The sequence below is a fragment of the Vicia villosa genome, unplaced genomic scaffold (genome assembly GCF_029867415.1).
Source record: "Vicia villosa cultivar HV-30 ecotype Madison, WI unplaced genomic scaffold, Vvil1.0 ctg.000045F_1_1_1, whole genome shotgun sequence".
NCBI lineage: Eukaryota > Viridiplantae > Streptophyta > Magnoliopsida > Fabales > Fabaceae > Vicia > Vicia villosa.
The window spans coordinates 1,112,852-1,184,940 of NW_026704977.1; the positions used below are offsets into that span (position 1 = coordinate 1,112,852).

At 33.8% G+C, this 72,089-nt stretch overlaps 4 protein-coding genes and 1 long non-coding RNA gene across 5 annotated transcripts; 3 read left to right on the top strand and 2 right to left on the bottom strand.

The window, feature by feature from the left end:
- Positions 1-8,808: 8,808 nt before the first annotated feature.
- Positions 8,809-9,351, bottom strand: LOC131622912 (uncharacterized). Its single transcript, XM_058893922.1, has one exon. It carries the CDS (start codon positions 9,207-9,209, stop codon positions 9,063-9,065), a length of 147 nt encoding a protein of 48 aa, XP_058749905.1. The 5' UTR covers positions 9,210-9,351; the 3' UTR covers positions 8,809-9,062.
- A 12,895-nt stretch (positions 9,352-22,246) lies between these two features.
- On the top strand, positions 22,247-23,067 carry LOC131622913 (uncharacterized). Its single transcript, XR_009290040.1, has 2 exons — positions 22,247-22,303; positions 22,500-23,067. It is a non-coding gene; the product is annotated as an uncharacterized LOC131622913 (long non-coding RNA).
- A 3,373-nt stretch (positions 23,068-26,440) lies between these two features.
- On the bottom strand, positions 26,441-28,976 carry LOC131622868 (uncharacterized). The gene is made up of 2 exons (XM_058893888.1): positions 27,356-28,976; positions 26,441-27,273 (listed from the first exon to the last, which is right to left on the bottom strand). Exons 1-2 carry the CDS (start codon positions 28,974-28,976, stop codon positions 26,441-26,443), a joined length of 2,454 nt encoding a protein of 817 aa, XP_058749871.1.
- A 564-nt stretch (positions 28,977-29,540) lies between these two features.
- On the top strand, positions 29,541-30,796 carry LOC131622869 (protein MAIN-LIKE 2-like). Its single transcript, XM_058893889.1, has 4 exons — positions 29,541-29,603; positions 29,698-30,407; positions 30,485-30,575; positions 30,653-30,796. Exons 1-4 carry the CDS (start codon positions 29,541-29,543, stop codon positions 30,794-30,796), a joined length of 1,008 nt encoding a protein of 335 aa, XP_058749872.1.
- Positions 30,797-64,482: 33,686 nt separating this feature from the next.
- On the top strand, positions 64,483-66,228 carry LOC131622914 (uncharacterized protein At5g39865-like). Its single transcript, XM_058893924.1, has one exon. The coding sequence runs from the start codon at positions 64,817-64,819 to the stop codon at positions 66,083-66,085; it is 1,269 nt and encodes a 422-aa protein (XP_058749907.1). The 5' UTR covers positions 64,483-64,816; the 3' UTR covers positions 66,086-66,228.
- Positions 66,229-72,089: the final 5,861 nt, after the last annotated feature.

Below are 72,089 nucleotides of genomic sequence, written 5' to 3' on the forward strand. Positions count from 1 at the left end.
CCTTGCTGAAGATAGGTTTAAGTTCATTCTGAAGAATATCAGTATGGATTTATGCCCAGAATGAGAAGATGAGAAGATCTTATGTATGAGTATCTTCTGAAATGAAATTGGATTTTTGTTTATAAGAAGTTCTGATTGAAATCAATTAGAAATTGTGATTCAGTTATTACTAACGTTTCATTGTCTAAGTTGATTCAGAATCTCTTTAAAAGCAAAACAGCTGTAACTGGCTATCCAGATGGTAAACACGTGTTCACTATTTCTGGACAAGCGTGCGTGCAGTTGAGGGGACGTCTACTTAGGTAACTGTGCAAATCTCGTCTTTTGTCATTATTATCTCTCCTCACGTCATGTTACATTAAATGCCATTCATCATTTCTTTTATTGTCCGTCTTTTCGTTTTTATATCCGTCAAACGTTTCCCTTCCCTAGAACGTTTTCCTTCCCCATATTCCCTCTATTTATTTTCCCATTTCTTTGCATTATTCAATCAATCTTTGTGCTCTCTCTCTCTTTCTCTCACTTTTCTATGAATATCTTTTGCGAAAACTCTAGTTCATTCTTCATCTTCAACCTAGCGTTCATCATGAATCCTTTCAACTCAATGAGAACGGATGGAAGGGTTAATCAGTTACAGGATGTGAAGCATATCTTGGGATGGCTCTCCAAGTCTCTTTCAAGACAGATCTCTTCTTCAATGCTGTTATCAACATTTATCCAAAGGAAGAAGATCTTCTTGAGTCACTGGAGCCCGTTTGCAACATTAGCTCTCTGTCTATGAATTGTCCCTCACTTCCTCTTTGGTCTCTTGAATCTCTCCTACAGTGGAGGTTCTAGTCTGGACAGGCATGAAGAGTTTTCAAGCTTCCATGGCTGAACAAACTGAAGACCAGAGGGTTCTTGAGTTGTTTGCGCAGTCTTTGCGTAGGATAGAGTCTTAGGCTTTAAGTCTTTATGTCCTTGTAGTTTTCCTTGTTTGTTGCACTTGTGTATCTGCATACATCTTTTGTAATCCTTCTTGTTGAATTCAATGAAAAGTTATTTATGTTTCTTTCCTTTTGTCTCTTGCTTTACATCTGAATCTTTTATGCTTTTTGATGTTATGACAAAAAGGGGGAGAAAATATATGATAAATGATCTGATTAATATTATTAGTTACCGAGTAAAAAGGCTCCACATTTACTAACAGAACTTGCAAAGTTCTATGCTTTTAAGTTGTGTTGTTGCAGGAATCAAAGATTCAAGATCAACATAAGAAGCAACAATCAGAATCAAGCTCTTGGATTCTTGAAGCAAGCTGAGTGCTAGGAAACTTCAGAATCAGAAGCAAGAAGGAAGAATAATCAGAAATAGCTCTTGGATTCTTGAAGCAAGCTGAGTGCTAGGAAACTTCAGAATCAAAAGCAAGAAGGAAGAATGATCAGAAATTCTGATAATAGAATATGATCCAAATCATTGTCTATTTGCTCTGATACATTGTCTATTGGATCTGACATATTCTATATGGCTTATATGGCTCTGATACATATTTTGTGTTCTGATACACATCTTATGTTCTAACTCATTCATGCTGACTTTTGTCGTTTAGTTTTGTTCTGTAACATTTCAGGATGTAGAGATGCTCTGATGATGCTCTGGTACATTCAACAATGTTCTGATACAATCTAGCATGAAGTGTTGTAAGAAGAAATTCAAAGCTCTGAAGCTATCCGAGGGAAGCATAAATCAGAAGCTGTGAATGTTCTAAAGATCCAGAAAACTCAAGTTCTGAAGCTGTCCTAAATGGAAGCATGAATCAGAAGCTGTGAATGTTCTGAAGATCTAAGAAATTCAAGTTCTGAAGCTGTCCTAAATGGAAGCAGGAATCAGAAGCTGTGAATGTTCTGAAGATCAAAGAAATTCAAGTTCTGAAGCTGTCCTAAATGGAAGCAGGAATCAGAAGCTGTGAGTGTTCTAGGAATCTAAAGAAATTCAAGTTCTGAAGCTGTCCAATGGAAGCAGAAGTCAGAAGCTATGAATTTTCAAAAGACAGAAGCTTATGTAATCGTCTCTACCGAAATAATCAGGGAAGTCTTTTATTATTAAAGTTCTTCGAGTATTTATTTCAGGGGGAGATTATTCATCTCAGGGGGAGATTGTTAATCTCAGGGGGAGACATATTCACATGCTTACGCTATAGCTGTGTAATTTGTCTTTAGCCGTCTGCTCTTTCTGATCGCAAATTCATATCATTTATATATGTTTTTGTCATCATCAAAAAGGGGGAGATTGTTAGAACAAGATTTGTTCTGATCAATATTCTTAGTTTTGATGATAACAAGGATATGAATTTTGTGTGAGATAATGTGGTACTCTAATACATTGCAATTTCCCTTTCAGGAAATATATAAAGAGTATGCACAAATCAGCGCTCAGAAGCTTTGTCTCAGAAGGTTCGGCATGCAACATCAGAACATGGTCTGGCAAGACATCAGAAGATGGTCAAGGCAGAATCAGAACATGGGTCTATGGAAGCATCAGAAGAACTTGAGGTCAGAAGCAGAAGCACTGAAGTTCTCATGGTATCACGCTCAGAAGCACTTCAAGGTCAGAAGACAAGAAGATGTTATGCACCAAGCTGTTTGACTCTGATGATATTCAAATATTTTATTCAAACATCAGATCAGAAGAAAGTACAGGTGGCAGGCTACGCTGACTGACAAAAGGAACGTTGGAAGCTATTAAAGGCAACGTCAGTAGACACAGCGTGAACAAGGCTCGAGGTAGTTGACAAAAGCGTGAAACATTAAATGCAAAGCTGTACGGAATACGCAAAGCATTAAATGCGCTCAACGGTCATCTTCTCAAACGCCTATAAATATGAAGTTCTGATGAGAAGCAATGTTAACGACTCTGAACCAAATTCGGTGAATATTAACTTGCTGAAACGCTGATCAAATTCAAAGCTCAGAAACTTCATCTTCATCAAAGCTCACTACACTGCTGTTGTAATATATTAGTGAGATTAAGCTTAAACGTTAAGAGAAATATCACTGTTGTGATTATAGCTTTTCAGAAGCATTTGTAATACTCTTAGATTTGATTACATTAATTTGTAAGTAACTAGAGTGATCAAGTGTTGATCAGGATACTCTAGGAAGTCTTAGCTTGTGTCTAAGCAGTTGTAATTAGAGTGATCACGTGGTGGTCAGGATACTCTAAGAAAGTCTTAGCTTGTGTCTAAGCAATTGTTCCTGGAGTGATCAGGTTGTGATCAGGATACTCTAGAAGACTTAGTCGCGGACTAAGTGGAAAACCATTGTAATCTGTTGCGATTAGTGGATTAAATCCTCAGGTGAGGTAAATCACTCCGTGGGGGTGGACTGGAGTAGTTTAGTTAACAACGAACCAGGATAAAAATAACTGTGCATATTGTTTTTATCGTTCAAGTTTTTAAGACTACACTTATTCAAACCCCCCCTTTCTAAGTGTTTTTCTATCCTTCATATATGACCATTTCTTTTTTGTTTAATAGTATTACCAACTTTATTCTGTAAATGTAGAATATTTTATTCTTCCTGAAGAAAATAAGCTGGCCTGGTGAGTATTGCAGGCTTTAAGAACCAACTCACAACAGATTATATTACAAATCCAAAAGGTACTAACTTAACGCCTCCATATTTTACTTATGGTTTTATTGATAAATACTTTTGGGAGAGATTTGTTGAGTCTCGTAGTACTCATGATTTCCTGGCTAAGAGTCAAAAGGAAAGTAGAATATGGAAAAAAATATCTATCCTCGTATATTGCTTGTGGAGGATATGATAAACTAGAGGAGACAATGATAAAAGAAAAAAGAAAACAAAGAGAACAAGAGTTGGGATGACCTTCACCACCATCATGCCATGAGAAGGTGAGTTCAAATTAAAGGCTATACGCATAATCGTTGATAAGATTGTAAGTAGATTTATTTTCCAACATTATTAATGGTAGTTAATTCAATTTGGTAATGAACTTTTATTTGTTTTGTAGGATTCACTGCTTAAAAAAAATAAATGTTGGTGCCTTTGTTCCACAAGGACATCATGATATGTTGGTAGAACTGATTTAAACTAGTGAGCATGGTTATTGAGCCCATGGTGTTCAAAGAGGCATCTGCGTGAGATTATTTTTTGAAACATCGTCAAAGAGTGATATAATATGCAAAAAAAACCATATTAAAGAGTTAATGTATCAGAGGCGGGAGGAGAAAATGTAGAGAAAGATAGAGGAAACATTAGAAAAGGAGCGGGCGGCTGTGTGGGAAAGTATGACCCAAGAGGTGGAGGAGAGGGAGGCCAAGGAAGAAGAGGAAAGGGTGACCAAAGAGGTGTAAGAGAGGGTGGCTAAGAAGGCTCGAGAGAGTCTAACCAAGGAGGGGCATGAGAGGATGACCAAGGAGGTGCATGAGAGGAAACCAATGAGGTGGAGAAGAGCGTGACTAAGGAGGTGCGCGAGAGTGTGACCCAAGAGATGCGTGACAATGTGGCTCGAAATGTGATTAATTTAAATATAAGTTTGGTTTAGGAACTTTCTTTTTTGTTTGTTTGATTAAAAATATATGTTGTGTGTTGTTGTTATTTGTATTCTTAAAATTACTTATTGTGTAGTTGTTGTTTTATGATGCAATAATTAAAATCGATGAATGTACTCAGCCACCCAAATTTAAATAAATTAGACATATCTGAGAAAGTTAGTTTGGGTGGTGTAAGTGCAAAAGGTAGTTATTCAGCTTCACTCCCCCCTTCACAAGCTTAAGGCCATTGCATAGACTGACAAGCATGGTAGAGGATCTTGACGAGTCCTTTCGAATATTATTAGAACATGATCCAGAACAAACAAAATTATAGCAAAGAGTTGTATTGAGGAAATTGTAGAAGGTGTTAGTTGGCTGGACATAATTGTACTTCAATTATGGTGCACGTAAATACAACTTTTATGACGATTTCAAATTATATTCATTTTATAATTAATTTTTATAGTTAACTTATGTGTTAAAATCAATTAGGTACATGCATCAGTTGTGCGGACACAGATATTTACAAAAGTGCAATTTTTTGGACCCATACCTTATTTAGTTTACCCAATATTCATCAAATGATATCCAAATGTACATACAAAATAAGTTAATTCAAAAGAAAAGAGATTGTTACATATGACCACTTATCAATTCTTAAGTATATGTGATTTGTGTGTTTCTTATTTAATATTCAAGTTTTTATCCATTATTAATTATTTTAGATGTTAACGCAGTGGTCACTAGCAACTAGTCCCAAACAAAATTAGGTGATTATGCTATGCTCATTACACCACTGTCTTATCCAAAGATGATAGGAATTCTTAGCGCGTAAGTGGTATTCTTTTTAATACTAAAATGTTACTTTTACTTCTAAATAAGTTTCATTTTCTTAAAGAAATAAAAAACCAAAATTCATTTTCCTAAAAGTAAGTGGTCTTATTAGTGATATGCTTTCAATTTTCTATAATGTATTACGTGTGCATTGCATTATTAACCATTATATACAAATTATTTATAGTCACGGAAACAACCAAACTCATACGTATGTGGATATTATGTTATGAAATATATGTTGGATATTGTCTCCGGAGACATTACATACTCATAAGCGAAGGTAATCACTTATCCATATGCATGTAATTTATTTATGTTAGTTAAGTTAATGTTGTTGTTGTTGTTAGCTAGTAAAATGTTTATATATGTTGTTGTTGTTGTGGAGATCGAAAGTTAAATGTTGGTGTTGCTGTGTTTACATGATATAAATTTTGTTCATATTATAGGTGTTTAACAATGAGATACCATTCACATAAGAAGATAAGAAAGATATCCATTCACGTTGGGTCGATTGCTTCCTATATTACTTATGATTTAACCTAATTTATCATGTGTTAACCCCTTGGGGTTGGCCTAGTGGTTGAGACTTGAGACTTGAAAGTGTTTTCCTCAAGGTCTCATGTTCGAATTCCACTAGGTGCACACAGTTCTGGTGCTAGGCTAGTCCATATAGAGCTTTGCTCTGATTTTAAACTGGATCCCTACAAGTGGACGGTGGGATTAGTCCCTTCCGCCGCTACAGTGGTTGGTCTACGAACTTTGATTTATTCTTAATGACACGATCGATTGTAATAAATCAATCTTTCATCCCCATCATATGCATTGAACATCCGAAATCCAAATATCATTGACCGCTCAACTGCATTGCTTCTTTCAAAGTCACCATTGCATTTTCTTCTGCATTAATCGCACACCATTTACGTAACTAGTTAAAACAAGGTTTTGCAACACTTTTAAAATTGTTGCTGCTACTGTCCCGTAGCCTGCTCCTGCATTCCCCTTCTGTGATCATGACCAAAAGTGTGTTCTCATCATCAAACTCTTTCCTTGCAACTCTAGCTTCATCTTCTTGAGGTTCTTTCTTGTTGGCATTGCACTCTCTTGCAAAATGGCTAAGTTTTTTTTACAATTAAAGCACTGCACACTGCTCTTGTTAACCATTCTTCTTCCACCTCTACCTCTTATATTACCTCCTCTAGATTTGTTTAATCCAGCAACGCTACTACCATTGTTTTCACCCTTTTGAAATGTTGAATTCTTTGAATTTTGGGATTCTCTTTCCCCAAAATTTTGAAAATTCCCTCTACCATTATTCATGAGACACTTTCCCTTTGCCTTTTTGTCTCTCTCATTGAAACGAGTTTGCAAAGCGATATCCGTCTTTGCCTTATCAACATTCCTATCCTCAATTCTCTACTAATATGCCTCAAGAGAGCTTTGTAGCTCCTCTTTGCTCATCGTCATAAGATCCTTTGATTCCTCAATCAATACGACTATGTTATCGAATCTTACCGTAAAAAATTGTAAGATTTTTACGACAACATACTTCTTCGTGATTGTTTTTTCACATGCTTATAGTTGGTTCACCAACCTAGTAATTCTCATCGTGAAATCGTTGATGGTCTCCTTCTCCATTTGAATCAACTCAAGTTAACGTTTGTGATTTTGTAACCTCACAACTTTCACCTTTTCAGCCTCTGCGTATGCCTTCTCCAAGATTTCCCAGCTTGCCATGATTAGCAATCACCAACTTTCTCAAAATTATATGCATCAACGCATTGATGGATTAAAAATAGCGCATTGAAATATTTCTTCTTTTCCTCCTTGTGTGATGTTCATTGTGTATGTGTTGCACCTTTAATAAGAGGATTCACACTGTTCTTGATGCCAAATGTTAGAACTTGGAAGTACAAGGATGAGTGAGAGAGAGAGAGAGAGAGAGAGAGAGAGAGAGAGAGAGAGAGAGAGAGAGAGAGAGAGAGAGAGAGAGAGAGAGAAATTGAGGGTGAAAAATTGATACCTCAAAGGTATATACACGAGTACAATTGATTGGGATACAAACAACTAACTAACAAAATAGAAAAACTGAAATGTTTGTCTGTAACCCTAGTATAGTAACCGGTTACAGGTATTCTAAAATTAATTCTCAACACAGTGGTACCCAATTAATAAAACACAATACTCTAGTACAGTTGTTCTAAACAAGACAAATCAATACAGTGGTAATCCAATTACCAAAAAGCAGTAACCGATTACAATTCCCGAATACATCGCTTGAATTATGTGATTTTAACAACAATATCGAAGAGTGTGCTTTTCAGACGATCTTATGTTCAAATGCATTGATTTTCTTTTATATAAAAAAAAAACATTTCAATGGGTCTAAATGGCTAGACTAAACAGGCCCCAACAATATCAATAAATTGTATAACAATGAAACACAAACTCAGGTTTTATTAACATGTGCACCCAACTTTTGCTGAAATGGCCCTACTTCAATTTGTTGCAATTGTTATTATCCGGGCATTGTGATTCTTCTATCTCCTTCAAAATGCTATTTGGATTTATAAATGGAAACCTTAGTTTTTTCTCAAGACATTTCATTACAACACACTGTTGTACTAGTATTTATAAATGATGGTGAAGATGACAATACCCCAACAGCATAAATCAAGAGCCTATACCAAATTTCTTTTGACACAAAAAAGTATGGAATTGAATGTATTTTAGAGGTACCATTTATGTTTAAGCAAAATAAAGCATTAATTTACAGAGAAAATAACTCATACCTACCAAAATCAAACATGCCTCTTATTATTGGGTAGTAAAAATTCTAAACTGGACCACCCATGTTCCAGCTCAGTGACAGCTGATGGAACATGTCCAGCCATATCAAACTGATAAAACATTAAGCATTTATGAAATGAGCAGCTGTAACAATAGAATATATGTAGTACAGTTGCATACTTTGAATTTTCAAAGCATGTGTAAATTCAGAATGGTATCAGAAAAGTTCAATGTTTTTATTTTTTGTTAATAATACATCAAGCCATCCATCAAAAATCACTTGATCATTTCACTAATACCGACACAACATGACACCGATATTGATATTGACACATACAACTTCGGGAATTGATCTAATGGCGAAGACTTGAGTCTTGAGAATATGTTATTCTCAAGATTTAGGATCGAATCCATCTAAACTAGAATTCTGCTGCGTACAAACAATCCATGTGTTGGGTCATATCTATACTCTGGCTTTAAACGGAACCTTCAGAGGTGTCGGTAACCAAGCTTTTACATGATCAATATTAATATAAATAATCATTGCATAACCCATCAACCCAATGCTCAGTGCTTAAATCACTAAACAAAATGCTTAAATCAGCAAATCAACCACCTAATCAAATTTGAAGTACTAACAAGTCAAGAGCTGAGAAACAAAGGATTGTGTTTGTTATTAAATTGACCAGAAAACCTCGTAAGAACAAGAATCTAAAATGCTATAACAAAACAACTTAAACAATTTACCCCAAATAACAAACATATCCATCACTAACCTAAAACACAATTTCCACCATGAAACAAACTAATCACACAAACCCAATACATGAAAAAAAGCCTAGATTCAAGGGTAATTGAAGCATACCCATCTTGGAGAAAGGCAAAAAAGATCATGATTGATGAATCAACCAACATGGAAGGGACCAATATCACCAGAACGAAGAGAAGAAGCAAACTCATCAGCAACAGTTATGCAAGAAACGATCCAACCAGTGAGAGCTATCCAAGTCATCTTTGCGATGTAGAGAGCAGCGTTGAGAGCCATTGCCATGGAAGTCGAATGGTTTCAAAGAAGAAGAGGAAGATGTAGGGTAGTAGTCATGATTCAAGAACATGTCCTTCTATGGAGGAAAGTAGTTGTGTGGGTTCTGGTCAATTTATTTCGCATACCCTTCTTAATATTATTACTTCCTCATTTTCATTATTATTATTATGATTATTATTAGACAAACTCTTAATCCATCCCTTGGTTTCTTAGGCACCACATATCTTTTAAAAAATGCTGTTGTTTTTGGAATTGTGTCTCCTGATGATTTTTTTTTAAAGTACATTTGTTCCGTAGATGTATCTACCGAAATGTTTCCAGTTATGCACCTTCAGAACAATTTGATGTTAACTCGCGCTAAACTCTTCTCTCCTCTCATTCTCACTGTTTTTCATATTCCAACTCTCTCAAACTCTCTCGAAACTCAAAAATCAATCTTCCACCAAACATCATTGTTTTTTCTCGAGTTCGACAAGAAACATCAACATCAACGATCAACACACACCAACTTGTTCAAAGCTTAATACAATAGGTAAGTTTTCGAGTTTCCGAGTTATTTTTTGTAATAGAGTTAGAATGTAATTTTAAGTGTAGGATTCATTAGATAGTTTTAGAAACATAATTTAGAGAGTATTTTTTTTATGTGTAAAACGGACGATCATGTCAACAAAAAGGGGTTTTCAATGGTTAAAACAGTGGCAGACGCCATTGTTGCGTTTTGGAGCTTCATAACGTTTTATATGTGCATCTACGAAAATATAAATCGTTAGGGTAGTTCCGTAGATGCAGCTCCGGAACAAATCCATTTTTGAGAAAGCTGGGTGCTTCCGTAGGTGTATATACGAAAGCTTTCCATAGTTGCATCTACGGAGTTAAAATTATTATTTTTTATTTTCCTTATGTTTTTTAAATTAAATTGTATCTGATTCGACTTTATTTAATATAATGCAGATATTAGGGCTGACGAGATAGACCGACTCATATCTGGGAGAGTTGCACAACATGCCTCAGTGCGACGTGCACGGAGTCAGATAATCTCACAGGTAACTGACACTCCTGTTCTAGTAGAGGGGACAGTTGAAGCCACATCGCAGACTACTCTGCAACATAGTGGACATATACATCACATGCGCCCTCCATTCACAGACGTCATCAAGATATTTCTGCTCCTCATGTGCCACCTTCAGCCGATGTTGCATCTCCTGGTGGTGTTGGTTCTCCTGTTCCCCCTCATGGTGGTGTTGACCCATTGCATGAGGATGCTGATGCGCCTGAAGCTTACCCATGGGTCCCTCCGATTTATCCATGTTGATAGGTTACGCTGATCATACCGCTAGACATGTCTGGAATAGAGAGGTAAGATTGCTTTGACTTAGTACTTTTTGTCCTCATTGGAATTTTTTTTATTTCTAACATTACTTATTAACATTGTTTTCTTTGGAAATTTTCAGGATATGGCTTCCTAGAAGTTTTATAACCACAGGCAGAAGATTTTATCTCTAGAGCAACATGCGGAGCCACGGTTTGAGGATGTCCTCACAACATCTGATGTGGCTGACCTATGTCATATTGGATACTTCACTATACACAACAGAATGCTCATGGCATTTGTAGAGAGATGACAGATGACACTCAGACACGTTCTCATTCCATCTGTCTCATGGTGAAGTTACTATTACTTTGGACGACGTCTCATGCCTACTGCATATACCTATCTGGGGTATCCTCCTCAGTCACGGTAGGATGACAAAGGAGGAAGCAAAAGAGGTTATGATTGAGGAGCTTGGAGCTGATCCGCTTGAGGAGGTGGATAAGACCTGCGGCGTGCACGTGAGGTTTTCCTTCTTGACGCGAAGATATGATGAAGAACTACTAGCGACATCACACGATGTTGGTGACCCAGTTGAGGTGGAGATACACAGACATCGTGTGCTTATGTGTTGCTTCCTATTTTTGATCGTCACTCTGTTATTTGGGAACATGAGCTCCATGAATACGGATGTCGCTTACCTGAGGTACTTTTTGGATCCCGCACGGATCCATGAGTATAACTGGGGGAGGCAACGCTGGCGTTGAACTTCTTGAGACTGGGAGAGATATGTTTGTAGAAGGCAATGACTGTGGCACGAATTTGTTCACTACTAATGGTAACAATCTTATATCCTTTTAATTTTTCTCAAAGTTGTTCATTCTATATTTGTGATAATGTTTTATCCCCGTGTCTTTTATTTTCATTTTTGAATTGGATAGTACAACACTTCCCCATGTTATTAATTGGGGAGAGGTCGACGGCTACAATGAGGCCATTCCACATGCTCGTGCCTTCATCCCTCTCAGAGGGAACTAGGCGCCAGAGCCTTATAGAGTATATATAGACCGCGTGGTTGTAGAGGACATTCGTTATGACTGCTACGCTGGTCACCGTGAGACGCATATGTGGGATGTCATTGCATTATATTATAGATGGTTGGCATGTAGTTTTACCACCACTGTTCGCTATCTTCCGGAGCGCGTCATGCAGAAGTTCGGCTACTGTTAGGCGTTACCTCTCCACCCTTCTGTCTCCGCTCCTATTGGGGTGACCCATCGAAAAATAGATGAGGCCATTGTAGAATGTGAGCATCACATGGTTTTAGACGACGCTCGGAAGACCAGAGCAGAGTCAGACTGGAGTTGCGATGCTTGGTGCATCACTTGGTACTTCATTGTGTCACACCCCTACATGGTCCCCACTGCAGTGGGATCACCGCCTAGACCAGCTCATCAGAAGATATTGTAGATGCATCAGCCTTAGTTGGACCACACTGAGGATGTGCTTCCTCGTAGTCGTGAGATACTTGAGATGGCGCAGGCAGACATTGACAGTGGTTTCTTCCCTAACGGGTCTGGTCAGAGGCGTATACTGGATGATATTATGAAGGTGGCACAGGGGGCACTGCTGTACCGTAGACAATGTGCTAAGACAGGTGGGGTAGTTGATGGTAGAGGAAAAGGAGTCGGCAGACGAGGTGGTGGACGTAGAGGAGGATGAGAGGTTGAGAATGTTGTCCGACACGCATGTGGTCGTGCTGATTATCTTAATGTCTGTATTTTTATTACATTGATGTACCTTATTTTGATAATGTATATGACATATTCTCCGTTGGATGATGTATTATTCGATGTACTATATACCATTGAGTTTACATTACACTAGTCTTTGTACTTCTTTGATGTACTATCATCCTTCACTCCTGATCACCCGTGTACTTATTTATTTGCATTATGATTAGGGCTTACGCCCTGTTGGTACCACATGCATTTTAGTCGATGTTGGTCTAATTGAATTTTATAACCAATGATGTGATGATGAGTTGTTTGTTGTTAAATACTTATATATTACTTGTTGATGGGTGCTTCCGCAAGTGCATGGAAATATCAAAGTAATATAAAAGATTGTCGAACTCACAGAGACTAATGTCAACCAACTATAATCTATTGTCGCTTTGTAAACCTAAGGATAATGAATGATTGATTAAGGGGAAATTAAGAACTAAAACTGAAACAAAATAAAGACTAAGATAAATATAAGAAAAGAGAGATCAGAATATGGTTCCGCGTACTTCGGGAACACTGTAACTTGTTGGCTTATAGAAATGTCAAAAAATATTTAGTAGAAAATATTAGCTTAAAGATTAACCCTCACATTCTCGTGGTTTTGAATAAAGTCACGCTCCTTAACCGTAGGATTTTTCTCTCGCTCGCCCACTTAAATCAAGAAACGCGTTTTGAAAACTAAACAAGTTCTAATTAATCCTAAAGCGCTCTCGTTGTGTTTAGGATTAGTGTCTAGTTTTATTATCTAGTTCAACCCCCACGCTCTCTCAGTGTCGGCTCAAATCTTAGTTAATTTCCCACTCTCGTGGCAAAACCATGGTAAGTAACCTCTCACTCTCATGACAAGGTTACCTAGATTAATATTAAAAACATAAACCAAAACAAAATTTAATAATAATAATTTAAGCCAACTTCGTTACCGAGTCCCGTCGGAAACGACGGTCCTCACATACCGGACTCAAAACACTTTAGCTAAACATATTACTAGATGAAAACGCATTAATCATAACAATTGCAATTACGACAAACATGGCAAATAAATTAACAATGGAAATAATAATAAAGCGATAAATATGAACCTGAAAAGGATGGAAATAAAGTGTGATGCTTGAAGTAAATATGAATTAAAAATGTTTCTATTAATGCTGGCAAGTTATACAATCCAAGAGTACAAAGTTCGTAGGCCTAATACTAATGGTGTGGTAGTTGTTTGGTGTGAGAAACTACCACTTTTACATATGATCTATGCCTAAAACATAACTAAAAATGGAAATCAGCTATGAACAAAAATGGTGGAACAAACGAGAGAGAGTTTTTTTTCTTTCAACTGCTCGCTTTTATAATAGTCCGTTGCTGTAATTTTCTTTGAGAAATCCTAGGGGGTCGTGGCTTCATGGAGCATAATACGGAAGACTCAGCTTCAAAACTGTGCGTGCATGGAATACGTGGCTGAGTTGTAAAACAAAATCTAGAAATTAACTGTGGTAAGCGGCATGAGTTGTGTGGCGAGGGGCACACCAACTTTAGTACTGTGCCGACCAGCACAGGGACTTTGCCGACTGTAGCGGTGAAATTTGTGAGACTAAAGTCATTGAATTGACTTAGCTCATGTGTTTTAAATAGAGTCGCCAGCGCGCCTTTATGTTTATGTGTTTTTATTTGAATAGAGTGGAAGGATGAGAAAAGAAAGTTTTAAAAGTGAGCTCGATAAGATATCGCATCTTAGGCCTACATACCCATTAAGTGCAGTAGGGATGCCAGAGCTTTTGTAATTCCTCTTAAAAGGAAAATAAAAGAGTTAAGCGGCAAAAATATTTTTGGGTGTTGAGCTTTAACAATACTCAACGGGTTTTTAAAATGTTAAGCTTTAACAATACTTAACAAGTTTTAATAAAAAGAGCCAAGATTTAAGAATACAAGGCAAAAGTTTAAAAAGTTGGTTGAGCTTTAACAATACAAAACCTAGAGTTGATTTGAAAAGGTTAAGATTTAACAATACAAAACCATTTTTAAAACAAGTAGGGTGCAAAGCTTTAACAATATTAAGCACAAAGATAAAAGAGATTTGGAAGAGAGAATGAGTACCTTGACAATTTTAGTCAATACCATTACCATTCCTTTGGATATTTCAACAACAACTTAAGTAATCAATCATGGATACCTCAAGTGTGTTTGTGATAACATGTGTCACAAAGTAAACAAATGATTATAACAAAGATATCAATGTAAACTCAAATGATAATAGATGGAAGGATGCCTGTGCCTTCGAATCATTTCATGTATGAATGAATATGATGGATAAATAATTATCTCATGCATATGATTAGTAAAAAAAATATATATACAATGATAATAAAGTAAAAAGGTACAAGGATGTAAATCAACAACTATATGTACAAATACAAAGAGAGAAAGATCAAAGCAACAAGTTATATTAACATAAAGCTGCTAAAGATCAAAGGTTCAAATTAGGGTTTTGAAGATTAGGGTTTTAAAACCATACCTAAATCTAATTGATTTTAAATGATTAAAGTATTATACCCTAAGGGAGAGTAAGTCTAAGGGTACATGGTATCATCAATGTGACTTTAACCTAATCCTAAAATAATTCACACAAGAATATACAAGAGTTTACTTGGTGAAAATAATGAAAGGAAATAATTTTTTAAGGATTTTTAACATATAAAAGACTTGTTTTTTATTTAATTTTGTTATGATCAAATAAATAATATTTTTGGATTTTTAAATCATATTCATAAAATAAGCAAATAAAATAAGTCGTGTGCAAAAAATAGTTTAAAAATAAATAGTTTTGATATTTTAAATAAAATATAAAAATAGTTAAAAGAAATGAAATAAAACAAGTGGAAAAAATTAGATTTGGCCCTCATAGGGTTTGAACTCATGCCCCTCACGTTACAAGCCAAAAGCATAGTCAATGGGTCACACGCTTGTGGTGATCATTAGGCCAAAGCAGAAAATAATATGTCAAGTTAAGTGGTAAGTGGTAAAAATAAAATGAAATAAATAAAAGTGTAAAAAGGGTGGATCGAAACCACGCCCCTATGCACACACTTCACATACACACACACAACCAACTGAGCTACACGATTAAGTCATTAAACATATGCCTATCATTAAAACTAAAATATACTCAAGTCTGAAAATTTGAAAACCAACTTCATCTTCTTCGTTGAACACACAACAACAACATCAATTTCAAAAAATCAATCTTCCCCATAACTCAACCATTTTAAAAGATTCAAACATGGAAATTACTCAGAATCCTAACATGAATTCAACCATGTAACATTTGTTCATTTATTCAAACTAAAACTCATGAATTTTTGGGAGCAGAGTTTGAACCTTAAAATTTCAAAATCAAATTAAACAATCTACATTTTGAATAAATTAATAAGAACAGAGGGCTTTTGATCCTTGAACAATTATAAACACAATGGTATTGTGTTAGTGATTTGGATAGCTTCCTTGTACATCTGGGAAGCTAAATGGAAGCTTACTTGAGCTTGAACAAGCCTCGATCTAAGAACCTGATAGCACCTACAAAACAAGAAATTTAAAATGGAGAACTTGATTCTAGATGTTACATTTATGGATTAATAGTTTGGATAGCTTTTATATGAGATATAGAAGGTATCTGGATTGAAAGATTGGACAATGTTTGGACCATGGATGAGTTTGGTGTTTAAGGCTCAAGAACACTAAAAAATGGAGGCTTAATGGTGATTATGGATTTGAGATATTTTTTAGGGTGGTGATTATGATAGACGGCTTCTAAATGATGTTTAGAAGCTATTTGGATGTTTGTTAGACACTCATAAACTCTATAACTCAAAATGGCTCTCAAAATGCAAATGGCTAAAAAATGAGAATTTCAAGTGGAGGGGTGACTTGGAGAATTCTGGTGTGTTTGATTTTAGAGGCAATGCTCTCTGTTTACAGGCCAAAATTAGGGTTTGTGGGTGAAGTAATTACAGAATTTGGAGATCATATGTTCAAGTTAGGTCACTTTGCTTGTTTGTGAAGAAATGAGAAAGTTATGGTTCCCATGGTGAAATACAAGTCCAAGCATGCTTGCAATGACTTTTCTCTGCATCATAAGAGCTTGATTGTGGTGTTTGGATTGCTTTTGGTGCAGAGAGAACAAGTTAGAGGCTCAAGGAGTGGACTTTGTGCATAAAGCTTTGCTTTTCTAAAATGGAAGTGGTGACTTTTGTACACAAATGACATGAAACTTGGATAATGCATAGAATACTTGGATCATAGCCCAAAAGCAAGTGTAATCTTCTGAATTTGGTGCCTCAAACAAGTTATAGGAGTTGTAATTCAAGAATCTTCCATTTTGAATTAGTTTTGCTTCATAACTTTCTATGGTCATGGCTTGGAAAATTAGTGTTATGGTGCTATGTTCATAAAACCATATCTCATGGCTCAAGTGTTGAAACTTCATGCTAATGGTATCTTTTAAAAGTCCTTGCTACATACTTTAATCCACTTGTTGGGAGTTTTCTCAAACTCATTTTGGATCTTAGTGAAAATTGGCCACAAAGTTAGAAGAAAACTAGGTTTTCAAGTCTTGAAAAGTTTGCTAAGTGTTGGACAGATCTTCATGAGCCCATATCTCTCGAATGATTCATTTTTTGGGAAAATTTCATATGTGACAAAGTTGTTCATTGGATCAAGATCTACAACTTTATTTTTGGAAGTTTTTCAGTTGCATACTTGAAATTTGACGTTACTTGCCCATGAAGTTATGACTAAAACACTTGAAAATACTTAGAATTTTTCTAAGTCTTGAAAATTTCCAACTTTGACTTTTGTTGACTTTTTGATTCTTGATTGATTTTATTGATTTTATTTGATAAAATAACTTGAATAATCATATGTTGATGATTTTGATATTTAAAAGTCCATAGTTGACCAAATTTCTCAAAAGTCAAAGGTTGACCTACACAATTGACTTTTCTAAATAAACTGTAATTTTGTGGATTGCAATTGAATCAGGCTCTCCTCTTAAAATAAATGATGTGAGTGAATTTAATTGAAGACCCTTGAATCATAGTTTGAGTCATGAAGCCATGTCCTGATTAAAAGTCAACTCCCTAGATGAATTAGGTCAAAACCCTAATTTGTGCACCAGATGAATTTGGAAGTTGTTGATCTTGAATTGAATCACACTTAGACTTGAATATTGATGACGATGATAATTTGATCACATGAGAATTACTTGATCTTCTTTTGATCTTCAAAACCCTGATTTGCTTAGGCCGTTTAATCAGTCCCCTATTTTGAAACAAGTAACACATAAGCAACAATATTCTTTGGTATTTTGGTTAGCAAATGATATATGCATGATGATAATGATAATGATGATGACCCTACCATTTGAAATTGGGTGGGATCTCATTGGTCAAAAATTGGGGTACAACACCGACCAACACATTACTGTGGCGAGCAACATGTTTATCTGTCATGAGTTTTCTACTACTTCTACTATTTTAGTCTATTCCTTTTGCCTTTTGCTCATTTATTCGTTGTTTCTTCCTCTTCTTCACATTTAGGTTCTTAGTTAGCATATACCTGAAATGCAATAGTAATACTGGTATAATATAACATAATTAAATAAAAACGGTAAAATAATTCATGTGAATCCAGTCAAATAAATGATATAATTTTGTGTTATCTATGACGAATGATGTTTTTGTGAATTTGGTGAAATGTGTACGACTTTATTCTTCATATACTTATTATCATATGTTTCTTTATATTGTTATGATATCTCACCCCTTCTGTTTGAATGTTACCCTTATGTTGGTAAAGTGCGGGTGATCAGGAGTGAAGGATTATTACCTTAAGTTAGTTCGAGTCGGTGTCGTTGCTCTGATACGTAATACTAAGGGGATGAACGTTTATTTGTTTTCTTTGTTGGATTTTGAATAATTGTTGAGGCCATCTCAAATATTGATGTTGGCTATTTTTAAATTAAATTGTCATGTTGGTTTTTAATTGAATTATGAATATTTTCCGCTGCGTAATAAAAGATGTTTTGAAGATTTTGTTGTTTTGATCGGTTCATCCGACTTAAATGTGTTATGTATTCGTTAATAATTGTGAGCAAATGTTTAAGTTTTGAAGAATGTGACATCCTAGATTTTTGATGGATTATATAAATGAAATTTTTCACTCTGATCTTATTATTATTCGCCGAGGTAAACTAGGGTGTTACACATTGTTTGTGATTCGAATGAAGAATCTGATTCGTAAAAAGAAGATAAACTAAATACAATTCATTCTCATTTTATTTCTGGTGGTTTTGTGCATAAGGAAAAACCTCCTTCTAAACTCAAGGAAAAACCAATAGCTACACACTGTCGTTTTAATTCTTGCAAATATGATTATTCTGATCCTAAACCCAAAATTGTCAAAAACTCTGGGAACACTAACAAGAAAGGACCCAAGAAGTTGTGGGTACCTAATAATATAATCTATGTCTCAGATATCCTTAGCAGCATAGATAAGACATTAATTATGATACGTAGACTCTGGCTACTCGCTACACGTGACGGAAAGAACGCATATGTTCCATATCCTGAAACTTAAGCATGGAGGCATCATAAGTTTCAGAGGTGATTAGAAAGGGATGATCACAGGCTCCAGAACAATTGTTTGATTCTAAAGCACAAAAGTGTATTATGTTAGGATACTTTGAATGCTCAATAGGCTATAGAGTATACAAAACTAAAACACGTATTTTTGAAGAATCAATTCTTGTTAGATTCGATGATAAGCTTAACTCTGAAAAGTCAAAGCTAGTTAAAAAGTGTACAGATCTGAAGATTACCTACTTAGGCTCTCAAGGTAATGAAGTTGCTTCACAAGAACAAGATACAAAAGAACTCTGAAGATGCTCAACCAGAAGTTGTTGAAGCTCAGACTCCTCTGAGGAAGCACAGACAAAGATCTTCACATTTTGAATAATTGATTCTAGTTGACAGGATTAAACCTATCAGAACTAGATCCTCATTCAAACCTTCTTAAGAGATGTTTCTAGGTTTGGTGCCCCTCATAGAACCTACATCTGTTGATGAAGCGCTTTTGAACATAGAATGGATTCTAGAAATGCAAGAAGAACTCAATCAATTCTCAATTAATGATGTGTGGGATCTTGAGCGTAGATCTAAAAGGACTCATGTGATTGGAACCAAGTGGGTTTTCAGAAATAAGCTCAACGAAAAAGGAGAAGTTCTAAGAAACAAGGCTCGACTGGTTGCACAAGGTTATAGTCAGCAAGAAGGGATTGACTATACAAAAACCTTTGCACCAGTTGTTAGGTTAGAGTCTATTTGTCTCTTAATTTTGTTTGTTGTTAATCATAACATCATCTTGTATCAGATGTATGTACAAATGAGTTAGTGGATCATTTTCGTTCTCCTTTTCCTTGCTAAATGATCCACCATCAATAAGAGAGATGGCAAGGTAAGAGAATTATCTTAGAGTCGGCAGATCTATGGTGACTTCAACAAGTGGATCAGATACCATCGTCTTCTTTAGAGCGAGATCCCAGTAACGATTTGTTACTTTGGGATCAAAGAAGTTGATCATGAAATTTCATGAGAATCAGATGTCAATTCCTTCAGACGTCACCATTGTTCCGTACGTAAACTAGAAATTAATGGAGATCGAATGTACTTTAAATCTGATGCGGTGGACTGAGTTTTAGATACGTTAGAACTAGCGCGGGCATACAAGGTTAGTACTTTAACACTCAAATCAATGAATGAATGAGAAAGTAGTTTTAGTGTATTAATGAGAGGATACCTTAAATGGAGTGTGTTGGACTTTATATAGCGTAGGCTATTAGAGTCCTCCACATGTGATCAGATGCCTCACGCGGGGCCGTCTAATTATTTCTAATTAGGGGTGGAAAAAGGGCAAGCCCGTTCCGTTTAGTCTCGCTCCTCAAAAGCCCGCAAAAATGGGCGGGGGGCATACGTAAGGATGCAGGCCTAAAACCTTGACTCGTCCCGCACTAAAAGTGTGGGTGGGGCAAGCCCGTGGACACCGTGTTTTTTAGGCCGAAGAATACAAGATTTCATGTAAATGCATGTGCCTGCAAAAGCCAGCATAAAAAACGGGGCGGCATGGAACACTCACATTAAAGGAGCTGACCTAAACCTTTGGCCTGCCCCGCACTAAAGTGTGGACATGTCCAATAGGCTAGATCCGCTTTGTCACCCCTATTTTTGATTATGGACGATCCTCTAAGGGCGAGGATGTCTCCTAGTTATGAGCACCTTGAGTCTTCAATGTCTAGATACACTCATTCCTGAATTGGACCTATCATGATTGAACTTTATTGCCTTTGACTTTGTGATCAGTCTAAAAAAATAATGTTTGACACATATCAAATTGAGGGAGAGTGTTAAAACACCACACTAATTAACTCTTATTTGTTAGTAAGTTATTTTATTATTATATTTTGAGTGAAAGTCAATTTTAGTGCCTCACAAAAACGGCTAAGGTCTCATTAATTTCTGAGAGAAAAAAATTTATATTAAATCTCTTACAACATTTAACCGAGTCATGTTAGTCCCTCGACTAATTATTTATTCAAACGGTTTTTTCTTACTTTTGAATCGTGACTGGACTGCCAGTGAAGACTCGTTTTAGTCTCTCACAAAAAAGAGAGAGTCCAAATTAGTCCTTGAGAAAAAAAATCCATATTTAATCCCTTACAAAATTTAACTGAGCTATGTTAGTCCCTGTTTTAATATTTCTTTTTCAAACGATTTTTTCCTATTTTTAAACCGTGATTGGACTACTATTTTACGACTGTTGATTTAAAATTATTTATGAAGGGATTGTAGATAAATCATCGTGATACCACGGTGTTCTTTTTTTTGTTGGGCTTATTATCAAGCTTATGGGTGGGTGACTACAATTTTTCTTGTTATGTATTCTTGTGTATTAGGTGGTGTTATTATTTCAGTTGTTAATGATCTTTTAGGAAGATTTAGTTCTGCTACTGGAGTGATTTAGGCTAATTTCTTACTTTTGTAAATTATACTTGTGGCAAAAATAATACACATGGTATGTTGGAAGAAAATTGGTTTATACCATATTCCTTAGGTTTTGATGATATCAACATATTTAATGAACAATTAAGTATACTAACACGTGTTCAAGTATGCAGGATAATTAGTCAAAAAAATTTACCGAGCTTTGACTTTGATTGGAACATATAAAGAGAAGCTTGAGACTCGGATTATGAAAGATCAGAATGACTCAAATTTTGAATGATAAGATTCTTATGTGTAACCTAACTTCTGGTGGAAACTCAGACTCTGAAGACCATGTGCAAAGAACTTAACCTTTGGCCCGCACTCAATTTCTGAAAGCAGGTCTATCTTGTCAAGTCCAGTCACCGTTTACAAATAGGAAAAAATCGTTTGAAAAAAATATTAAAAGAGAGACTAACATGGCTCAATTAAATTTTGTAAGGGATTTAACTAAGAATTTATTTTTATGGACTAATTTTGACTCTTTTTTTGTGAGGGACTAAGATGAGTTTTTATTTTCAGTTCAGTCACAGTTCAAAAAGTAAGAAAAAATCTATTTATAAAAAATATTAGTAGAGAGACTCACATACCTTGGTTAAATTTTGTAAAAAAATTAATAGGAATTTTTTTCTCATAGACTAATCTAACATTTTTGTGAGGGACTAAAATGGACATTCAATTTTATATTTTTAATTAGTTATTTCTTTGCATTGGATAATTTTAATTAGATTTGATAAGATTTGGTTCCGAATAGTTTTGTCTTTTATGCGTATAATGCATTTAATAGTATAATTGTCATATGTCAACGACATCAATTGAAAACAAATATATACTCCAATAATCTTTTCTTTATTTATATGTGATTGACTCAAAACGTGTATATTTTGTAATGCATTTTAAATTTCTCTTTTGTGAAGAGCACTGGTAAGATTATATTAGATTTTGATTCCGATTCCTCTTACGTGTTCGCCCTTAGAAGAGATTATTTTTAAAAAGTCACAACTTTGATTTTCATCAATCTCATTTTTTAATGTATTAAATTTTAATCATTGAATTTTTCATTTAATAATTTTGTTATAATATTTTATATTTATTTATTAATATTAATATAAAAAAATAGATTTTTCAAATTTTGGGGCTGCTGCTCCTGCCAGGCATCTGTGTGTTCTGTGCAGCAGAGATCGAAGACATTGATCATCTTTTTTTCAAATGTCCTTTCTCCAAACAAGTGTGGTCGAATATCGCTTTATGGCTGGATGTTAATTTGGTGGGTGAGCAGGGTGGATACATGCATCTGGAGCAGTTCATTTTAAGCTTGATTGGTAAGATGCCAAAGCAGAAAGTGTGTTTGGTTTGGTTAACAACAGTTTGGTCTATTTGGAATGCAAGAAACAACTTCATGTTCAACAATGAGGATGTTGTTCTAGATGAAGTTATAGTTAATATTAAAGTGGTTTCTTGGATTTGGTTAGTGATAGGTTCTAAGACAGGAAATTGTAATCCATTATTTTTCTGGTTTCAAGCACCTTTAGATATACTAAAAGGTGCCTAATTTTTCTGCTTAACTCTGTAATGGCTTTTGGGTTGTTGGTACTGCTAGTACCTCTCCCAGCTTATTAATTAATTTGGCTTATCAAAAAAAAATATTTTAAAATTAAAAATATATTTTAATTGCATATTTTTTATTACTTGATGGTATAAAAATATTTTATACTATTTATGCATTTTTTCTCTATTAATATAAATAATTTATATTAATTTTATTCACGCTGTAATCTCAACAATGGCAGCGTCGTAAATTACATAATTTTGAAAGCAACTGCGACAACAACATCTATTTTAAAAAACTTTACTCTTTATTTTGTACAAGTTACATAATGAAAACATGTATAAATTACAATTAAACTTAAAAAAAATTTACCTTCAAATATAATCAATTTTAAAAAGAAAAATCAATTATATTCTAAAAAAATGAAATTTCTACGAATATAAAATTGATTTTAAGTGCTCTAACCATGAAATTAAATATACACTTAATTAATTTATTCAAAATTAATTTTTCATTGCATAAGGTGATTTTTGTTTCTTCATTTTCTCAACTTAACTTTTGCATTGTATTTTAATTGGAGAAAAAATCACGACCGTTAATTGTTACAACACATAATATACTCTTAAATATTCCAGACCCCCAATACACCCCCTCCCTCCAAAACAAATATTTAACTACATATCACCACACTCTAATACAAGAGCATAAGAGAACAAAGAAAATCAAATACAAGCTTAAAGTGTTTTATATTTAACTACATCTCACAACACTCTAATACAAGAGCATAAGAGAACAAAAAAAGTCAAATACAAGTTTAAAGTGTTTTTGACTGGTGCATCTTGTAAAGAAAAACTTGAATCCTATATATAGCCTTAGACTCCCTATTCCTTCACAAAAATAAACGATGTGAGACTTCTTCAATATATATATTTTCAACCAAACCCCAACAATCTCTAACTTGATTGAAAATAATACATTAACTTTTATCGTCTTTACCGACAATCATACTCCACCATAAAGTGTATCACCATGCATATTTTTAATCAATCTTAACAATCTCCACCTTGATTAAAAATAATACAACTTTCATTGTCTTCACCGACAATCATACTCTACTATAAAGAGTATAGTCACTTGAAGCTACACCAGTCCAAGAATTTTCACATTACCTTCACCGACAATCATAGTTTTAAAAACTTTCATACTCTCGTGAAAAATATATTTCACTTGAAGATAAATCACTTCAAGAATTTCACATTGTCATCACCGACAATATACTTTATCATGAAGAATAGATTTCACTTGAAGTTAAACCACTCCAAAAATTGCCACATGCCTTAAACCAAGTTGAAAACTTACGGTGTAACTTTCTTGTTGGTAGGAAGTTCTTCAACCACCGACATAATCTTGCACCTTGTGTAACACATATTTGACTTAACTTTTCACAAGTCAAAAACAATTCTTCCATCAATTTTTTCTAACCCAAACTATATAGCGGAACTTGTGACTGCAGCTCAACAACTCTTTCACAATACCATCATTCTTTTCTGATGTGCAAGATCAGACAAAGTTGCAACTACAAAGCATACTAAGAACTTCTATTCTCAGATCGAATCAAAAGCTCTGATACCAGTTGTTGAAGAGTCCGGGAGAGTCGGGAGCACCAATCAGACCAATACTCCAAAACTACAAAAGACGGAGACACCACATCTCAACCAAAAACATAAGATGTTAGATAAATGAGTCTTAATTAATTTATTCAAAATTAATTTTTCATTGCATACGGTGATTTTTTTGTTTCATTTTCTCAACTTGATTTTCGCACTAGTTACCTTTGCAAAGTTATATTTTAATAAAAGTCATTTTAACTTGAATTCATTTTTAAACCAAATCAATTTTACTAATTAAATCATTAAATCTTTTTTTTTTACAACACAATCAAACACAAGCTAAACATAAAAATGCCTCACAATTGTTACCAATCAAAATTTTATAACAATGTTTATTTTACTTAAAGCGAAATCCTTTTATGCTTTAGTCCTGATTCCAGCTATATTGCTTCATACATAGCATCATTGATCTCAAATCATGTTGTTTATATATCGAAAATAACTAGTACTGACACTTTGAAAAGGACCTATATTATACTTGATTCAATCAACACAGACTTTAAGAAAGGGGAGCCTGTTTACAAAGAAAGGTAGCAGTACTATTGTTAAGAAAAGGCCCATTAGAGAATCAGAAGATGAGATTTTTTTTATGATTTTTTTACTGTCCTGCCACAAAAATGAAACAAATATACCATAATGTCACAAAGTGAAAATAAATGACCAATATGCCACATTTCCAGTTAAGGTCCGGCCACCCCTTGGACGGACGGATGAAGGCTTTTTTCTCGTAGTTTGGGTCCGGCCAGGGGTGGGCCGGACGGTAACTGGGCCCTTTTTTTTTGTTTTTTTTTGTTTTTTTTAATTGATTATAATGGTAAATATTAATTATAAAAAATTGTTTTTTTATTTTAAAAAATGAGTTAAAGGCAATAAAATACAATTAAATATAATAAAAAATATTATAATATAATTAAAATTAATTTATAATAAAAGGTTCAAAAAAAAATTAAAATATATTTAAAAAAAATACATTTGCCAATATTTATTTTAATTGAATTTAAAAATTTATTAATCATGAAAATGGTTTTTTTATTAAAAATAATGATTAAAATATAATAAAATTATGAGTAAGTCACGGGTTGGACGAACATGTGTTGGTTCGGCCAATAGATGGACGAACATTTGTGGGTTCGGCCAATAGATGGACGAACATGTGTGGGTTCGGCCAATAGATGGACGAGGGCATATATTTTATTATTATTTTTTTGCCTATAAATAAGACTGTACAACCACATTTCCAACCACATCAGTTACAATTGAAGGTATAGTGTTACTATTGGAGATGTCTTCTGAACCCCTTCCAACGTTTCCACCTATGAAGAGAGATGCAACATTATTTTTTTCAGCAACAAAGCCTCCGTTGAAGATCAAACTATGGAACACTCAAACTTTCGAGCATCTACAGAGGCACTTGATCGGATGGTTAGACGGAAACATTCTTGAGGGTGAAAAGATAAGGAAAATTGAAAGGCAGGTCACAGAGAAAGACCCAAATGGAGTAGTAACTCGTTCTTGGAGAGCCGTGAAAAATGACGCTGGTGTCCTTATGATGATGCTAGGACCACACAATATTGTGTTGATGGTTGTAATCTCTTAGAATATGTTTTAATTGTTTCCTGTGATGTCGTTTTAAGTGCTTCATGTGTGGTTGTTTTATTTGTGGCGGTCTTTATTTCGATGTCATTGAATGTTGTATTAGTAATGTGAAATGTTGTTTTAGTTATGTTCAATGTGAAATGTTGTTTTAGTCATTGATGGTTGCAAACTCAATTAAAAAAACATTATATTACATTCATAAAGCTAGTTTTAGTAAACATTAAATAAAGCTAGTTGAAGTAAACATTAAGGAGGCCTATTGGACGGGCCTGATACATTTGGACATTTACTTCGGATATGGCCTACTTCACGGCATATCCCACACATTCTCTTTTCCTTTTCCACGTCGTCCATTTCGGTTCGAATCCGAGTACTGTTAGGGCGGCCTCTTTTTTTCCTACGCATAGTTTCGTCATGACAAAGAGTAGGCCCTCTATATTGAGGCCAATTGTCTTGATGTGGGAGGATCTGGAAGCTTTGTTGGTAGACTTTAAAAACATGCTGTATCTTGAACACGTCGGGTATGTGAATGGTGTAGTCTTGGCGTATACTTTCACATGCTGCAATCACATGTGAGCAAGGCAAATGGAACGCTTGAAATTTTCCACAATCACATGTTCGCTTTCGCAGATCAACACCGTAAGTACCAGTTGGACGACCATCGTTGCGGTTTATTCTTTCGGCCACCATAAAATAGAACCTCTCCCGGTCAAACTGGTAAACATTATGACTGCTTGCTTTGTTGACTTCCTCAGTCATCCCCTTGATACACTTGTCTGTAAAAGTTTGGCCTGATGTCAACCTCTTTGTCCATTCATGTCCGCGTTGACCAAATAATGCTCCCATCCGAAAATATGTGGCCGAAAACAAAGACGCTATTGGAAGATTTCTGGTAGCCTTTAGCACAGAGTTCATTGCTTCTGCAAGGTTAGTCGTCATGTGTCCCCATCGTTGCCCTCTATCAAACGCCCTTGCCCACTTCTCCCTGGGGATATTTTCAATCCACTCCATAACATCTCTATTTGTCTGACGAATTTCGGTTCTATAGTAATTGTACGTTGACTCCGTCAATGCATATCCTGTTACAAATAATAAACATGTCAAGAAACCGACAAAGTGAATTTGAAAAATTCACTTCATAAAGATCAACCAGACTATTACCCATGTTGACGAGTTTTTTACGTAGTTCTTTGTCTCTAATCGCACGCATAAAATTTTGCGCGATATGCCTTATGCAATAGACATGTGATGACGGAGGATTTTGCCATCCATTTGCAGGATCATCATAGGCACTTTTAATCGATGGATGTCTGTCTGATATTAGGCATAGATTGGGTTGGGGTGTCACATGGATTCTTAGATTACGAAGGAAAAAACTCCAAGCATCCTTGGTTTCACCCTCGACAATAGCGAAAGCAATTGGAAAAATGTTACCATTCCCATCCTGCGCCACAGCCATCAACAATGTCCCTTTGTACCTTCCATACAACCATGTTCCGTCGACTTGAACAATTGCCTTGCAATAGGCAAAACCATGGATGCAAGGTTGAAAAGCCCAAAATAGACGATGGAATATCATCTTATCACCCAACTGACTTCCTTCGTTTGAAAATGCAGGTAAAGTTTCCAAGTCTATTATCATTCCAGGCAGATATGTTTTCATTACCAATAACCATTGTGGAAGGTCATTGTAAGATGTCTCCCAGTTTCCATACAAGGATTCTATGGCCTTTACCTTTGCAATCCACGCTTTCCTGTAAGATATATTATAACCATACTTTCCTGTTATATGAGAAATAATGAGCTTTACCTTAATTGAGGGGTCGGTGTTAACCAAATCTCTGATGCAGTGAGAGACAATATCTGATGTAAGTTGTCTATGATCTTGCGACATTGAAGTGGTTGTGCAGACATGTGGTCCACTCAACTTACCTATCATCCACTTAGAATTCTTCTTGCGAACTGATGCTCTACATTTGAATTTGCAAGTTGGATTTTTGCATTTGATGACATATCTCTTCGTATCAGATTTGTATACCCAATAATCAAGATTATTGGTGATATGCCAATGTTGAATAGCAGCAACGCACTCCTCCTTGTCTTCAAACTCCATTCCCTCATATAAATCAACATCACTGTAGTTTGTTATCTGGGAACCAAAAATTGATTCAGACGGTGCCTCTTCTAAACAGATATTTTGCATGTGATCCGGTGGGGCGTACATGCTAATCGGTCGTGCAAGTGTAGGCTGCGACGGCTCAACAGTATCAGGGTCATTGTCATCACCAAAAAGATCTTCATATTGCACTTCTTGTATTTCATCCTCACTGTACTCGTCCACCTGTTCGTCGGGTATAAATGGTTCGTTGTTTTGGGTTGGCTCTTCGTCAGTGGGTTGGCTCAAACCGTATTGATGCGAATGCGACTCTTGCGATTGGTTAATGGGAGGACTAACAATATGAACATATAGCTCCATATCGTCAAGAGGAGCAAACGAATTGTGACATTCGAACATCACTTTAACGCCATCGTCGTCCTCTATTGGTTTCATGACGTAAAAAATGATACCGCTTTCTCCATTAAACAACGGAAGTCGATAAATAATTTCACTTACAGGAAGTTGCAATTTTGTTTCGATCCGTTCCTTCAAATGCATAAAATCGGCTCTACAATGCACTTTGAAACGTTTTGTTTCGGTATTACTAAACGAAAAACCGTTGGTTAGATCGTTAATGATAACACCATTGTAATGCACTGAACAAATAATGTTTCTCTGAGCCATTGAAATGAATCTATATTTGTTCTCTGAACAAATAAATTTTCTATGTGTTTGAATGTGTGTTTGAATGTGTGTTTGAATGTGTGTTGCTATACATTTATCAGTCAAAGTGGTATTAATACTGTGCCAACCAAAGATGGACACGTAGGGAATCCACCAGGCAAAGGACGAATCATGTTTCAGTCCAACCAGGGGTTGGCCGAACCACAAGGGAGTCCGTCCAAGGGTTGGCCGAACCCAAACAAGGATAGTTGGAGTGCGTCCAAGGGTGGGACGGACGACAACTAGGCACAATTTTCGCTGCATGCATGCATGCATTTGTCCCATCAGCCATTGTGTAATCAAATCAAATAGTAAAGCATGCAATAGAGTCTAATATATGTTGGATAATAGCATGCTCCATATATTGCATGCATTACACTTATCTGTCCAATGGATTCTACAATGCATTTGCTTTTACTATAAATTCAACCTATCATTATCACTCCAAACTCATAACAGCTTCCAAATTTCATACATTACATATTCATCTGAAACACACAATTATCACTACCACAATCACATAACATGTCTGGTTTGCTTGCTTTGGGAGATAATCATCGAGGAACAAGAGAGAACGTGGCTGCATTCGTACGTATTTTAAATTTGTTACTAGTATTCTTATACGTATTTTTCACAGTTTATTGTTTTTGTATACTAACCAAATTATATATTTTTTGTATAGGATGAGTCTAAAAGGTTTAGACTACATAATCATATGTTTGATAGGGAGCCAAGTGAGGCTATCAAGCCTTACTTAGAAAGAGCCGGGTTTGGGATCGTCTCCAAAATCAACTTTAGAAGTGTTGATTCTAAACTTGTAATTGCGATGCTTGAGAGGTGGAGGCCTGAGACACACACGTTTCATTTGCCGACCGGTGAATGTACAATCACATTAGAGGATATAAATATGTTGTTTGGCCTCCGCGTAGATGGGAGAGCTGTAGTAGGTGAGACCGAAGGTCCCGATTATGCTTGTATCGATGCTTTAGGCATACAACCTTTTAGTGATAGGGTGAAGGGTTCGGTAAAATTGACATGGATACACGACGAGTTGAATGAATTAGAAAGCCATTCTCAACAAACCGAGGAGGAAAATATACTGCATGCAAAATTATATATCTTAAGTATGATTGCTGATTTATTTCCTGATAAATCTCATAATGTATTGCATTCTTCTTGGTTCAAATTTGTCAAAGATCTTGATGAATGTGGCAAATATAGTTGGGGGTCTGCGTGTTTGGCTTACCTTTACAGGGAGATGTGCAAAGCATGTCGTGTAGGATGCATGAGTGTTGCAGGCTGCTCACTCATTCTCGCTGTGTGGACTTACTATCGCATTCCACAACTTGCTCCAAGGAGTGAAATTGCTCCAACCTATCCATACGCCACTAGGTAAATTCTTTACTCTATATATTTATTTTTCCAATAAATTAACGCATAGTCCTAATTGAACTTTTTAAATATGCAAGATTTGCACAACGAGGTATGGAGTATTACTCATCTCCAAATGCTTTTCTTGATGGATATCGTTTCATTTTGGATCACATGGTCCAAGGAGATGTAAGTTATTTTCCAACCCATATACTAAATCTTTCATTTACTTGAATACGACTCTTATATTTATTTATGTCTTACAGTTTTTGTGGAGGCCTTACGAAGAATATCCTCGTCGCACTCAACGAGAAGCTAAAGCGTGGAGTGCAACTACATATATTATCTGTTTTCATATTGTGGAAATGCATCACGCCGACAGGGTTAGGCTTCAATTTGGTTTTACGTAAAACATCCCTCAACCCCCGAGGTGTCTTGGAGATCATCACTTGGTGACGAAGAATGATGTAAAGGATTGTAATTATCGAGATGTGAACATTCACGAGAACAATGAGTGGAAAGGTAGAAGAAACTTAATAATGACAGGTGAGTTGAGTACTACTTTACGCCACACCGATGATTATATGCAATGGTTAAGAAATATTCCATTGTTATATTTGTCGAAAGAAACGTATTTGGCAGACCCTCGTTATTACACCTCCTCTACATCAACCCCACAAACAACCTTTCATCAACAAATCCCACAATCATTCCAACCAACCACACAATTCCAAACAACACAACAATTCCAACAAACACCACAATTCCAAACAACACCACAATTCCACCAAACACCACAATTCCAAACAACGCCACAATTCCAACCAATAACACAATTCCAACAAACACAATTCCAACAACAAACTTCTTCCTTTCCACAAACATACCAACACACTCAAACCACACAACAACACACATTTTTTGCCACCCCATCTCAAATTCCAACCCCCTACACCTCAACCCCCCAAACAAACTACTACTATCACCAAGAACAATATCAACAATCAACACTTCGACCACCGCTACATAACACCCCAATCCCTCAACCCGACTTCGACCAATCATACTCCCAATCTCAACCGCTTTCACTCTCCCAACCACAACATACCTTTGACACCACAAATGTCTACTATCCATACATGTCATCAAATGTGCCACAAACCTTTGTAGCTTCTACTCAACCATTCATTGACATCACTGATGATCAAGTACTCGAAAATTTACCGACAATAACTCCACAACAACTGGCGAGGTTTATGAATGATGGTCCGTCGCATCAAAACGATGATCTTTCAAGCGACGATTCTCCACAAAGGCAACCTCCACCAAACATTGAGCAACCGTTAGGTAAGGGTAAGAGAGCAAAGATACCAAAAAAATGTCTCACTGGGGGCCATATGGTCCAACCAAAGCCCAAAAAAAAATAGGCCTTCTTTCCTTGTACGTGTTTATGTATTGAATAAAATAAATATTGGAAATACAATTTTTTTTATTCATATTTAATGTTATTTATTATATTTTAATGTTTTTTATAAATTTTATTGTTTTTTATTTAATTTTATTGTTTTTATTTAATGTATTTAATTTATATTTTAATGTTTTTATTTAATGTATTTAATTTATTATATTTTTTATTTAATAAATTTTATTTATTATATTTTTTATTTAATGTATTTAATTTATATTTTAATGTTTTTTATTTAATTTTATTGTTTTTTAATCTTTAATCAAAATAAAAAATCAATTATAGCTTTTAATAATCAATTAAAAAAAAACAAAAAAAAAAAAAAAAAAAGGGCCCAGTTACCGTCCGGCCCACCCCTGGCCGGACCCAAACTACGAGAAAAAGGCCTTCATCCGTCCGTCCAAGGGGTGGCCGGACCTGAACTGGAAATGTGGCATATTGGTCATTTATTTTCACTTTGTGGCATTATGGTATATTTGTTTCATTTTTGTGGCAGTACAGTAAAAAAATCTTTTTTTTATAGACCCTCTATCTTTTTGGTTATCCGCAGCAAAAAATCAAAAATATCTTTATTTCGAAAATGTATTTTCGAAGTAATTTTTTTCAAAAATTTTTCCAGAGTTCGGTAATGCACTTCCGAAAACGTCAAATGAGGTGTTTTCGGAGATGCATTTCCGAAAACACCCATTTTTGAGGGTTTCGGAAGTATACTTCCGAAAAACAGAAATCAAGAGGAGGAGATCACTGATCAGAGACTCTGTTCATTCTGCAAAATACACAGCCGCAGAAACAAATCAAAAACCCTAAACTTTGTTCATCATCTTCTCAATCAAAGAATACAGAAAAACCTCAAACACTGAAAGTCCAGAAAATAATCATCAAGCACACATTCATCACAAACCCTATTCTATCAACATTTTCTCAGTCACACAAACCCTTCAGAAATGTAGAGGAAGAGAGATTAAAGAACGAAAAATAAAGAATCAGAAGGATCTCACCCGGTTTTGTAGATTCAGAACTGTGGCCACAACATCCATCATCATTTTCATCGATTTCACAGGTCCTTCAACCGAAATCGCACTTAGCTTCAACATATTGAACCCTCTTTGTTCAAATCGCAACAACTTCACTTGCGTCAACCTTCATATCATCAACACCATCATCAAATCGCAGCAACGAACAACATCACCGTTCATCTTCAACACCAACAACATCTGAACAACAACTCAGAAATCGAAAGAGAAAGATGAATTGGAGACGAGAGAAACCGTCGGAGCTGAGAAAGAATCTTTTCGGAAGTATACTTCCGAAACCCCAAAAATGGGTGTTTTCGAAAATGCATCTCCGAAAACACCCACATTTGATGTTTTCGGAAATGCATATCCGAATTCTGGGAAAATTTTGAAAAAAAAAATGTATTTCCGAAATAGGAGTATTTTTAATTTTTCGCTGAAGGTTCTTCCCATAGGAGTCTACAAAGAAATTCTCCTAGAAAATTCAGTTTTACTTAAAAGACTTTTATTATTAATAGGGGGTATTGTTAGTATTTTTGTTCTTAGTTTATGTTATATTTAACTTAGTGGCCCATAGCCTAATGCTTACTCTAAACTCTAGCTATATATTGTATCCACTGCCTTGTTGAAAGGTTAATGAAAATCTGAAAAATTATTTGTCTTATGTTTTTATCTGCTTATGCAATTTATATCTATGATAGTTTAGTGAGACCTAACAACTATGATGCATTTAATACACCATTTCAATATACGAACGTTGATGCCCCATGGCCTACTTAACACCTTTAATATAATACAAAAATATGTAACTATGGTGTCAATGTCGTGTCGATATTGTCATCATACATGCACTTGGGTCTATGTTTAGGAGATTGCGTCACATTCTTTCCACAAAAATTTATAAAAAAAGAGCGGCTGAGACATATATAATTGAAACTTAAGGATGCAAATCTAAAATTTTAGTCTGTTTCAAAAAAAAAAAGTGAGAATCTGCAAACACTGCACTTTTTAAATTTAAAAATATGAAGAATTATGTTAATTTTCACTATCGCAAAAATAAGACAGATATATTAAAGAATATAGGTATAAAATCTTAATTTATTTCACAAATACATATAAAACTGATATGTTCCACCGATTGTGTCCGTTTTGTCACCTCTCTTTATGATACACCGATTATAATTGCACAAGATGATGTTGTGTTACTACTTGAGCCACACAATGGAGAATGAGATGGGTATGTGAGAGGCGAGCCACTAGAAGTGAATTTAATGTTTTAAATTGTTGTAATCTCGTATTTGTTGGAGTAGCAATATTAGTTTGTTTGAATTTGACAAACTGGGGAGAGCACCTTTTCAAGATTTGGTAACACTTTACAACATTCTAAATAAATTAAAGTGGTTAGTGGTAGCATATTCTTATGGTGTCCTAATTATTACATTTCAAACATTGCTTTTTAGATGGTCCTATTCCAATCTAAATGTGGAATCTGTGTAGCTAACTAACTATATTCGTGTTCAGCCTCTACAAAGCTAAGGGTATGATTACACAACATTGTCACTTTTGCAATTTCTTTTTCATATTATTTTTTTTTTTGTTACTACTACATTAATAAATTAGAAAAACAACTAAAATATTAAATATAACAATTATTTAGAACACTGAGGTTTTAGCTTTGGGCCTCTTACACTTTTACTTTCTTGAGAGAAGGTGTCCTTATTTTAAAATTATCTTTCAAGAACACTTTCTCTACACACTTTAAATGTTTGTGCTCTACTAGCATAATTACAATTTACAAGTCTCATTTTTTGTTTATTATGTTTTTGTCTTATTATTGAGCTTCTTATTTTCACTGTTGTCAATAAGCATTCGATGTAGACACAGAACATAAGGTAAATTTATGCGGGATTTTAAATAACAGAACTTTACTTAAATAGCACATGTTACAAAATGGTTTAGTTATACATACCGTTATTATACGATTAACATAGTAAAATAAATTTTTAATGATTTAGTCCTTATAAAATTACTGAATTTTAGTTTTGGTCTTTATTAAAAAAATGACATGTTTTAGCCCCATAAAATTATTATGCACGTAATTTTAGTATATATTATTTTTAAAATTTTGAAAACTGTTTAATTATTCTTAAAATTTTGAATTTTTGAATAATTTTTTTTCATGCGTGTTTAGAATACAATAAAATATTTCTTTACTAAATTATTGAATTTTTAAAAATAAAAAGAATTTAAATATGAATTTTTTAAATTTTAAAAGATAATGATAAAAGTAATGCAAATCTCGACTTAGAAATTAAATTTTGAGTTCTTTTTTTCGAGGAACTTTTTATAACGTTCTAAACATGTCTGTAAAATAATCATTCAAAAATATAAATCGGTTTAATAGTAGGGACTAAAACTATGTGCATAATAATTTTATGGAGACTAAAACATGTCATTTTTTTAATAGGGACCAAAAACAAAATTTGAGATATTTATAGGGACCAAAAACATATTTAACCCTAATATTTAATGTACCATACAATTTTTTGAATAGCATGATTTTGACTCAAATTGGTGTTTTCCATATTCTTTAAAATCACTAGTAAAACCTACAAACATAAATGAAAATAAAAAAACAAAAGTAATTAAATGAATGCAAATTATATTAAACATATTGCATTAACAGTTTGTCATTATAACACAACGCGTTCACAGAAACATGTGCGAACATGCAGTGCGTCTGGTGTTTTCACAGGAAACACAATGTATTTTAGGATTTGTTTACGAGTTTGGAAGGGAATGGATGAGAGAATTTTGGAAAGAGTGAAGGATCGAGTGAAAAAAATAGAAGAATTTAGTGGAGAGAGGTTTACGGGATTTGTTTTTATTCAAAATGCAAAATTTTCCTAATTTGGGAAAACTAAAAAATTATATTGGATGAGGGGGTTTGAAGGGTTTTAGATGACTTAGATAAATTGTTCAAATATAAGTTATGTTGTTATAGTATTTCAAAAACTAAAAATATGTTAATGATAAACATTCTTTTATCATTCTATACCAAATCATTCTTTCAAGGGTTTAGGGTAACATAGTGCAATTTGGGTGATACCGAAGAAAAGCAGTTTCTATACCTTTTTTTGGATGATTAAGGGAAACAATAAAAAAGTATGGAATAAAAAAGTATGGATGAAAGAGAGAAACTAATAGATACAGAGAGGTGGAATCTTAGGATTCATTGTCTTAAAAATTTGAGGATCTTTGGGGTATATCAGAGATTAGAAAATATTTATAAACATTTTAGATTTGTGTGATTCATATATTGAGTGGAAGCCTAAGAGATGTTTTTATGAACTTGAAAGACTATTTTTTTAGTAACTCATTTTATAATATCTTGTAAAAAAAATTGAGTAATATTTGATCAGAGTCTCTCTCTCTCTCTCTCTCTCTCTCTCTCTCTCTCTCTCTCTCTCTCTCTCTCTCTCTCTCTCTCTCTCTCTCTCTCCTCTCTCTCTCTCTCTCTCTCTCTCTCTCTCTCTCTCTCTCTCTCTCTCTCTCTCTCTCTCTCTCTCTCTCTCTCTCTCTCTCTCTCCCCAGTAGTCCAATTTTATTGAATTGGGTAAACAAACTTTGTGTGTATTCATTCTTGTTTGAATGGATTTGCTTACACTATTTGGCATATTAATTTTTCTTAAGGTCATTTAATTAGCTGTCATTGTTCTATGTCATACATATAATTATTCTTGGTAACTTTAACCTTTAACATTTTGATTTCATATTAAATGGTGTCCACCATGGGGTAAAAAGGTTAACTTTACAAGTAAGAACCATAGATTCTAAATGGGACGTCGATAACTTTTCCAGAGATACGAGTGAGAACCATGGGTTCTAAATGAGATATCTTGAACTTTTCTAGAGACAATTATTTTTTACTGTGTAAAGTGAAGATGCAAATAATATTAATTCCACAAAATGTGTAATAGCATGGAAAGTTGAGGCATTTATACATGTAGGCAACAAGAAGAGAAGAATGAGATGGTGGATAAGGCCAGTAGTGTCATTATTTTATACCTCGGAGATAAAGTCCTAAGGGAAGTTTCCAAGGACAAGACCACAATGAAGACATGGGATAAGATTGGAGCATTGTATATGACCAAGTCTTTGACTCATATATTATGTGTGAAACAAGAACTCTACTCATTTTAAATGGTGGAAAACAAAACCATTTTGGAACAATTGATATAATTTATTGAGATCACTGATGACTTGCAAAATATTTAGGTAAAACTTAAGGATAAGTACAAGACTATTTTCTTGTTAAGTTCATTACTCAAATTCTTTGAGAACTTCAATGATGCCCTTCTTTATGGTAAGGAATGCATGATCATTTTGGCGGAGGTTCAATCAACTAAAATAACAAAGGAGTTAAATAAGATGAAAGAGTTGAACTTTGAAGATAGTCGTGAGTAGAGAAAAATAAAAGGGGAATTCCAAGTCCAAGGAGAAGGAGTGAGAGTAAAGGAAACCAAATGGATAATTCCATGTCAATGGATTTTGATAAATCGGAATTAAAATGTTTTAATTATCATAAAATTGTTCACTTTAAAAAGGATTATCCTTATGGGGGAAGCAAGGATGATTATGTTCAAATTGTGTTTTCCTCAGATGAGGATTTTTATGAAAGTATTAATGTACTAGTAGTGACAAGTTTGCAGATTGAGAAGAGTTGGGTAATGGACTCTAGATCCTCTTAACACATATGTAAGAGTAAAGAATAATTTGAGACTTTGAAGCTAAAATAAAATGGAGTTATTTGAGTCGGTAAAACTTAGCCTTGCAAATTTTATAGTTGTACAATTAGACTTAAAATATTTGATAACTATGATTTCCCTTAATGTGATGTATGTTCTTGAAATTAAATTTTTTCTTTATAAGCATGTTTGATTAATTAGACTATTGTACAAAAAGAGAACATGGATTGTTAAACTTTTCAAATGGTGCATTCATTATGGCTAAAGATTTTAAAATGTGTGGGTTGTATATTTTAGATGACTCCTTTGTTATTGGTGCATTATTAGCTAGTAAAGTCGTTCATGACAAAACTAGGCTAGGATATTTGATATTAGGGAATGTTAGTGGAAAAAGGATTGATTTAGTTAGCAGAATAAGGTTTTCTAGGAATTGAGAAGTTTAAGAAACTAGAATTTAATGATCATTACATACTAGACAAACAATACAAGGTGAAATTTAGAAGTGGTGCACATAATTCTAGTTGGCCATTTGAGTATGTTCACTAAGATATTTAGGGTCCGGTAAGGGTGAAAACTCATGGGAGTAGTTTCTATTTCCTTACTATTATTAATTATTTTTCTAGAAGAGTATGAGCCAACATTTTGAAAAGTAAAAGTGAAGCCTTTGAAAAGTTCAAGAAATGATAAACTCTTACAGGAAATCTGTTGTGAACTAAATTGAATATGTTGAGAACTGAAAAATGGCCTAAAGTTTGATGTAAGAGAAATTTAATGTCAATGTTATGAAGTGTGTCTTCAATAGTTATACTGATGAATGAATGGTTACAAGTTGTGGATGATGTAACCTATAGGATTAAATTGTACCATAAGCAGAGATTCCATTTTTGTTGAGACTAGTATGAGGATAAATTGCAAAGACCTACAAGTGAAAGAATAAAAAACTATGGTCGATAAGGTTGAGTTTGAGGTGAAGGTTCCTACCAGTGATATTGTAGAGATAAGGGAATAATCATCTACACCAGCAGGTGCAAATTTATCATCGACACCAAAGTTAATATGATTAACTAATATGATCATTTGCGCTCAGTCAAAAGAAATGAACATTTATCCCTAGAAGAAAGGTGGTGATCGTATGTACTCAAGAAAACAAAGTTGACTATTTTTTCAAGGCTAATGTGGCTATTTACACCTCAAAGCAATAATGATCATCTATATCCAAACATAAACGAGTATTTATACTCCATGCAAAAACATATTCTTTTCCTAAACAAATAGTTGATCACATATACCTCATTGACAAATATCATCTATGTTATGCTAACTACAGAGAAATTTCTCAATGATCACATCATGACAATTATTTTAGTACAAGGAATAAAAAGATAAGGTTCAGTACAAGGAATGATTGAATAAAGATTTTGTATAAATAATGCAACTACAATGACTTTATTCTTAACAGACAAATTATTTCTAAGGATGACACATGTAACACCCCAATTTTAATAATTTATTTATTTTATTTTATTTTGATTTAATTAATATTTTGTGAATTTATTTAATTATTATGTGTGGATGATTAAATAAATGCGGGTGAGAGGAAGGGTGTGTGACCTTGTAGTAGGGTGTGGAGAGTAATTAGAGAAAGACAGAATAATTAGAATTATTTTATTAATCAAAACAATGATTTGATTTTATTATTTAAATAGAATAAATAGATAAATAGACATTAAGAGTTATTGTAAATATTGAGGGTAATTTGGGGAATGTAGAGATAAGTGGGGATAAAATAGGGATAACCCAAATGAGAGAATTAGGTTTTGTTTGAAGAGAGAAAAGTGAGGGTGGAGAGATGACAATACGTAACATTGAGATTTTTGGAGAAAAGAGGCAATAAGAGCTATTAAGAAGGGCAAAACTTAGAGAGGAAAAATCACCATTGTTGAAGAGTTTATGGTGCTTATTGAAAATTCAAGTTAAGGGGGGAGAATAGCTTTTAATAAAAGGGCTTATGCATTAGGGGTAAGGTAGAAGAGTCCTTAACCTACAATATGATTAATGGATTTTGTTGATAATCTTGAATTTAATGATTATATGTGATTTTGTGGTGTTATGGTTGTTGAATTTGATGTGTCAATGTGTGAATAAAATTATGTGTTGATGTGTTCATGTATTTTCCATCATTCATGATGTTTGAAGGTTTTAGGGAATTGGGAAAGTATAAAGACTCGTGATATTTATTAAACGGTTAAATTTGATGTTAATTTATGAGATGTGATGAAACTATGGTAGCAATTTTGGATACTGTGTTAGAAACTCAAAATAAGTTGTTTGAATATGTTAGGGCATATTCAGATGGGGTTTGGAAGCGGTATGGGCTATTGAAACTAAGTATTTTCGTCATAGGTATTGCGGTAATCAATTACCAGCTAAAAATTTAAGTTTTTATGAGTTTTCTGGAGCGGTAATCGATTACTGCAGGCTGACAACAATTTTTTTTCAAGACTAAAAAGGCCGTAACATTTGATCCATAAATCTAAATGAGTTGTCATTTGAAGTGTTGGAAAGCTAACGTGATTTACTATAATGTGATAATATATTCAGGGGTTGAATGTGTTATATTAATATGATTAATTGATAAGGCTTATATGTAACATAGACGTGTTGTTGATGATGAATGTTACGATTTATATCTTTATGTTTCATGAGTATGAATTGATGTATTATACATGATGACTGTAATTGATGTGCTGTTTTTATGTTGTTGAGTTAATATTTGGTTGCATTTATGAGAATTAATAATTCATTGAGTTGATTTATTATATGTGCTTGAGTTGTGTTTTCGTAATGAATATGGTGTTGCGTTGTTGTGGTAATCCAGAAGAGAGTGTTACACGAATTTGTCAATGCAAGTATGTTAGGATCATAAGAGGGGTCTTAATGTATTGAATTTTTTTAACATGTTAATACATTCATGTTGGGTTGTGTCAAGAAGAGGGGACTAGTGGCTTGTCTCAAGCTTAGAGAGAGGGCTTGGAGCTCAGAAGAGGGGGTCATGGGTTCATAATAGGGGGTTCATAAGAGGAGACGCGGTTCCAGAGATAATCAAATGTTGAGTTGGTACCACATGCATATGCATAGAGTTGCATAACAAGTTGCATTGCATAACGAGCCATATGTACATTTTTTTAGATATATTTGTTGAGTTAGGTGTGGGAATTCAACTGATATACAGTGATTGAGATTGTGTAGAATATGTTATGTATTTAATATCCTATCTTGCAATTGTTGCAGCGGGAAAAATTGAGATTAAGTTATTAATTAACTTAACTCGAAAGCAAGAGTCGCCGTCGAATTTTATTGTTTCTTAAAGGAAAGATAAAATATTGATAAAACTCAAACGCAAAAATAAACAAAGAGAGATCTGGATACAGGAGTCGTTTATGCAAGGGAAAAATATTAGCACACCTCACATCTATGGTACTCCACAAGAACCTCTTGAAAATCTGTGTTATGATAAAAACTAGATTGTTTGCAAAAAAAGATTGGACTGATGAGAAAAGAAGTATTTTCTTATTTTTGTGCTCGTCAAGACTTCAAGAGTCTCGTGCCTATGTATCCTTCGTGTGCAACGAAGAAGTCAGAGCCTTGTAGTTTATGGTAAATAAAAGGTCTCATTGTAAGGTAGACCAAGAGAAAGCCTTATTGTGTGTAAGTGTACTAACCACAAGATTGAGCAAGCATTTGAGATTAGTCAAAATGAGCATTCTTTTCCCTTTAAATTACGCCACAAGATAAGCAAAGAAAGGAAGCATATTAGAGGATGAATATTAAGAGTTCTGGAGAAGTATCAAGATCACGGAGCCACAACAAAATCCCAAGTCTTCAAATAAATATCAAAAGTTTCCTAAACCAGAGTCAAGTCTTGAATTGAAGTTGAAAGTCCAAAAGAATCATAAGGTCTCAGATATAACTATTTTAAATACAATTATATAAATTTTATTATTTTGAGTTTTATTCTAAAAATTATGTAATCAATCTTAACTTTTATAATTGTAAACTCACCTATCATAAATACAATTAAATAAATTTTTCTATTTAAAATATAATACAATTAATCTTAATTTTAATTATTGTAACTCACCTATAGTGGGTACAATTATACAAATTTTATTTACTAAATAATTAAACTTATTTTAATCTAATAAATAATATACTAATAATAGTTATACTTTATTGATATGTTATTACGAATATAATTTGTTTTTTTTCAATATTCTTGTAATTACTATTATTATGAAAATTATTGTTCGATTATCTTATCAGTATTAAATTTTTTTGGTGACATAATATTTGCACATCGTTATATTTCTTATTTAACACTATTAATACTTTTTTTGAGATTATAATAAATAAGAAGTTATTTTTAAAAACATGTAGTATTTTTAATTTCATAAAATCTAATAATTTATTCAAATATTATTTTTTATTAAAAAAGATTTCAATTGTCTGATTATTATGTAAATGATGGACACACCTTATCAGTGTGACGTTACATGATATGATCATTTTGTGATAGATAAAATAATTGAATATTTGCTTAAAATATTTTCTAAACTCTTGAACTAATAATTCAACTATTATTCTCTATCAAGTGGGAGAATTTAACATGCCAATTATATCAAAATTAGAATAAAATATTATTTATTCAATATAATATTATTATATAATCTTATGTCATTTTAGATTTATCAGTTAGTTAAACCGCTAATTTTACCAAACACTTTAGTTAGCCTATCAGCTGTTAGAAAATTAATTTTAATCAAATGGAATCGAGGCTAGAATCGTGTACGGAACACTTTCCTTATAGTATTTCAAGCACTCCCAATTTGTCTTGGAGTTTCTACGCAGGAATACCCAGGATAATTCAGCCTTCTCGAGTTTGCGCAAGACCGGCGAAAACTCGAATGTAGCGAAGAGTGCTCTGGAATTATTCTAGAAGATTTGCATTTTTTTGTGTTATAATTTCTGAATCCAAAATTATGCTTTTATAGGCCATGCTGATATTGTTTCACAAGGTAGCGACCCTTGGTGAAACAATTTCTTTTCCAAGAGTTATGACTTTTGGCCCACAGCATGGTTCACCAACAGTTGCATCATTTCATGAAGAGTTACCACTCTCCGAATTCAAAATTCAAATCATAGCATATTTTCCTTGTCATTTTGGAACACACTCATATTATTAATTATAATTAATAATTTGCAATAATCCCCCACTTGTTCTAATAATGACAACTCTAATTCCAGAATATAGAAAATAAAAGAGTGTTAATACAGTTAGGTATCTTTCGATTTGAACTTAACCTTAGTAAAGACAACGCAAAGGCTAATCGAAACGTTAGGTAGCTATGCTTTGAACCGTTATCCCATGTGATCAGACCGGCGTTACTATACACACACTCTTTAAAGGTTCTTCGCCTACATATCTCGCCTAGCACTATTTATGGCCATATGCTTTTCCTGTTCTTCATGAATTTTTTCATGAGAGAAACTCCAACTCTCACTTTAAGACGGCACCATCTTGAAATTCATATAGGTGAAGTTCAATTTGTATTTATTTCTTGAGATACATATCCTCCTCGATATAGAACTTCATTAAGAGTTTTTTAAAAAACTCAACCCTCAATTATGTAATAGTCAACATTGTCACAAAATGTTGCACCATCTTCCAAATCAACGACTTGTTGTTACCCATTGAATCTTAAGTTAAGATGTATTAACTTCAGATTGGGTTGCTATCATTGTTGGAACACTTAATCAAGGAGTTTCAACCTCACACCTCTTGAGGTTGTCTTTACTAAATCTTTGGCCAGTATTTTAGTAAATGAAACCATTCAAATTATAGATCGATCGTATATATGAGAATGAAATGATTACACCTTTAATTAATTTTCTCACGAAAGAATGTCTAAGGCCTCAGTGCCCAAACTTTTCATTTTACACTTATTTGAATTCTCTTGCTAAATTGGTTTGACTATCACATTGTGTTAACACCTTTGAAACACTATGTTTAGCCAATAGAGCTTCCAACAAAAGGTCCTTCAACCATTCAACTTCTTGACCAGTGGAAGCGAGATCCACATACTATGCCTCCATAGTCAAGAGAGTAAGGCATATTTGTTTCTTGCTCTTCCAAGAAATCTCACCCCCAACTAGTGTAAATATCCACTTAGTTGTAAATATATGATCTCCAACACTCGATATCCAACTCATATTGGTATATCCTTCTAATATGGCAGGAAACCTACCATAATGGAGGTCAAGATTTGGTTTTTAAGAAATTATCAAAAACCCTTGTGACCGAAAATCCTTGCGATGACCTTTCAATGCTCACTATTTGGATTGCTAGTAAATCAATTCATTTACTAATTGCAAATATTGTGTCGGATATAGTACATTATACTAGAAGACCAATTTCACTTGTGTATTCTAATATGACCACAACTCTTCCATCATTATTTTGACACTAAGATCAAATTGAATATTCACTTTCTTGAATCGTGACAGTTTGAACTTATCAAGAACTTTCTCAACAAAGTGTATTTGACTAAGTTCACAACCCCCGCTATTTTCGCATTACTTTGATCGAAAATGGTGTCTATTATTTCAAGATCTTTTCATCTTGAATGTCGAATCTAGAAACTCTTTGTTTCTAAAGTTCCATTCATCTCGTTGATAATGATCAACATATAATCAACATGGAGACAAGAAAATCACAATGTTCTCACACAACTTTGTGTACAAATAATTGTCACAAGAATTAGATGAAGAAGCTTTTTAGGTAATCATGCATGATGATGCAAGAAGGTTTTTAGATGAAGCGAGAGATAAAATTATGAGCAATTTAAAGTAGTATAGAATAAATTGCAATGAGTACCTTAGTTAAGTTCTCTTGTCTCAAATATTCACTTGAATTTCTGTGTTCAACCTTCTTGATCGACTTCATAATTGATGTGCATGACACTTTTGATCCTTTTCTTTTTTGATAATCTTTGTCTTCATCAAAACTGGATATAAGATACATTCTTCACAATCTCCCCCTTTTTGATAATGACAAACTCTTTAAATTCTTGTTTTGATAAAATTGGGAATTCTCCCCCTAACTTGTGTGTGTCCTCTTTAATTTGTAAATCTTGCAATGATAGAATCAAACTTTTGGTGCCATTGTTTTGGTGCATATTTTAATCCATACAAGGATTTAAAAAACTTGCACACCTTATGTTCATCACTAGGAATCACATAACCTTTCGGTTGCTCCATGTAAATCTCCTCATCGAGATCTCTATTTAGACATTTCGTCTTAACATCCATTTTATGAACTATAAGGTCATGCAAAGAAATTAATGTAAACAATACTCTAACTATCGTCATCCTTGCTACTAGTGCATATGTGTCGAAATAATCAACACATTTTTTTCTAAAATCCTTGTTTGTTAATTTTTGTAGGTGTTTAGTGTATCATCACTATGATACTTTCTTCTAAACTCCCACTTGCATCCAATGAGTCTTGATCGACAAGTTCCCAGGTATGCTTTGACATTGTTGAATCCATTTTGTCTTGGATACCATCCTTCCAAAAGAAGTCCCTTACAGATACTTCTTCATTTTAAATATTAGGACCATCTTCCACTTGAAGAATAATTGGAATCTTACGAACAAAATTCTCACTATTTTCTTTTATTAGAAAAGAGAAATAAGTCGAGAATTAATTTTGTTCGATCCTAGATCCTTAGCCTTTGGACTTTCTAACTAATTCATCCTTAGTTCGGGATGTGTTTTAATTATCCGTAGAGAGCCTTCCTCACGATGTTCTTCATTCGTGGGAATTTCGAATTCCTTATCTTTTGTGATAAGTTTTCAAAATTACACATCTCAGAATTCAATAGTTACATTAGACTCCAAATTCAAAGATCTATATAAGTCATGATCCATTTTTTAATGATCTTTATATGCCTTATAATAATAAATCTCATTAAACACAAACATGTTGTTCACATAGAATTCAAATCAAAACTCAATTGCATACTTTGAAATTATGAATAAATTTGACTACTTTAGTAATCAACCAATCCATACTTTAAAATTTCAAATTTTCTATTTCAATTTAGCTTTTATCATAGATATGCCAATTAAAGATTATTTTCACTAGTGTTTGACCAAAACTTGTTCACGGCCAAATCACACACCAATTATAATTATAAAATTGAAATATAACTGATCAATATGTGTATTATGTATATACCTTCTATATACATTGATGATGTGCTGTTTGAAGATTATACAGCCAAACCACAGGTATATTGTCACAGAGCTTTCTATGAATTATACCACACCACCAAACGACATATATGTTGGAGCAATGTTTCTGTAAATAATATAAACAGTGCTTCGTTTCGAATCCATATATATTTTCAAACTTTCATATTATCGTATAACACCACAAACCATTATAGGATTTAGCATTTCATTTACCATATGAAATAGAGAAATTTTATAATAAGGAAGACTCATTTACCAGAAATAAATAAATAAAATGGATTGAGCACTATTACGTGTCCATGTAAACAAAATTTTGTAAGTTTAGTTTCAAACAATTTTTCTTCAAATCAACACCAACATACATCGTACTGTTAGCATGTTTCGGTGTTGTACCACATACTGCTATATGCATATGGGTACACTGCATCACTATAAATGCTTATCTCAAACTAATACTCATGGGTTAATCAAAGCCAATGAATATAATTTTTTTTCATACAATATGTTAAACATATTCCGGATCAATTCTCGTAATATAAACATTGGTCAAAGTGACTGCACACTAAAACAATTCTTTTCTTTGGGAATTTAAGTGCAGAATTTACAACACAACCAATTGTATATTTATTTAATGAAAAAATCATTGTAACCATACTATGATATCAATTGTTCATTCAGGATGTTAATATCATGATTTTAATGGTGTTTTAATTCCAAAAGACAATAATAAGAAAGTACCTGGATTTATCATGATAATTATTGTTCTTGTGTTCTTGATTTGGATTTGTTTTTCTCCTCTTTTCATTCTTCCATTTTATACTTTAAACCGAAACCTCGATTGCCATTATTTGACATACTATAAGATTGTTAGAAAATTAATTTCAATCAAATGAAATCGAGGCTAGAATCGTGTACGAAACACTTTCCTTATAATATTTCAAGCACTCCCAATTTGTCTTTGAGTTTCTACGCAGGAATACCCAGGATAATTCAGTCTTCTCGAGTTTGCGCAAGACCGGCGAAAACTCGAATGTAGCAAAGAGTGCTCTGGAATTATTCTAGAAGATTTGCATTTTTTGTGTTATAAATTATGAATCCAAAATTATGCTTTTATAGGCCATGCTGATATTGTTTCACAAGGTAGCGACCCTTGGTGAAATAATTTCTTTTCCAAGAGTTATGACTTTTGGCCCACAGCATGGTTCACCAACAGTTGCATCATTTCATGAAGAGTTACCACTCTCCGAATTCAAAATTCAAATCATAGCATATTTTCCTTGTCATTTTGGAACACACTCATATTATTAATTATAATTAATAATTTGCAACATCAGCCATCGGTCATCAGCCATTAACTATAAGTTATAAGCTATCAGCCTTGGCCCATAAGTTATCTGCTAACTTATCATCCAAGTGCTAATTTTATCAAACAGAGCCACAATAATTCTTTAGCATGCAATAATATTATGTTATTCTATCTTCAATATCCACACTCTTACGGTCATAAATACAAAAGTGTAAGTATAATACCAATACTCCTATCAACTATGATATTGTGTTATAAAAGTACTTATGATTAAAAATAAATATCCTCTCCTCTTAATAGAGTAAGTCTATATGTAATTATTATTCTTAGACCTTTATGGATATTCTATGACCTACAATTTAAAATTCATTAGTATAATCACTAACCATAGACTTATACACATGATTAAGTATTTTCTATTTTGGGGTAGTGTGAGTTTATCATTAGCATATTCATATGTTTGGGTCATTTTTTATAACATATTTATCTTAACATAAATATGTTACTCTAAATTCATTATTTTTTATATAAAATGTGAGTCTTTAAGTGTTACCCCATTAGACGGTTAATAAACTCTGAAAAGCTTAAACAAAAATGGGGGTAGTAATCCTCTCATATTCACTTTCTTTGACGACAATCTTTCTCAAATCCTACAAGGCACATCATTCTTGTTATTCTTGATTATTCTTTAATTTAATAATACGTTATAATTTGTATCTATAAGTTATGAATAATATATTTTAAATTCTTCACGTTGCCCAATAGGTATTGGCATGGACATTTAACGAATTATACTTACACATTATAAAAGGAAGACCAAAACAAGTTTTGGAAGACCTAAAATATAATAAATGGGTATTATTTTAGCTCCCGTGTGCATAAAATCATTGTTAAAAGTTAATGTTTACAATTGTAACTCTGATCCAACGATAGTCTAAATTAAAGAAAATGTGAACCTCCTTTATTTAAAGAATCAAATACGTGAAGTAACAAAAATTGATAGAGAAGTTGTTGAAGTATGTTATAGAAAACCTTATGTGAATGTAAATTACATGCAGATGTATCAAGAAAAAGATTAAACATACATGGTGTGCATGTGACTCCACACACAAAAGAGGGTTGAACTATGGGTTTTATACAAATGATAGTTTGAAAATGAATTGTTAATATTTTCAGAGTTTAAAAACATTTTGATAAAAAAAGTTTGATTAATAGCAGCAGGAATAAATAAGCTAAAAAATAAAGAGTTAAGGGTAAGAGAAATGACACCAGAGATTTATGTAGGTTTGGTCAGAAGACTTAATTCTGCCCCTAAGATTTGATCTTGAGAGTATCTAGTATGCTTAAGAGCTTTTAGTAGGTTAAACTCTCAAACTATCTTATACAAGGAAAAATAAGGTTTTGGTCTTACTTTTAACAAAACAATGAATAATAGAGAGAAGCAATTAGTCTTCCTCCAAACATGAACTTGCAGAGAGAAATGGTTAGCCTTCCTTCCAATTACAAACTTGAAGCAGTTAGTCTTCAAGCTAAACCAATGTTTTCTACGGACTTAACTCAAACTAGAGTGAGCTTTTAACTAGGTTGAACTCATTAGCTGAACCGACACCAGGCTGATCACAAACCAAGATGAGATTTTAAATCAGGCTTATCTCGAACCAAAGTGAGCTTTTAAACTAGACTTAACTCGCAATCCAAATTTATATTTTAACTGGGATAATCTCGAACCAAATAAGATTTTAAACCGGGTTGAACTTATGAATTGAACTAGAGACTTAGAAACTAAATCCCCAAACCAAATCTTTTAAAGGGTTTAAGTTTGAACCCAAACAAAGACTCTCTCAAGGATAAATTATCCAACCAAGAGAAAAACACTCCTTGGTGAATTTACAATAACACCCTTTCAAGAATACAAAATTCCTCACCAAACACAAAGACTTTCTCGAAGCGCTACAACTAAATTAAAGTGAGAGAAAGCGAAAAATATTTTAAAAAGAGGGAGAGAGTGAGGAGTGAGATAGAAGGATCATGTTTGTGGATGTGAAAATCTAAACGGAGATGCCTCTATTTATAGGATAGTGGTTGGCACCAAAAGGGAAAGATTCATTGGACAAAATTAATGTGCCAATCAATTGGCTTCTTGTCCCAATTTATTGGGAGCCCAAAATTAATCAATTATGAATTCTTAAAAAGGAAAGAATGGATACATAGGTTTTTTCCTTCATTACGACATGTTTTAATCATTTAAGGATAACTTTTGCACGAACCCATTTGATTGGGCATGAATGCCAATCGATTGGACAACATAAAATTTCGTCCAAAACTTTCTAAATTCCTGAATCAACTGGCACGAATTCAAAACATTTTTAGGGATGTTTTCTTAATAAATAGAGGCTTAAAAACTTGTTTAGTGTGTGAGAGTGTGTGATTTAGCCGTATAACTTTACGAAAAATCCCTTGTGTATTTACAAAACACATTTCAATTTATGTGCCTGCAGGTACAACTATCTACGATCATTAGATGATCTTATAGGTTTTAATGATGCCAATACCATATGTCAAAGAGAATTCAGTCAAGTATTTATCTATCAAGATAATTCAACATTCAAGATGTTCTTTATGATGACAAATGTCAAGCATCCTTTATAATGACAACATCTTATGTCAAACAATGTTCGCTGATGTCTTTGGTGACAACTGTCCACCCATAAGAGTCCACAAATCTCTGATGATGGTATATGATCAAGAATCTATTTTAAGCCTCATCAATTAAAAAGAGTCAATTTTTAGTTGAAGTGCTAAGTCATTGATGAATCTAGCAAAGACAATTTAAGATTAAAAGTTGTGAAATAGAGGAAATGTGAAAGCTCGCTTGGACCCGCGCTTAGCCCGTGTCTAGGGGTGGCAAAACGGGCCGTGGACCGCCTGGCAGGCCCGCGCACCCGCCAAAAAATGGCGGGTTGGGTTGACATTGTAGGTCCGCCGCCCGCCGTAGTCCGCCCCGCCAAAACCCACCGCCCGTCATAGCCTGCCCTGCCAAAACCCGCCGTCCACCAAAACCCGCCGCTCCGTCAAAATCTGCTATTTTTTAAGTTAAGTCTACTAATCTAATTCTTGATGGTTTTATTTTATACATTTATTTGTAAATATATGCAATATTTTTAAGTAGAATTTGTTTAAAAATTGTTTTAAAAACTATGTGAAAAATCTAATTAAAACCTAAAAAAATCTACTAAAAAATTAAAAAATAGGCGGGCTAGGTTTTTATGCCCATTTTAATTTGCGGGCTTGCCCGCCCCGCTCTTTTTTTGGGCGAGCATATGGTGGGGTGGGCGGGCCGCCCGCTTTGCCACCCCTACCCGTGTCTGAGTGATTAGTTTAATGTAAATGTATAAGAGTAATTATCAAGATACTAAGGCAACTCTCTATCTCTATGTCTCTTTCTCTCTCTCTCTCTCTCTCTCTCTCTCTCTCTCTCTCTCTCTCTCTCTCTCTCTCTCTCTCTCTCTCTCTCTCTCTCTCTCTCTCTCTCTCTCTCTCTGTGACACACTCAAAGATTTCTTAAAGCAATTCTTATTTTATAAAAACTTTTGAAAATACTTTTATATTTGTACTTAATTGATTAAGGACTTGTTTAATCAATTAAGAGTGTTTTTTACACACGTTAATCAATTACCATATTAGGGTTAATATATTAACACATTTGTAATGTTTTCAGTCGATTAGAGAAACATTTAATTGATTAATGAAGGAGGAGTTAAAGAAACTTTCAATATTTGACTTGTCTAGTCAATTATGAGTTAGGGTTATTTGATTAACCAGTGTAAAAAAATTATTTTCTTTTTTATCTAAATTATTTCCTATATAAAGAAAGCTTCTCTAAATTTTATTTTACACCAGAATTTAAATTTGAAATCTATCTTTCTCACTCTCTGTTTTTTACTTTTTTTTATTCTTTCACCAAAGTAGCCTTAGTGTCGAAAGAGTGAAAAATAGAAGTGAGAATTTTGTTGTACTGGTGATGTGTTAACATTGTATTTTACTTAGGATGGTATTTTCTCTTGTGTAATATTGATGTAAGAATTATTGTTTAGTTCTTGAGATTAACCTGCTAAAGCCTCTATTTGGTTTTGGAGATTATCCTGTAAAAAACTTATTTGTTTATTGAGTTTAGTATTAGAAAAAATTTGTTTGATTCTTGATCTTAGCCTGCTAAACTCATTTTGGTTCGTGACATTAGCTCGTTAAAAATCTTTGTTTGGTTTGGAGATTAACTTGTGTAAAATCTCTTGTTTAATTTGGAGATAAGCTTGTGTAAAATATCTTGTTTGGTTGTAAGAAGGTTCGTAGGCGAATTATGTGAAAAACTTAAAATCATTTTTTTGGAAACTCTCTAGAGGAAACTTCTGGAAACAGGAGTAGACCAAGTGGTAGTCCGAACCTGAATAAATCTCTGGTGCATTTCTATCCTCTCTTATCTCTTTATCTTTTTGTTCTTTGTTTCTTTCAACTACATTTCTTTCTCTTCATTTCTCTGATATTACTCTATTTACTTATTCTACTTCTTAATCTCTTTGTGTTTGAAAAAATTAACTTAAAACGTTTTTATAAATAAATTTTTTTATAATTCAACTTTAATTTAACCATCATGATTCGCACCCCTCTTGTATTTGGAGTTACTTGGTCAACATATATATTACTGAAATGCATTGGACGAATAAGGTCAAACTCCAATTTGGTTTCCAACAACAAATTCCATATCCACAAAAATGTCTTAGAAAACATTATGAGATGACCATGATCATGTCATGGAAGCACAAGTACGTTGAGTTGAACAAAGAGGAGAAACGTGTGTGGAAGAGAAAAAGTCGTTTGGTCTTGAAAAGCATAATGTTGGATGGTGAGGTAAATCTAAGCCTAGAATATATGACTTGGTTTAACACAATTCCATTTACCTATGTTGTTGACACCCAATTTCTAAATGACCCCTATCATTGTAGCTCTACTTTCACCCAACATCATGTCTCATCCATTCCTCGAGAAGAAACATAAAGCTACCCAACATGATTTCCATCCCAACCTACTTCGTCCAACAACCCATTTCCAAACCCATACTTACAACCAACCAAAACTCAATAATATTATGGCCAACAAACTCCACAAATACCAACATACACCAATGACCCACACCCATAAGACTACCCCTAAACCACACAACAACAAATATTATATACCACTGAGTTTGAACAACAATCTCCTTACACCCTCAACTCCTCAAACAAACTACAATTACTAACCACTGCAACAACAAACCTCATTTTAACCACTACTTCAATACACTTAATCCTTCAACCAAACTTCGATAACTCAAACCCCCAATAACACAACCTTAACATTTCATTCTCTCAACACCCTACAACATCTACACTTAACAACTGTTATATCTCTTCAATTGATCCCACTTACCAAAATGTTAACACACATCCAACACAATCCCAAACCCCTTTTGCATCGATGGATAATAATGTCTTGGATTTTGATTTTAAGGATTTATCGAATCCTTTATCTAAATTCCCAAAAATTCCTACATCCTCACACGACATGACCAAGATTCATTGTTAAACACTCCATTGTTTTCTCCAACTCGCCCAATTCAAGAAGTAGATTGTGACAAACTTTAGCCCAAACTTTGCCCATGTGGAACCAGCCAGCAATCACCTACTTCGACAATAACTTTGATTTATTTTTTATTTTTTACTGTAACCCTTTGTTCATATTTAAATATAATTTTTCGATGATAGTGTATTTATCTATTTTAATTTTTTTTAAATATTATTTCCTTTCAAAAGTAAAAATAATTGATAATATTAATTTTAACTTTTTAAAAATAATTTTGTATTATTAAATTAAATATTTTATTATCAAAATTGTTATTTTATTTAAAAGAGATTTAATTAATTATTACATATTAAAAAAGTAACATGAACAAAGTGAAAACACTTGGGGGGCATTTCTTTCCAAATCCGGGGCATATGCTTCAAAAAGTAACATGAACAAATATTGCAAACAATAATACTAAATCTAACAATAAAACATAATCATCACTACATCTCAAATCATACCTTTATGTCTTTTGACTGATATGAACTGTAATACATAGGTTGGCTTGAGTTCAATATTTGATACATGAATCATTGGCTCCCATGTTATTAAATGGTTTTTAACAATGACTTGAAATTCTCTCTATTTTTACAATCAGTATCTCTTTATTTAATGTACTAGTGAAAGATAAACAGAATAAAATAATAACATGTATTTTATATATCTATCTCCTCAAATAAAAATGTTTTTTAAATGAGAAAATTTTAACTTTTGTTAGGTGCATGTTTCATTTTGTGATGACAAAAGATTTTAAATTAGTTTAATTTAAAAATAAAGTAATTCAGCACCCTATAGTTTATCTTACCTTAAAAGTATAGAAGTTCAAAATAAAATAAAAAGTAAAAGATCCATATTCTATTTTAAGGAGTAATAATCATATTATTTTCTTAAATATTAAAGCAAATTATTCATCAAAATATTTTCTGTCTTACCATAGTTGTAAAGCTGCTCCCTACAATGACATTGACAGATTCAATTTCATCATTTAACAAAGCTGGTTAAATACACAAGACACTTTAATTTATTTAGATCATGTAAAGATTGCAACATTTTTCCTATTCTTTTGAAATTTGTAAAGGGTTATGAGTAAAGCAACAAAGTAGATGAGATGATGCAGCTACTTTAGCAGCTCATAGACACATAATAACCATAGAGTTTGATGCCTTGTGATATGGTGGTCCTTTTTTTATATGTAATGTCTATTTCAATCTATTTTGAGGGTAGAATTTATTTCAATTTATCTCTAAGTTCAGATTGTTTTGATCATTTCTTATCACACCACATGTCTATTATTTGTCATTGGCCTAAAAACTACTTTATATGATGTTACACATTCATTCACTTTTTATTTAACTATGAAGTTGCTTGGATATTGTTATGCAAGGTTTTGTAAATTATACTCTCATCGTTTCATAATAAGTGTCTCATTTACACTTTTTTTATGTCTTAAAATAAATGTCTTTTTAGAATACCAATGCAAGGGCGCACTTACCGTACAAAGATAAAAATTTATGCACAATGCATAGATTATTATGGATCTTTGGATCATTGGATCAAATTCTAGACATCAATTGTTATTACTCAATACTCAATACTCACCACTCAATACTCAATACTCAATACTGGATTAAAAACATGATCCAATGACTTATGTAGGCTTATGCATGGTGCATAAGTAAAATCCTTATGCATATTAGCCAAAGCCCCAATGCAACATTTATTATTTTTTTCCACTACTATACCCCTATGTAACTTTCATGTTTTTCAACTACTCCACTACCTATAATAAATAAGGATACTAATTTTTTCATTAAAACCAACACATCTAATCATTTTCTTAAGAACCGCGCAAAACTCAAATAAGACACTTATTATGAGACGGAGGGAGAGATGTATTTAGGTGTTGATTACATTAAATTGCTGAAATTCTCTTTAAATGACATGTGATTTCACTTAAATATTACTATGTGATGTTGATAGATGTTTTTTTGTTTGAAGATTATAATTATGATTTGACAAAAAACGACATGAGAATAACATATATTGTTCACAAATTAATAGGATGGGAAGTGTAACGGTAAGGACTATGACAATTGGTTATGACAAACAATTCACATCATAGTCTATCTGTATTTCCTTGATCACATAATATGAATCATATCTTCCAAGATAAGACACTGCTTTTAGTTGCTTGTGTTTGCTAGTGAAACATATATTGGCTTAAAAGGTCAAGTTCCTAACTCCATGCATGCACTTTCGGCTTATATATATATATATATATATATATATATATATATATATATATATATATATATATATATATATATATATATATATATAGGGCATATCATATGAGAATGACATATTTATATGAGAATGTGAAAATGAATCCGAACCATTGGATTTTAAAATAAATGGTGGAGATTATGAGTGAATCTTTTTTTTCTCTCTCCTGTATCTTGAAATAAATGAAGTAGGAGAGAGAAAAAAAAGATTCACTCATAATCTCCACCATTTATTTTAAAATCTAATGGTTCGGATTCATTCTCATATTCTCATATAAATATGTCATTCTCATATATATATATATATATATATATATATATATATATATATATATATATATATATATATATATATATATACATATATATAATTGACATGTGAAACTAACAAAGTATTATCACAGAATATAAGAATGTTAGTTTCTGGGTAGTCACCTGATCACTTGATATTACTTGAGATACTTTGACATGATATTCCTATATTCTGTGATAATACTTCTGCTATTTGTTTATCTAAGAATCTCATCTTTTCCTTAGATACCCACATTCTTTTGGGTCCTTTTGGGTTAGTTCTCCTCAAGTTCTGATTGAACTGAGGTTTAGCAAAAGATTTATCATATGATTTTCTGGTGTGTGCAACATGTTTCTTGGTGTGTGACTGTGTGTTATGTGAAAACTCTTAGAGTTATATGTGTGCTTTATATCATGAGAATGACCAAACTTGAACTGATCATACAGAGGTTTGTATGTGATAATCATCTCATCAACAAATTCAAGTTTATATGGAGTTTCACCCTCATAGCCTATGCCAATTCTCTTGTTTCCACTTACACCATATATCATAGAGGCTAGCTGACTTCTGCCTATACCTCTAGATAGAAACTTTCTGAAACTCAAGTCATATTCCTTAAGAATATTGTTCACACTTGGAATAGACTTTTCTGAACTTGAAGATGATTCAACATCTTTAGATAATTTTAAAACTTTTTCCTTAAGTTTAGAGTTTTCTATTTCAAGTTTCTTAGTTTCAGATGCAAAGAGCTTTTTCAGCTTTTTGTATTTGATACTAAGTTGAGCCTTGATTTCCAGAAGTTCAGTTAAGCTGGAAACTAACTCATTTTTAGAAAGTTCAGAAAATACCTCTTCAGAATCTGAGTCTGATGTAGATTTTGATTCTTCATCAACAGTGGCCATCAGTGCTATGTTTGCCTGCTCATCTTTAGAGTCTGACTCTTGATCAGAAGAATCTGAGTCATCCCAAGTAGCCACTAAGCCTTTCTTCTTTTCAAATCTTTTCTTGGGCTTTTCCCTTTGAAGTTTTGGGCATTCACTTTTGTAGTGTCCAGGTTCCTTGTATTCATAGCACGTCACCTTCTTCTTGTCAGATCTTCTGTGTCCAGAAGATTCTCCCTTCTCAGGTCTTTTGAAGTTCTTGAACTTTCTCTGCTTGCTTTTCGAGAGTTGATTTACTCTTCTGGATATCAGAGATAGTTCATCTTCCTCTTCTCCTGATTCTGACTCTTCAGAATCTTCTTCTTCAGCCTGAAAAGCGTTAGTGCATTTTTTATTATTAGATTTTAATGCAATGGACTTACCTTTCTTCTGAGGTTCATTTGCATCCAGCTCAATTTCATGACTCCTCAGGACACTGATCAGCTCTTCAAGAGACACTTCATTCAGATTCTTAGCAATCTTGAATGCAGTCACCATGGGTCCCCATCTTCTGGGTAAGCTTCTGATGATCTTCTTTACATGATCAGTTGTTGAAAGTATTTTGGATAAATATTTTCTAATATATCGTATCCACAGAGACTGAGTTAATATTGCTGCCGTTCTATAGTCGAATTATAATGAGTTAGTGAAAAGTATTGATTTTGATTGTTTAATCTCAAATTGCAAATAACAGAATAATAATTGAATGATAAAAAGCTTAAAGACGAATAACAATGGTGAATGAATATGTTGAGTTTTAGGGTTCATCAACCTATTCATATGCAATTGATCATTTAATCCACAAGTGAACATTATCTAAGTTATTATCTCCATTCATCCTCAAAAGAGATATTATGTCTAATGATCACTCTAGAGACACCTCTATCGGTATGATATTCGATCTCTTAGAATAACTATAAAGATAAAGGGAATTAACCGCGATGATTTATGAAAACTTCTTCTAAATCTCATCTCTGAGTATTAATTAACAAGTCAATGTAAAAACCTAGGGCGAAAGTATAAACCCTATCTCTCGATTGATAGTTCAACAATGATATAAAATAAAAGCAAGGTTTTTCATTGATAATAAAGCTTAAACAATTGTTCATAGGAATTAATCAAGTAATTGCATCTGCATAGGTTAACTACTACCTTAAACTCAACACAATGGGGTTTAGCTCTCCATAGCCAAGAAGAACACACAAAGTTTCATAGAGGGATTCATCTTCATCAAGGGAATGTCTTCAATTGTTGTTGAATTCTCCGTCGGAAGTTGGTTTATGCTCTGGAATAGGATTGCTCTCTGAATTTCGTTCACCAAAAGTCTTATGAGGATTAGGGCTTCTATTTATAACATTTATTCTTTTCACGCATCCTCCGCGGCGCGGCACAGATTGGCGAGGCGCGAGCCCAAGTCAAAAAGTTAAGGCGCGTCTCGCCCCTTATTGTTGCGGCTCGGCCTTTGTTTCACCTTCCTTCTTTGTGCTTTCTCCTCTCCAGAATCTCCACGCCTTTGTGTTTCTTCATCTTTACCTTTCAACATTAAAATCTGCACAAATAACACCCAAAGTGATGCAAATAGCTCTACAATTATCATCAAACCTGTAGAGTTCAATTCTAACAAAAAAATCCTTAAAAATCATAAGATATGTTTAACTTTAGATCAAAAGGTAGTTAATTTAACACATGAAAATACTACTAATTCACTCCTAACATCAGCTTTGGTGTAGCCTTTATCTAACACTCTCAATCCAGCAGTCAGAGTCTGGAACCTTGAAAACATTGCTTCAATGTTCTCATCTTCCTCCATCTTGAATGCTTCATATTTCTTGATTAGAGTTAAGGGCTTTGTCTCCTTTACTTGAGCATTACCCTCATGAATCATCTTTAAGGATTCAAAGATATCATGAGTTGTTTCTCTGTTTGTTATCTTCTCAAACTCAGCATGAGAGATAGCATTTAGCAATATGGTTCTAGACTTGTGATGATTCTTGAAGTCTTTCTTTTGAGCATCACTCATGGCTTGTCTAGAAATCTTGACACCTTGAGCATTCACAGGATGTGTGTAACCATCCAGAACTAGATCCCATAAGTCACCATCTTGACAAAGAAAGTAACTTTCGAGTCTATCTTTCCAATAGTCAAAGTTTTCACTATCAAAGACTGGTGGTCTATTGTAGCCATTGAAACTATTGCTTCCATTGCCATTGTTATTTTGTTAAGGAGTAGGAGTAGATGAACTTGTTTCAACCATTTTGACTTTGTGTTTTTCTCCTTGAATCTTTTGTCTAACACGGTTAAGTGCTTGCACCTAGAACCGGCGCTCTGATGCCAATTGAAGGAGTGAAAAACACTTAGAAAGGGGGGATTGAATAAGTGTAACTCAAAAACTTTGAAGATAAAAACAATGAACACGGTTATTTTTATCCTGGTTCGTTGTTAACCAAACTACTCTAGTCCACCCCTGACAAGGTGGTTTACCTCAACTGAGGATTTAATCTACTAATCCAACTGATTACAATGGTTATCCACTTAGAAATACTCTAAGTCTTCTAGAGTATCCTGATCACAACTTGATCACTCTAGGAATCCTTTTACAATCAATGTAAAATAAAGTTTACAAGAGTTTGAATGCTTCTAATAAAGCTGTAATCACAACTGTGATATTTCTCTTAAGTTCTAAACTTAACACTCACTAAATATTACAAAGAGTTTGTGAGGTTGAAGATGAAGTTCTTTAGCTTTTGAATTTGATAGCGTTTCTGTAAGTTTTGCGCAAGTGTTGTATTCAGCTTCTGATGAGAACTTCTATATATAGGCGCTTGAGAGGAAATGACCGTTGGGATGCATTTAATGCTTTGCGTGAATAGTACAACGCTGCATTTAATGTTTCACACTTTTGTCAACTACCTCGAGCCTTGCTTTTGCTGCTTTTACTGACTTTGCCTTTTGTAGCTTCTAACGTTCCTTTTGTCAGTCAGATTTGACGTTACAGCCTTTCATCTTGTACTTTCTTCTGGACTCAGATTTGTATATAACAACGTTTGAATATCAGAGTCACCAGCTTTGGTGCAGAGCATCTTCTGTCTTCTGACTTTGAAGAGCTTTGAGCGTGATACCATCAGAACTTCAGAGCTTGTACTTCTAACTTCCATTCTTCTGATGCTTTCCAGTTCATGTTTTGATTCTGCATGACCATCTTCTGATGTCTTGCCTGAGCATGTTCTGATGAAGCCATCCAGAACTTTCTGAGTCAGTGCTTCTGAGCGCTGATTTGTGCATACTCTTTAAATATTTCCTGAAATGGAAAATGTAAAGGATTAGAGTACCACATTGTCTTATACAAAATTCATACATAATGTTATCATCAAAACCAAGAATATTGATCAGAACATTTCTTGTTCTAACAATCTCTACTATAAAGCCAGCGAGCACTTGTTCCATTAGAGATTTTTTATGCTTAAAAATGAAATCAATTTTTTACATTTTGATAGACCATTTCGTCATCTGCTATGTGGTCATCTTCCCTTCCAAATATGGCCTATGAAGGACATGTTTAACGCTTAGGTCGGTTCATACGAAGATGATATATGCTAGGAAGTAATGTCACAACTTCCTAGAAGTAGACTCCAATGCTAATGCCATATTTTTTTCTTCTAATGGTGTGTTTGTCGTTCGACCAATACTTTGGATGTGAAATACTCTAGGCTCTGGTTAAAGCATGTTTCTCGGATGAGGACATCATTGACTACTTTGGTGAAAACGGCGGACGATAGGTCTAGATAAAACTATTGAGGTAGATAGGGTCGCTTTCAACTATACGATTGTTGGTTCACATTCTAGGATCCAATCGAAGCGTGGTTCTTTCTTTAGTTACTTGTAAAATGGCAATGCATGATAAGCCTATCTTGCGATGAATCTTTTTAAGGTTGTTAGCATCCCATTTAGCTTCCTTATTTCTTTTTTCGTGGTCGGTGTTTTAATTTTGATGGCCACCACACACTTTTTGGGTTTGGTTCTATGCCTCTCTGTGTTAGCTAGAATCACAATAACAACATTTTTGCATTTTTAAAATGGTGCGTTGGACTAACTTTTCTCCTCGGTTGAAACTTTTTTAACCAAGAAAATTTATATGATGAGATTTTAATTTTACAAAAACCATCTTATTTACCTCGTTTTGAACCATAAATTTAACAAAATAGAGTAAATCAACCTCTCATTGAACAAATAAAGAGAATTATACTTAGGGTGAAATGTATGTTTTTCTATTTAGTTAAATTTGAGTTTTTTTTAATAAATTTTTACTAACATGAACATAAGAATATTTTTTTGGGTCTAGTGAACGTAAGAATCTTTACATGTACATAATCTCTCTTTGGAAAAAGCTCTCTACCTTCTATCATATTACTACAATTCCTACTATCTGATGTAGGAAGGTCGAAAACAATATTTTAATAATATCCATAATTTTAGCAAATTTCGTATTATTTTCCACAATTATAGCAATTTCTATTTTATTTTTTTTTTGAATAATTTTAGCATTAGGGTTTCTTTTTAGGGTTTAAACACTTTGGACGTAACTGTTAGGGGTGTTCATTGGTTCGGATAAATCTGAACCAAACCGGAATCCGAACCAAATCATAGTGTTTGAGTTGGACATTTTTTCAGTTCGAGCAAGAACCGAACCAAACCAATGAAATCCAATGACAATTGGTTCGGGCATCGGATATTCAATTTTCTATCCGCAAACCCAACCCTAACCAACGATAATTACTTATCATGAAATTACTACCAATCATTTAACTTCAAGAAGAAAAAAGTGAAATGTCGTTTGTGGACAAGTTATGCTATTTTAATCTGTAATTAGAAAATTGTTAGTGTAATTTGGTAACTAAGTATAGAGCTATGAAATCCATTCATTTTCAAACTAACTCAAGCAACTAGTTAAAGATTCAAAATCCTTTATGGTTGATATTTTTCTCGTTAGATATTTTTGAATCTATTAAGGAAAAATTCATAGTCTAATATTTACAATTGAACATTGTTAATACTATATTTTTTATATTATTATGAAAAATTAATTTCCGTAAATAAGTATTTTTTCAAAACATTTTGAATTTTTTTATCTACCTGATCAATCCAACTCAAACCAGCCCGTTGTTTTTCGGTTCGGTTTGGGCTTTATCGTAAAAATTTGCAAATCCAATCCAAACCAATCCATTTAATTTGAACCTATTCGGATATCGGATTCTCTCAAAATCGAACCAAACCGGTCCGCGAACACCCCTAGTAACCGTCAATGTTATCTCTTATCATAGTAAAATTCAAGTATGTTCTCTTTTCTAATAAAGAGAATTATACTTAGGGTGAAATGTATGTTTTTCTATTTAGTTAAATTTGAGTTTTTTTAATAAATTTTTACTAACATGAACATAAGAATATTTTTTTTGGGTCTAGTGAACGTAAGAATCTTTACATGTACATAATCTCTCTTTGGAAAAAGCTCTCTACCTTCTATCATATTACTACAATTCATAATATCTGATGTAGGAAGGTCGAAAACAATATTTTAATAATATCCATAATTTTAGCAAATTTCCTATTATTTTCCACAATTATAGCAATTTCCATTTTATTTTGTTTTTGAATAATTTTAACATTAGGGTTGGATTGAACACCCCTAACGGTTACGTCCAAAGTGTTTAAACCCTAAAAAGAAACCCAATCGGTCCGCGAACACCCCTAGTAACCGTCAATGTTATCTCTTATCATAGTAAAATTCAAGTATGTTCTCTTTCTATGGATTCCAAATTTTTATCTAATAAGTTTGTCGCTTGCAAACTTTTGTTTCATTCTCGGTTTAACGCTTGCTAATCCTTCTTGATTCCAACTGTGTCAGGTGGCATCATAGCAGGTTTTTTCCAGTTTCTTTTTATAGCTTGATCATCCATGGAAGATCAACTATTGACTAGAGCAAATCTTGAAGGAATTACCACAACTTTTATCACTACCTTAATTGATTTGAGTGAAAATTAGTGGCTTAAAGGGATCTTTGCAGGAGAATATGGGTTAACAGACTATATAGACCATGGTCGAGGCATTCAGTCTAGCTTTGAAGGCAGAATTGATGGATAAATCCCCTTGAAATCTCATCTTTTAGGTATTCGCCTCCAAAATAACTTTGAATCAGCAGGCGACAAGGAAAATAGTGCAACAAGAAATTCAAACCCTAGGAGTAAGGTAACTAACAACCCTAACAATGTGCAGTAGGGTAAAGCATCAATCTAGAGACAGAATAATACATATGATAAACCCACTGGAGACACGTGTTATCATTATAATGGAAGAGGTCACATATTAAATGTCTGTCTAACAAGGAGAGTCGCTGTTGTTGCGGAAGAAAGAGGAGAGGAAGAGGAAAGAGAAGGATTTGTAGTTGATAACGATGCAAAGGTCGAGTTTACAGAAGAAGAATATGATGAAAGGGTAAATTTTATATTGCAGAGAATTTTACTAGCATCCAAAGATCAACGGCATCGCAAGAATTTGTTTAAAACACATGGTTCTATTAAGGACAAGGTGTGTAATCTGATCATGGATAATGGCAGCGCCGAGAATTTAGTGTCACAAAAATTGGTAGATTATTTGAAGTTATCCATGAAACACCATGAGAATCCATACACCCTCGGTTAGGTAACCAAGGGCTCTCAAGTTCGAGTAATATTAGCCTGCAAAGTTCCTATCTCCATTAGAAAACACTATAGAGAAAAGGTACTTTGTGACATTTTTGATATGGATGTTTGTCATATTTTACTGGGTAAACCTTAGGAGTTTGATAATGATTACTTATCGAGGACCAAATAACGTGATGATGTTTACATGGGACACACATAAAATTGTTATGGCTCCTGTTTTGCACTTTGATAAAAGTCCAAGAGGAAAGAAGTCTATTTTATTGGTGATGACGCAGAGAGAAAAAGAGCTTGATGAAGCTGTTAAAGAAACTTAATTTTTCTTTACAGTGGTGATTAAAGGGCTGATGAGTGCAGTAAATGATGAAACAATATTTTCTAAAAAGAGTTATAGGGATCCTAGAGGATTTCAAGGAGTTAGCCGCACAAGAACTACCAAACGATTTGCCTCATATGCGAGATAAACACACAGAAGTTAAAGTTTTCAATGTAGGAGACAATGTGATGGTATTTCTGTGTAAGGAGAGTTTTCCAGTTAATATTTACGCCAAGCTGCAACCACACAAGTATAGCCCATTCAAAGAGACCTGAAAGATCAACTATAATGCTTATGTGGTAGCTCTCCCGGATTCCATGAATATATCTAATACTTTCAATGTTGCAGACATTCATATATATCAAGCAAATGGGACTCTTTATCAAGAAGAGAACCCGGGGTCAAATTCTTCGGAGGTGAATGAGACTAGTATAGGAAGACCAAAACAACTATTCAATAATTTTCACAATTCTAGCAATTTTTTCCTTTCATTTTTCACAGTTTTAGCAATTCCCGTTTTATTTGTGTTTTTGAATACCTGTGGTATTAGGGCTTTTTTTTCTGTATTTAAATACTTTGGGTGTGGTTGTCAAAGTTATTTTTTAACATAATAAAATTCAAATATTTTTTCTTTTGGTAGATTCTAAAGTTTTATCTGACTTGTCGCTTACAAACTTATATTCCATTCTAGGTTTAGCGCTTATTAATTTTTCGTGATTTCGACTGCTTGACTATTTGCTTCAAGTTCACTCATATTCAATTTTCAACAATATTCTCAAAATATGAGAGTTGCACGATAAGTTACAATTAAAAGGAATATTATAAATATTTTCAACTAGACAAAAACCATATGAGATTTAACCTTTAAGAAACCATAGCTATGAACTTGTGAGAGCCAATTTAACCATGTTACTCCTCCATTCTAGAAAAGTCAACTACATTGTGTTTTTCCATGTTAAAATAGATTACAATACTTACAAGGAGATTTAGGTATTTTGATATGAAAACATTTACCCTAAACAACAATACAAAAGAAACTTCCAATACTTATTGTCTCCTCTAAAATCTTACCACTTTATTGATTTCCCAAAACAAATGGTCCCTTTCTTCACAATTCTTAGTATCAATTAAAAAAGTTCCTAACCCCAATTTATTTCCTCACATACACATAGCATTGATGTTCATCAACTCCCCCCTCCAACCTACTTGAAAGCTCCCTTTCTACTACCTCCCTCTTTCCCTCATCCTTTCCATCTAACCCTCCAAAAGCTCTAGAATCCTCCTCTTAACAACAATCATTACTTCAAAATGGTCCTCTAAAAAAAGTGTCTTTTTGGAGAGAGGAATCAAAAGTTATCATATCATAACATAACATAACCCATTTTTCTTAACTTTGTGGTCTCAAATTGTGCAATAATGGGTTGTTCAGCTTCAAAAACAACAACCATAATTGCAAGCAAAAACCCAGAAGATCCAACAACACCTTCTGTTTCTTTCCAATCTTCATCTTCATCTACCTGTTCATCATTCTCCCCTTCTTATGCTTCACAATACTTCAATTCTTCACCACCTGTTAGAAAAGCTTTGTCCTTAACAATGCCTCTTATCCATCACCCTCCAACCAAAAAGGGTGACACTCACCACCTTGTTTCCTTAACCTCCACCTCCTATGGTTCTCTTCTCCTAATTGACCAAAAAGACCCTAACTTTACCTCCATTGAACAACCCCATCTCACCAAAACATCTCAAAACAATGAAGAACAAGAACAAACACTGTCTCCAGATTCTGTTATCAACACTTGGGAACTCATGGATGGTTTGGATGAACATGAAGATTTTTCTCATAATGCTCATAAAGCTTTAATCTTTGACAACCCAGTGAGTTTTTCAGATAAACACAGTTCATGCAGGTACACAGCCTTTGATGGGTCTGCAAAAAAGAACCTTCTTGATTCATTTGAATCAATGAAAGCTTCAGAAGCTGTAATGGAAGAAAAAAGTTCAAAATCTTTTGTGAAGAAGCCACTTTGGAAGCACTTATCAGAAGAAGCTTTGTTAGCTAAGTTGGATCCAAGTGTTGCTTGGAGTTACAGAAGAGCATTGTCTTCAAGACAACTAGGTTCCAACAACAACAACAACCGGTTAAGAAATGTTAGATCAATGGAATCAAGTCCTATGAACCCTTCTTGTTCCTCTTTGTTTGGTAAAAGTTTGTGTCTTTTACCAGGAACAGAAGACAGAATAGTGGTTTACAGCACAAGTTTGCGAGGAATTCGAAAGACTTATGAAGATTGTTGTTCGGTGCGAATGATTTTGCGAGGATTTAGAGTTGCTGTCGATGAAAGAGACATTTCTATGGATTCATCATACAGGAAGGAGTTACAGAATGCTCTTGGTGGGAAATCAGTAGTGACATTGCCACAGGTTTTTATCAGAGGGAAACATGTTGGAAATGCGGAGGATATGAAACAGTTGCATGAATCGGGCGAATTGGCGAAACTGTTGAGTGGTTTTCCAACTCAGGATCTTTGGTTTGTTTGTGATAAATGTGGTGATGCGAGGTTTGTGCCTTGTGGTAATTGTAATGGTAGCAGGAAGGTGTTTGAGGAAGAACAAGGGAAGTTGAAAAGGTGTGTTCATTGTAATGAGAATGGATTGATCAGATGCACAAGCTGTTGTTCATGAATCTGTGATGATTGAAATTACTGATTGATGATTGATGTTATGTTTTTATTGTTGTTATTGTTTTTCTTGGGTTGAAGTTGTTATTATGATAAATTTGGCAGCTACTATTAATGAATATGTTGCATATTTCCATTTGATTCTTAGATTTTAGTCATTTAGTTGGTTTTTTTTTTTTTTGTCTTAACCTTGTTCATAGGAAAATGTGACCTGAAATCTAAATATTGTTGGTGATTATTGTAATTTTGTCTATAGAAAATGTAATTCTCTGCCCGCGATTGGAGAGATTAATCTATCGAGTTGAAGAGGACTAAAATCAAGGGTGGAAAGGTGGGTCTCATCCGCCAAACATGTCATTTTGCCGGCGTTTGTTTGCGGAACGGATTAAGGTTTTAGGTCCGCTTCCTCTCATATGTCTATCCCGTCTCGTCCCGTATGAAAATTTTGCAAATTTTAGTCTTAGGGTTGCAGTGGACGGACCAAAATTTTAGATCCACTCTAAAGTATATCTGCATTGCCCCGCCCAGTGTTCTTGCATGCTTTTGATGGACGGACTTACTCGGTTCAAACCCAAAATCTGTGATTAAAAGGGAAGAGATTTTTTATTATCTCATTCGAGTGCGTTTTGGTCTACAAAGTTTGAATGTACATGGTTAATTACTAATTTCATGTGACTGAAATTCTGAAGAAATATATCAGTTATATATCTGTTTTATGCAACAATGAATGAGGCTAAGAAAGTGACGATCAAAAACAGAAACACATGATTTATGATAACAGACGTAAAAAAACAAAAGTTGCAATTTGAGGTGTAACTTTAGCATTAGTGTTTGGTCATTTTCATCCAAAATAGCAAATTTATCAGAGGGTCAGTATCATAAGATGGCCCATTTTGCTTTACCATAGTACAGTTTTTCACGTTGAGCCAGCACATATATGTGTCTGCCACTTTCGTCTTGTTTATGGGATGATAATTTACTGTGTTCTAGGCAAGGTTAAATATGTAAGGACACAATTATTTCATAACAAAAACAAAGGACACTATTGCTTCCTACTATATGACATTCACATTTCCACATGGTACTACAGACCATGCTAATAAATGTTTTATGGGTTCAAGGCTCTTGGGGTGAGGTTTGTAATAATGTTTGCATTTGCAAGATCAAGAAATAATAAATGGTGAGGGAGAAGCTGCATGTGATGGGTTTAAAGGTAATGCATGAAAACAAATTTAGAGTCTGAGAGATTTAAAAGCAATGTATGGAGAAAAAGATCTGATAGATTTAAAAGCAATGTAAAGAAAATAAATTTATATGATTTGATAGATTTAAAAGCAATGTGTGAAACCATATGGAGCGGATCTTCTCCACATAAATTTTACTGGAGGGTGTAATGTGTCAATCCCTTCCATTTAAATGACATTTAAATGACTTGATTGATACTCCTCCGTCTCATGTGATTTATTTGAATTTGAAATAAAATAATGTCTCATCTATTTCAATTTTTAATATATTTTTTTCAATTCTACCCTCTAATTAATAAAAAATTTACAATTTCTAATACATGATAAGGGTTACTGTATAGGGGTGGCAAAACTAATCGTGGCCCTCCGGGCCGGCCCGCGCACCCGCTAAAAAATGGCGGGTTAGGTTGACATTTTAGGCCCGCCGTCCGCCATAGCTCGCCCCGCCAAAACCCGCCGTCCGCCATAGTCCGTCCCGCTAAAGTCCGCCGCCCGCCAAAACCCATCGCTCCGTCAAAATCCACTATTTTTTAAGTTAATTCTACTAATTATAATTCTTGATAGTGTTATTTTATACAATTATTTGTGAATATATGTAATATTTTTAAGTAAAATTTGTTAAAAAATGATTTATAAAAAATTATTCTAAAATTATCCACCTTGGCGGAGCGGGCTAGGTTTTTATGCTCATTTCAATTTACGGGCTTGCCCGCCCCGCTCTTCTTTTGGCAGGCATATGACGGGGCGGGGCGGGACGGGGCGGAGAGGGTCGTCCGCTTTGCCACTTCTAGTACTTTATTAAAACAATATTTGCTCTCTTACTTTTATACACTTTTCTTAATCTATGTAAAATTGTGTACTGGGTCACTCATCGTGGGATAGAGTAAATATATAGTAAAAAAAGAACGGTGGAGATCACACTGCACCAAATTCTACGGGAGAGAATCCTTTTCATTATATCTTCGTTTTTAGAATATGGTTGTATACTTTAATATCTTCGTTATATCTTCGTTCATATTATATCTTCGTTCAAAGAACAACAATTTTTTAATATTTGTACTAAAAAATGGATATAATTATTGAAAATTCAAATACATCTAAACTTTGACGGGTAGTCAAAGAACAATGACAATTAATAAAATGATTTCAAATAATAAAAAATATAATAAGCAAGAATTAAGAAAAATTTGTTCATCTAATTCGATCAAATCGATTTACATTTGAGAAAGAGAGCAGTTATTTAATTCATTATAGCTAAACAATTCTTACAAAGAGATTATGATATGAGTAATAAAAAAATAGTATTTGGAGTTCTAAAAAAACTCTATTTTCAATACAAAAATCACACAAACTCAAAGTATTTAAATTGTTTCTCAAATCTCTGTTCCAAAAGCATGTCAAATCCCAGAAGAAGAATAAAACCTCATAAATTTTTACCCTTTATTTTTCACTAAGATTGCTACCTTATGCACCATCTGCTCAACAAATGAGAGATAAACATCTTCATAACTACCAAAGTCTTAACAGGGTAAAGATATGACTCATTAATGAATGAATCCACAAACAAGTCCGAAAAGCCCAAGATCCGATTGGACTCCTGCTGCCTTCCACCCTCCGACATTAACGAATAGAAAGTATATTTTTCTCTCTTTTCTCATTTGAGATTTTAAGACATATTACAACAATTCTCTACCTTGATTTTAAAACAATGGCAGTGTCAATTTAATCATCAACCACTTTTTTGCTCCCTCCAAAGCTTTAATTACTCTTCAACAAATTTGATTAAATCCAAAGAATGCTTGAACCTTGATATTGATAATGATTTGGTTAACATATTTGCTGGATTTTCTTTTAGGGCACTTTTGAACCTGAATCTTCTTTGACTTTACCATGTTTCTTACAAACTATAAACGAATATCATATGTTTTATGCTCTCATAATAAAATTGATGATTGGACACTTTGACTATCATAAATCATCTTCACGCACTCTTGAGTAATCATTAACACCCTAATCATGTATTTTGGTGATATGACTTCCTTGACCCCTTCAACAAGGGCAATATATTCTACTAGAGCAGTAGATTACGCGACAACTAATTATTGAATTTCCTTCTCGCTTATAGTTTTCCTAAACAAAGTAAACATAAAACTTGATAGGAATTTTTGAATGCCCACATTACTTGCATAGTCTGAATCTACATAAACCTCCATGACATCTTTCTTTTGAGTTGACTTTGTGTACTTTAAACCATCCTTTAAAAAATCATTCAAATACCTCAACAACTACTTCAAGGCTTCCCAATGAACCTAATCAGGAGTTTTTATAAACCAACTTACTATGCTGATTGCATATGCTAAGTTCGACCGACTACAAATCATACCATGCATAATGCTTTCAACCCCATTTGCATCATGACTTTCCTCAAATCGATTTACTATGATGATTTCATATGCTAAGTTCGACTGCCTACAAATCATACCATGCATAATGTTTCCAACCCTACTTGCACATGGAATACTCTGCATTATCTTCTTATTTTCCTTCGTTTAGGGACATTGCTTAATTGAAAGCTTTATGTGATGACCCAAAAGAGTGTTGATGATTTTAATATCTTGCATTTTAAACCACTCGATCACTTTCCTCGAGTAACTAAATTGAGATAAGAACAATTCGCTCCTCATGTGAATTCTCGTGATATCTATACCCACGATTTATTTAGCTTCATAAAGATCTTTCATCTAAAATTCATCATTCAAGATCTCCTTGAAATTAACGATCTCTATCTTTCTAGAGTTTGTCATTAAAATATTATAAACATACATAAAGAGGTAGAGAATGACTTTCTTATTCCTCTTCAATATGTATACACAAATATCATGATAAGTTCTTACAAAACCATGTTTAAAATAAATTCATCAAACTGACGATACCACTGCCTTGGGTTTTGTTTCAACTCATACAAAGATTTCTTCAAGAAAAGTACGTTAGCCTTATCTTATACAAAACCTTCAGGTTTTCCTATGTAGATTGTCTCTTAAGGTGTCTACGCAAGAAAGTTGTTTGGACACACATTTGTTCTAGCTCAAGAGTATATTGATTCATAATTTCCATAAGTACCATTATAAAATAAGTTTTTTACTAGAGGTGACACTTTTTCACTATAACTAGTCTCTACCCCCTGAGTAAAACACTTTGTTACAAGTCTTGTCTTAAAACTTAATTCTTCAATTTCTAGAATACTTTCCTTATTCTTGAAGATCTTCTTGCATTCAACCAACCTTTGTTTCTTAGGTAGTCTCACAAGTTCCCAATTACGATTCTTCATCGGTGAATTCACCTATATCAACCATTTTTTACTATATTTTCTTTGACTAGTTTTTCAAATATCTTTAATTTTAAGTCTTGCAACCCTTCATTCACATTCAAAGTATAAGAAATAAAATAAGCATAAAAATACCTTTAAGGTGATTCAATTTCTCTCCTAACTCTATCACAAGTCAAGTGATAATTAAGAGAGATTGTATGTTTCCTTCGATAGTACTAGAAATAAGAGCGTTAACTACCTTATTGCCTCTAGCCTCATTAGTAGGAAGTCTCAACTCAAACAGAGTCTTCTTCACCATAGTTTCTTTATTGTGTAACCTCTAGGTATTTGAATGTCATCTCCATACGACTCTCATCAAAAGTAAAATCCATGCTTATAATAAATTTTGATCCTTCGGGATCCATTTTGTAATCCTTAACCCCCACAATTTGAACATAATATCTTTTTCTCCCTTTTTCGGGACAATTCTTTTTGAAGTGACCTATTTTGTGACAAGTGAAAAATTTAAACTTTGACTTATCAAAAATAATTTAGCGATTATTCTAAGAACTTTTTAGTAAGCAGTGAAAGTCGTCATTGACTTGTATTTGCTTAACGTGTTTTTTAATTGATAAACACTGATCTTCTTTACTTTCATTTTGCAGATAGAATGGCTTCAAGTGGTATTGATACAATGAAAGGTCTTTTTGATAGACAAAAATCTCGACAGAAATATGGGATAACCACTTATACTTCCTCTACTACTACTACTCCAACGAGGGCATCATTATAGAAAATTCCAAGGGATACTAGGGTCTCACTCACGACTCCATTTTCTCTTGTATTTTTTGTTCGGGACCAGACTTCTTTCGTTGGGCCAAATAAAGAGCATAAAGAACAGAATCTAACTTCTGCTAACCACTTCAAATAAATAAGAGATTCTAACGCTTCCTAAAAGGAAAATATGGGCAAAAGGCTCAATCTCTCTTACACTTCTCCCACGAGACTCGTTACTTTGGAAGTTAGAGCTCTGCCTAATTTCTTTAAGTTTATTGATGTCCTCCAATCTCGGGTACCTCGTACTTTATAGGAGGCACATACTTATGTGCTCGAGCGGGATCTTGCTTTCCTCTAGAATCTTCCATATGGTGAGAAGACTGAGCTAATTTCAGAGGCCGCCTCCCACATGTTCTGCAGTGCTTCTTTGATGTCCGTGGTGGCTGGATTTTGAAGGGATGTTCTTACTCTAGGTAATCCCTTTAATAAAATAGATATGTTGAAGGGGAAGTATCACATAGCTTCCCATGACCGATCGTGATTCCAAAAGAAGTTGTTTGACCTTTAGAAAGAGATGGTCGGGTTATGTAGCCTTCAAAAGGATACGAAACCCAGAGAAATCACCCTCTATTATGGATGCTAGGGTGTCCGAGTTACAGGAATCTTTAGAAGCCAAAGAT

What these genes read in the sequence shown, in the direction of transcription:
- LOC131622912 (XM_058893922.1), bottom strand. Translation starts at nt 9,209, where the DNA reads ATGGCAATGGCTCTCAACGCTGCTCTCTACATCGCAAAGATGACTTGG.
- LOC131622914 (XM_058893924.1), top strand. Translation starts at nt 64,817, where the DNA reads ATGGGTTGTTCAGCTTCAAAAACAACAACCATAATTGCAAGCAAAAAC.
- LOC131622869 (XM_058893889.1), top strand. Translation starts at nt 29,541, where the DNA reads ATGTCTGGTTTGCTTGCTTTGGGAGATAATCATCGAGGAACAAGAGAG. An exon ending in ACCTATCCATACGCCACTAG is followed by an intron (nt 30,408 to 30,484) that starts GTAAATTCTTTA and finishes TAAATATGCAAG; the next exon opens with ATTTGCACAACGAGGTATGG. An exon ending in ATCACATGGTCCAAGGAGAT is followed by an intron (nt 30,576 to 30,652) that starts GTAAGTTATTTT and finishes TATGTCTTACAG; the next exon opens with TTTTTGTGGAGGCCTTACGA.
- LOC131622868 (XM_058893888.1), bottom strand. Translation starts at nt 28,976, where the DNA reads ATGGCTCAGAGAAACATTATTTGTTCAGTGCATTACAATGGTGTTATC. An exon ending in TAAAAAACTCGTCAACATGG is followed by an intron (nt 27,274 to 27,355) that starts GTAATAGTCTGG and finishes TATTTGTAACAG; the next exon opens with GATATGCATTGACGGAGTCA.